The 72,089-nt window shown below is 51.3% G+C and overlaps 1 protein-coding gene across 1 annotated transcript; it reads right to left on the minus strand.

Moving 5' to 3' along the window:
* Positions 1 to 15,696: 15,696 nt before the first annotated feature.
* Positions 15,697 to 37,893, minus strand: SAT1 (spermidine/spermine N1-acetyltransferase 1). The gene is made up of 7 exons (XM_078623593.1): positions 37,727 to 37,893; positions 22,870 to 22,921; positions 21,670 to 21,750; positions 20,450 to 20,566; positions 19,545 to 19,585; positions 18,645 to 18,811; positions 15,697 to 16,564 (listed from the first exon to the last, which is right to left on the minus strand). Exons 1-7 carry the CDS (start codon positions 37,790 to 37,792, stop codon positions 16,531 to 16,533), a joined length of 558 nt encoding a protein of 185 aa, XP_078479719.1. The 5' UTR covers positions 37,793 to 37,893; the 3' UTR covers positions 15,697 to 16,530.
* Positions 37,894 to 72,089: the final 34,196 nt, after the last annotated feature.

Consider the following 72,089-nt stretch of genomic DNA (forward strand, 5'->3'; position numbering starts at 1 on the left):
CACACACCGACTCACATACACACAGCGACTCACACACACTCACACACTGACTCACACACACACACACACGTCACACACACCGACCCACACACACGGACTCACACATACACACCGACTCACACACACACCGACTCACACACACACGTCACACACACACACACCGACTCACATACACACACCGACTCACACACACACACACACCGACTCACATACACACATCGACTCACACACATCGACTCACACACACACCGACACGGACTCACACACACCGACTCACACACACACACACAATGACTCACACACACACACACACCGACTCACACATACACACACCGACTCACACACGGACTCACCCGCCGTGCCGCTGCGAGCCTGTGCGAGTGAGAGTCACACACACACACTGACTCACACACACACTGACACACACACACAGACTCACCCGCCGTGCCGCTGCGAGCCTGTGCGAGAGAGACTCACACACACACACACTGACTCACGCACACACACAGACTCACACACAGACTCACACACAGACTCACACACACTCACACACACACACTGACTCACACACAGACTCACACACAGACTCACACACACTCACACACACACACTGACTCACACACACACACAGACTCACACACACACACACAGACACACACACACAGACACACACTGACTCACACAGACACACACACTCACACTGACTCACACACACACACACACACCGACTCACTCACTCACTCACACACACACACTGACTCACACACACACAGACTCACACACAGACACACACACAGACACACACAGACTCACACACACACACAGACACTCATTCACACTCACACACTGACTCACACACACACACAGACTCACACAAACACACATACACACACACAGAGACACACACTGACTCACACACACACACCGACTCACTTACTCACACACACACACTGACTCACACACACACAGACACACACACACAGACACACACAGACTCACACACACACACAGACACACACACTCACACTGACTCACACACACACACAGACTCACCCGCCGTGCCGCCGCGAGCCTGTGCGAGTGAGAGTCACACACACACACTGACTCACACACACACACAGACTCACACAGACTCACCCGCCGTGCCGCTGCGAGCCTGTGCGAGTGAGAGTCACACACACACACTGACTCACACAGACACTCACTGACTCACACACAGACTCACACACAGACTCACACACACTCACACACACACACTGACTCACACACACACACAGACTCACACACTCACACTGACTCACACACACACACACACAGACTCACACACAGACTCACACACAGACTCACACACACACACACTGACTCACACACACACACAGACACACACTGACTCACACACACTGACTCACACAGACACACACACTCACACAGACTCACACACACACACCGACTCACTCACTCACACACACACACTGACTCACACACACACAGACTCACACACAGACACACACACAGACACACACACACAGACACACACAGACTCACAGACACTCACTCACATTCACACACTGACTCACACACACACACAGACTCACACAAACACACAGACACACACACACAGACACACACTGACTCACACACACACACCGACTCACTTACTCACACACACACACTGACTCACACACACACAGACTCACACACAGACACACACACACAGACACACACAGACTCACACACACACACAGACACTCACTCACACTCACACACTGACTCACACACACACACACCGACTCACTCACTCACACTCACACACTGACTCACACACACACACAGACTCACACAAACACAGACACACACACACAGACACACACAGACTCACACACACACAGACACACACACTCACACTGACTCACACACACACACACACAGACTCACACACAGACTCACCCACACACACATACTGACTCACACAGACACACACACTCACACAGACACACACACTCACACACTCACACACACTCACACACACTCACACACACTCACACACTGACACACACACACTGACTCACACACACACAGACTCACCCGCCGTGCCGCTGCTGCGAGCCTGTGCGAGTGAGAGTCACACACACACACAGACTCACACACACTGACTCACACACACACACCGACTCACACACACACTGACTCACACACACACACACTGACTCACACACACCGACTCACCCGCCGTGGTGCTGCCGCTGCGAGCCTGTGCGAGTGAGAGTCACACACACACACAGACTCACACACACTGACTCACACACACACACCGACTCACACACACACTGACTAACACACACACACACTCTGACTCACACACACACACTGACTCACACACACACACACTGACTCACACACACCGACTCACCCGCCGTGGTGCTGCCGCTGCGAGCCTGTGCGAGTGAGAGTCACACACACACACACAGACTCACACACACTGACTCACACACACACACACTGACTCACAAACACACACACACACAGACTCACCCACCGTGCCGCCGCTGCGAGCCTGTGCGAGTGAGAGTCACACACACACACAGACTCACACACACACAGACTCACACACACACCGACTCACACACACACACAGACTCACACAGACTCACACACACACAGTCTCACACACACACAGACTCACACTGACTCACCCGCCGTGGTGCTGCCGCTGCGAGCCTGTGCGAGTGAGAGTCACACACACACACAGACTCACACACACACACAGACTCACACACACACTGACTCACACACACACACCGACTCACACACACACACACACAGACTCACACAGACTCACACACACACAGACTCACACTGACTCACCCGCCGTGGTGCTGCCGCTGCGAGCCTGTGCGAGTGAGAGTCACACACACACACACAGACTGACTCACACACACACACACCGACTCACACACACACACACTGACTCACACACACCGACTCACCCGCCGTGGTGCTGCCGCTGCGAGCCTGTGCGAGTGAGAGTCACACACACACACAGACTCACACAGACTCACCCGCCGTGCCGCCGCGAGCCTGTGCGAGTGAGAGTCACACACACACACACTGACTCACACACACACAGACTCACACAGACTCACCCGCCGTGCCGCCGCGAGCCTGTGCGAGTGAGAGTCGCCCATGGGGGGCGCTGCACTCCACCCCGTCGCCTCGCGAGAAGGGAGCCGGCTCCAGCAGAGACTGGGGGGGGGTCAAGGGTGGGGCACGGGGGGGGGGAGACGGGGGGGACACGGGGGGGGACACGGGGGGGACACGGGGGGGGACAGGGGGGGGGACACGGGGGGGACACGGGGGGGGACACGGGGGGGACACGGGGGGGGACAGGGGGGGGACACGGGGGGGGACACGAGGGGGACACGGGGGGGGACACGGGGGGGGACAGGGGGGGGGACACGGGGGGGGACACGAGGGGGACACGGGGGGGTACACGGGGGGGGACACAGGGGGGGACACGGGGGGGGACACGGGGGGGGACACGGGGGGGGACACGGGGGGGGACACGGGGGGGGACACGGGGGGGGACAGGGGGGGGACACGGGGGGGGGACACGAGGGGGACACGGGGGGGGACACGGGGGGGGACACGGGGGGGGACACGAGGGGGACACGGGGGGGGACACGGGGGGGGACACGGGGGGGGACACGGGGGGGGACACGGGGGGGACACGGGGGGGGACAGGGGGGGGGACACGGGGGGGGACACGAGGGGGACACGGGGGGGGACACGGGGGGGGACACGGGGGGGGACACGGGGGGGGCACGGGGGGGGGGACACGGGGGGGGGCACGGGGGGGGACACGGGGGGGGCACGGGGGGGGCACGGGGGGGGGGACACGGGGGGGGCACGGGGGGGGGAGACACGGGGGGGGAGAGACACGGGGGGGGGGGGAGAAACACATCTTTGCTTTATTGACCTGGTCAAGGCCTATGATACCATCAGTAGGCCTGGGCTCTGGGTTGTTCTTCGTGCTTTCGGAGTCCCTGACCCTCTGCTCACGATCATTAAGGACCTTTAACCATCTTCTTGGTTCTTTCGGTAAAGTCACGAAGAAGGGAAGTAATAAAATAATAAAAATAAAACATAATAAAATGAAATAATTCTCACGACGTTTCGGCTACAATGCAAGCAGCCGTCTTCAGGTGAAGAATGAGACACTACCAAGCTAGGAACTTATATATAAACTGGGTTGGAGGTGGAAGAGCGCCTTAACAAAAAGAATGTGCATATGAAGAGGAATTTAGCATATTTTTTAACCAACCCACAAATCTTAATTTTGGAGCTTTCGTGACTGCAGGAATTATTCTTTGGTTCTTTCGGTTAAGTCACGTCTCAAAATAAAATAATAAATTATTTTATTTTTAGACGTGACTTAACCGAAAGAACCAAAGAACAACCCACAAATCTCAGCTTGTCTGAGCCTGGGCGCGTGGAACTCCTGGTGGAGGAAACTCCACCAAAAAGGGTCTTTGGACCTTCCACTGCTACCAGGACCATCTCGGTACAGATGGTGGCTGGTCGAGAGAGCGAGTGAGGTTGACGCTGCGCCAATCACCCTCGCTTCAATCCAAGTTCTCTGCGCAAGTCATGGCACTGATAATTGTATTTTTACCCTTCTATCTGGCAACAAAACTGACACCTTTTTTTACAAGGAGTCATGTTTACATAGACCGCAATACCTGCAGTCATAATGAAAAAAAAAACATAACTTTGATAATGTGCACTGTCCTTGAAGTTGATTGGTCCACACCCGAGACAGCTTTCCTTAGAGCCTAGTCTCCATTGGTGTTGGACCAGATGACGCCAAAAGGCGCACAACTCAAAGACAATGCACCATCAGAGTATGAGAGCTCGGGGTAAAGCATTTACACCATTGGAACCTCATTTGCCAGTAAATAAATATGATAATTGTATTTTTACCCTTCTATCTGGCAACAAAACTGACACCTTTTTTTACAAGGAGTCATGTTTACATAGACCGCAATACCTGCAGTCATAATGCAAACTAAACACACAACTCTGATAATGATATGCACTGTCCTTGAAGTTGATTGGTCCACACCCGAGACAGCTTTCCTTAGAGCCTAGTCTCCATTGGTGTTGGACCGGATGACGCCAAAAGGCGTACAACTCAAAAACAGCGCACTATCAGAGTATTGAGAGCTCTGGGTAAGCATTTACACTATGAGACATCTCCTTTACCAGTGGCAAAATATAGTGATAGGTTCTTACCCTTTCAACTGATACCAAGTGCCTCTATGCTGCACTCAAGCAGGTCTATGGTCCACAACACTCAGGAACTTCACCTCTCCTGAATGCAGATGGAACGACACTCCTCGCAGAGAAGGACAAAATACTTGCAAGGTGGGCTGACCACTTCAGCGGAGTTTTCAACCAGCCATCGTGCGTAGATGAGGAGGCAATTGCGAGACTGCCTCAAGTTGAAGCAGTCACTTGCTGTTCTACCATCCATTGACGAAACCAGCAAAGTCACGAGCCTCCTCTCGTCAGGCAAAACTCCAGGGTCCGATGCCATTCCAGCGGAAATCTACAAGGCTGGAGGGGGCCTCGCTTAGTCGAGAAACTGACCGACCTCTTCCAGTCTCTGTGGAAATTAGAAGCCGTTCCCCAGGAGTTCAAGGATGTCTCTATAATCCATCTCTGTGAGAGGAAAGGCAATCGGCAGGCCTGAGACAGCCATAGAGGCATCTCTATACTACACTGGTCAACAACAAAAAACGTTTTTTCTGGCCTGGACTTTTGCAGCTGTTCTAGACTAATTTCAGGGTGCAGATTCCAAATCTGATCTCAGATTTGCTCTATCACATCTCATTTTTATGCTATCGGCATACCCCATTTCATTGATTTTAGCCGAAATTAACTCTGTCACTTATGATTGCAAGTTGTTGTGAGTCAGTGACTGCTTTAGTGTTAAAATATGGTGCTGTATTTTTAGGATAGTGTGTTTATAATATCATTTTATGTAGATATCCACATTTATTTAATATTTTTCTTCTGCAGTTTTTATTGAAAATGCAATAATTGATATCTCAAAAACCTGATGTGATAGACAAAAACTGATGCCAGATTTGGAATTCAGCACCCCAAAATTACCTTAAAACCGTTGCATACCTTATGCCAGAAAAAGTGTGTTGACCAGTGCTATCAATCGCTGGCAAAATCTTGGCAAGAATCCTTCTGAACCGCCTAATTGTCCACTTAGACCACTACCTGAGAGTCGGTGTGGTTTCAGAAAAGACCGCAAGAACCACTGACGCGCTGTTTACTGCCCGGTAGTTACAGCAGAAATGCCAAGAACAAAATGCTGATCTATATGATGGCTTTCGTTGATCTAACAAAAGCATTCGACACAGTCAGCCGGGAGGGGCTATGGAAGATCATGGCCAAGTTTGGGTGTCCACACGAGTTCATTGGCATCGTGTGCGAACTCCATGATGGTGTGATGGCCGGCGTCAGAGACCAGCAAGAACTCTCTGATCCGTTCCCAATCACAAACGGGGTGAAGCAAGGCTGTGTTCTAGCACCAACGCTCTTCAGCGCGGTGTCTTCTGCCATGCTGCAAGACTCATTCCAGCACCACAACACCGGGATTAACTTCATCTACGTCTTGACGGTGGGCTATTCAATCTGCGGAGGATGCAAGCCAAAAACCAGAGTGGAGTAAGTCACCGTTCGAGAACTTTAGTTTGCTGATGACTGTGCTCTGGCTGCTGGCTCAAATAAAGATCTACAGGGCAGTGAGGACCACTTCTCATCAGCTTGCAACAACTTGGGCCTAACAATCAGCACGGAGAAGCCTGCAGTCCTGTACCAACCTGCTCCTGGGAAACCCTACGCTGAGCCCACCGCCATCTTTGTGAATGGGCAAAAGCTTTCAGCCGTTGACAAGTTGACTTACCTTGGTGGTACCTCCGTCTCGCGCCGTGCACAGAGATGATGAGGTTAACATCAGGATTGTCAAGGCCTGGGCAGCCTTTGGACGTCTACGTGACTGGGTATGGGACAGGACTGGCATCAATCAGGAGACAAAACTGAAGGTCTAGCAGGCTGTTATCTTAACAACTCTTCTGTATGGGTGCGAGGCCTGGACAGTGTCTACCAGCGCTATGCCAAGAAACTGAACCATCTCCACTTGGGCTGTCTGAGGAAACTTCTGAGGATCGAGCGGCAAGACACAGTCCCTGACACGGAAGTCCTCGGCAAGGCCAACATCCACCAGCATTCACACCTCGCTTGCGAAGGGACAGCTTAGAGATGGACTGCGCGAGACTGGCAAAACTAGCCTTCTCTGGCGAGCTGAAGAATGGCAAGCGAGCGCAAGGCGGCCCCAAAAAGCGCTACGAGGACACCCTGCAAGCTTCCATGAAGAGCTTCGGATTCGACCCGAAAAGCTGTGAACCCCGAGCTCAGGACCGACCTGCCTGGAGAAGAAAAGTCCAGGACGGTGTAGTCCTCTGTGAGAGCGGGATAAGCTGCTGTGCCATCTTGAAGAGGCATCGGCGCACATCTACCAAGCGAGGACTTGGGGCTGCATCTCAGAGCTCCACATCCTCCCCACAGGTCGCAACCGGGTACCCGATACCCGTACCCTACCCGATACCCGGCTACCCGTACCCGGCCGGGTACGGATACCCGTTTGCGACCCTGGTGCGGCTGGGTACGGGTACGGGTAGGCCGTGAGTCACTGGTGAGTCACCGTTTGTCACTCATTTCCCAACGTCTTGTCTCTTCTCACAATTCAAGTTCCTAGAATCAACCCACCCGCGCCTGCAACATGGCTTCATCCCAGAGGTCGCAATCAGGTACCCGATACCCGTACCCTACCCGATACCCGGCCGGGTACGGGTAGGGTACGGGTACGGCCGGGTACGGGTATTCGTTTGCGACCCTGGTGCGGCCGGGTACGGGTAAGGAATTAAAACCCGTTTGCGACCTCTGATCCTCCCTGACCTGTCCGGTGAGCCACAGGGAATGCCGGGATCGGAGTGGCCTGTTCAGCCATCTGCGCACTCGTCAAAACCCAACACAACGACAAACGTGCCGTGGTCATCACAAACTATGATGGATGAACAAGAGAGAGAGAGTGTGTGTAGGTGTGTGTGTGTGCGTGCGTGTGTAGGTGTGTGTGTGCGTGTGTGTGTAGGTGTGTGTGTGCGTGTGTGTGTGTGTAGGTGTGTGCGTGCGTGTGTGCGTGTGTGTGTAGGTGTGTGTGTGCGTGTGTGTGTGTAGGTGTGTGCGTGCGTGTGTGTGTAGGTGTGTGTAGGTGTGTGTGTGCGTGTGTGTGTAGGTGTGTGTGTGCGTGTGTGTGTAGGTGTGTGTGTGCGTGTGTGTAGGTGTGTGTGTGCGTGTGTGTGTGTGTGTGCGTGTGTGTGTAGGTGTGTGTGTGCGTGTGTGTGTAGGTGTACGTGTGTGTGTGTGTACGTGTGTGTGTGTGTACGTGTGTGTGTACGTGTGTGTGTGTACGTGTGTGTGTGTACGTGTGTGTACGTGTGTGTGTGTACGTGTCTGTGTATGTGTGTGCTACACACCGAACGAGGCTGTGAACACGTACGTGTGTGTGTGTACGTGTGTGTAGGTGCCTGTGTACGTGTGTGTGCACGTGTGTGTGCACGTGTGTGTGTACATGGTGTGTGTACATGGTGTGTGTGTGCACGTGTGTGTGTACGTGTGTGTGTACATGGTGTGTGTACATGGTGTGTGTACATGGTGTGTGTGTGCACGTGTGTGTGCACGTGTGTGTGTACATGGTGTGTGTACATGGTGTGTGTGTGCACGTGTGTGTGTACGTGTGTGTGTAGGTGCCTGTGTGTGTGCACGTGTGTGTGTGTGCACGTGTGTGTGTGTGTGTGTACATGGTGTGTGTACATGGTGTGTGTACATGGTGTGTGTGTGTACATGGTGTGTGTGTGTGTGTGCACGTGTGCACGTGAGTGTGTGTACGTGTGTGTGTGCACGTGTGTGTGTACATGGTGTGTGTGTGTACATGGTGTGTGTGTGTACATGTGTGTGTGTGTGTGTGCACGTGTGCACGTGAGTGTGTGTACGTGTGTGTGTGCACGTGTGTGTGTACATGGTGTGTGTGTGTACATGGTGTGTGTGTGTACATGGTGTGTGTGTGTACATGGTGTGTGTGTACATGGTGTGTGTGTGTACATGGTGTGTGTGTGTACATGGTGTGTGTGTGTACATGGTGTGTGTACATGGTGTGTGTGTACATGGTGTGTGTACATGGTGTGTGTGTACATGGTGTGTGTACATGGTGTGTGTGTGTGTGTGCACGTGTGCACGTGAGTGTGTGCACGTGTGTGTGTACATGGTGTGTGTGTACATGGTGTGTGTACATGGTGTGTGTACATGGTGTGTGTACATGGTGTGTGTGTGTACATGGTGTGTGTGTGTGTGTGTGCACGTGTGCACGTGAGTGTGTGTACGTGTGTGTGTGCACGTGTGTGTGTGGTACACACCGAGCGAGGCTGTGGACACGTGTGTTGTGGACACGTGTGTTGTGGTTGTTGTTGCTGTGGTTGTGGTTGCTGTAGTTGTTGCTGTGGTGGTTGCTGTAGTTGTTGCTGTGGTGGTGGTTGTGGTGGTGGTGCCACCGCCGGGCTCGGCACCCCCTCCATCTCCACGGGTGCGGTTCTTCCCCCCCGCAACCCCTTGCCACTGCAGAGGGTTTCCCTCCAGATGCAGATCACAACTGCACTGCCACTGCAGAGGGTTTCCCTCCAGATGCAGATTCCCAACTGCATTGCCACTGCAGAGGGTTTACCTCCAGATGCAGATCACAACTGCATTGCCACTGCAGAGGGTTTCCCTCCAGATGCAGATCCCAACTGCATTGCCACTGCAGAGGGTTTCCCTCCAGATGCAGATCCCAACTGCATTGCCACTGCAGAGGGTTTCCCTCCAGATGCAGATCACAACTGCACTGCCACTGCAGAGGGGTTTCCCTCCAGATGCAGATTCCCAACTGCATTGCCACTGCAGAGGGTTTACCTCCAGATGCAGATCACAACTGCATTGCCACTGCAGAGGGTTTCCCTCCAGATGCAGATCCCAACTGCATTGCCACTGCAGAGGGTTTCCCTCCAGATGCAGATCCCAACTGCATTGCCACTGCAGAGGGTTTCCCTCCAGATGCAGATCCCAACTGCATTGCCACTGCAGAGGGTTTCCCTCCAGATGCAGATCACAACTGCACTGCCACTGCAGAGGGTTTCCCTCCAGATGCAGATTCCCCAACTGCATTGCCACTGCAGAGGGTTTCCCTCCAGATGCAGATCCCAACTGCATTGCCACTGCAGAGGGTTTCCCTCCAGATGCAGATCCCAACTGCATTGCCACTGCAGAGGGTTTCCCTCCAGATGCAGATCACAACTGCATTGCCACTAAAAAGGGATTCCCTCCAGATGCAGATCCCAACTGCATTGCCATACCAGAGGGTTTCCCTCCAGATGCAGATCCCAACTGCACTGCCACTGCAGAGGGTTTCCCTCCAGATGCAGATCCCAACTGCATTGCCATACCAGAGGGTTTCCCTCCAGATGCAGATTCCAATTGCATTGCCATACCAGAGGGTTTCCCTCCAGATGCAGATGCCAACTGCATTGCCATAGCAGAGGAATTCCCTCCAGATCCTACCTCCCCCCCATCCACTTGCCATAGCAGAGGGATTCCCTCCAGATCCCAACTGCATTGCCATAACAGAGGGATTCCCTTCAGATCCCAATCGCATTGCCATAACAGAGGGATTCCCTCCAGATCCCAACTGCATTGCCATAGCAGAGGGATTCCCTCCAGATCCCGAGTGCATTGCCATAGCAGAGGGATTCCCTCCAGATCCCAATCGCATTGCCATAGCAGAGGGATTCCCTCCAGTTCCCAATCGCATTGCCATAGCAGAGGGATTCCCTCCAGATCCCAATCGCATTGCCATAGCAGAGGGATTCCCTCCAGATCCCAATCGCATTGCCATAGCAGAGGGATTACCTCCAGTTCCCAATCGCATTGCCATAGCAGAGGGATTCCCTCCAGATCCCAATCGCATTGCCATAGCAGAGGGATTCCCTCCAGTTCCCAATCGCATTGCCATAGCAGAGGGATTCCCTCCAGATCCCAATGGCATTGTCATAGCAGAGGGATTCCCTCCAGTTCCCAATCGCATTGCCATAGCAGAGGGATTCCCTCCATAAACACAATCAGAGAATCGTAATCTGCATATTTATTGAAACTGGAGAAATCCGATGAGCTATAAAGCGGTTTTCTTTGTGTGTGTGTGTCCTTTAGGGGTACGGGTCAGAACGTAACATCAACGAACACAGCACACACCATGTGAGACTAGGCTCTAAGGAAAGCTGTCTCGGGTGTGGACCAATCAACTTCAAGGACAGTGCATACATTATCAGAGTTGTGTGTTTTTTTGGCATTATGGCTGCAGGTATTGTGGTCTATGCAAACATGACTCCTTGTAAAAAAAAGGTGGCAGTTTTGTTGCCAGATAGAAGGGTAAAAAAACAATTATCATTTTTTTTACTGGCAAACTAGGTTCCAATGGTGGTATAACCTTCTTATCGTCCCCTGAGGAAGGTTAGCGTCTCGATAAGCTGCGACTTCCTGTCTCGTCGTCTGTTTAAAACTCTAACAGATAAGTGGAAATCCTCCCCGTAGAGGCCATTCATTCTAGGTGTGAAGCTTTCGTGACTGCAATCACTTACAACTGCTCTAGAGGAGTTGTACACCTCTAGCTGCCACTGCTATTCAGCAGAGGTCGCAAACGGGTTTTGATTCCGTACCCGTACCCGGCCGCACCAGGGTCGCAAACGGGTACCCGTACCCGGCCGTACCCGTACCCTAACCGTACCCGGCCGGGTACGGGTAGGGTACGGGTATCGGGTACCTGATTGCGACCTCTGGGATGAAGCCGTGTTGCAGGCGCGGGTGGGTTGATTCTAGGAACTTGAATTGTGAGAAGAGACAAGACGTTGGGAAATGAGTGACAATCACGGTGACTCGCCAGTGACTCACGGCCTACCCGTACCCGTACCCGGCCGCACCAGGGTCGCAAACGGGTACCCGTACCCGGCGGGGTACGGGTAGCCAGGTATCGGGTAGGGTACGGGTATCGGGTACCCGGTTGCGACCTCTGCTATTCAGTGGCCTAAAATCAAATGTTTCCGCTCCGGATGACCGCTGCAATGTATGATCTTGAGTTTTGATTTAGTGTGCTGATCTAAAGGTGCATTGAACAATGTTGACGCTCCTACTGCTGTTGTGGAGTGACTCATGCAGCCAGCTGTGGCTGCAGAGTTTGGTGGTTCGTGTTGTTTTACGTAGTTTATTGTGAAAATTCCGTCACAGTTCCTATGACCTGCACTGTTTCATTGCTTTTATAGCTTTATTTTGGTGATTTCGAAAACGTTTTTTGGTTTGGCCATGTTTGTGTTGTTGTAGTACGGAGTCAGACTGATGGCCTTAATCTAAGTTGTCTTGTGGTTGTTGTTGTTGTTGTTGTTTGACTTGCATCCCACTGGGATTTTTGCACACAGCGTTGGTGTACGGTGCTTTTTCTAGAAGATTTTGCAGTTTTTTTCGTGGATTTTTTCAAATCGCTTTAAACTATTGGTCATTGTAGTGCGTATTTAATGTGGCGCTGCACTCTGATGTTGTAGGAGAAAACATTAATTAAAAAGTCTATTTAATTAAGTAGAACGTGTTGTCTATATTTATTTAAAGTTGCGCATTTTGACGTGACGTCACATTTCTCAACCCTCCCCCCCCCCCTCGTCACACATCGTCACAAATGTCTGCCCCACCCCCACTCCCCCCAGGTGCGTGACGTCATTTATGGACGGCCCCTTTACCGAAAGAACCCAGTACACAAGGGCTTAGGTGCCATCCAGGCCCAAAACAAAATGTCAGAAGGGGGCGTGGTCTCAAGCACCGCCCACCTGCCTCTGAGCCAATCGCGACGCGGCACTCTCGCCCCTCCTGTGACGTCACGTCATTGAGCACGTGGGGGTTCATCTTCTTGGTTCTTTCGGTAAAGTCACGTAGAATGGCAATAATAAAAATAATAAAATAAAACATAATAAAATAATTCTCACGACGTTTCGGCCACAACGCACGCAGCCGAAACGTCGTGAGAATTGTATTTTATTATGTTCTATTTTATTATTTTATTATTTCCCTTCTACGTGACTTTACCGAAAGAACCAAGAAGATGAATCCCTGCAGTCACGAAAGCTTTAAATCGAAATTTCACGTGGAGGATGTTTATTCATCGTCCAATCGGACGGGTCGTCGAGGGAGCGAAACGCTTTGAGTGGACGGATCGAAATGGCTTGGACACGTGACTCAATCGTCGTTCATAATCAACGTTGTTGGGTTGAGATTGTGTTATTTATAAATGTGTCGTAACCCTCCACCACCCGACACGGCCAATAAGCCAAAAAAGTGTCACGTTTTTCAAAGGACAAAATAATTCACATCTTCTTGGTTCTTTCGGTAAAGTCACGTAGAATGGAAATAATAAAATGATAAAAATAAAACATAATAAAATACAATTCTCACGACGTTTCGGCCACAACGCAAGCAGCCGTCCTCAGGTGGAGAACAGGTCTGTCGAGAAGACAGAGTCTGAATGACACGCCCCAGGCTTGGAGCGACTTTTTAAATTGGGATGGAGGGGCGAAGAGCGCCTTGACAAAATAATTTGCATATCAAGAGGAATTTAGCATATTTATGGGAAATGCAGATATGCGATTAGTACTACTTGTGGAATGCGTAGGAGGTTTGGCGGGGGGTTTAAAGCCATTATGCCCGTGCGTTATGCATTTCCCATAAATATGCTAAATTCCTCTTGATATGCAAATTATTTTGTCAAGGCGCTCTTCGCCCCTCCAACCCAGCTTAAATATACGCTCCAAGCCTGGGGCGTGTCATTCAGACGCTGTCTTTCCGACAGACCTGTTCATTCAGACTCTGTCTCCTCGACAGACCTGTTCATTCAGACGCTGTCTTTCCGACAGACCTGTTCATTCAGACGCTGTCTTTCCGACAGACCTCTTCATTCAGACGCTGTCTTTCCGACAGACCTGTTCATTCAGACGCTGTCTTCTCGACAGACCTGTTCTTCACCTGAGGACGGCTGCTTGCATTGTGGCCGAAACGTCGTGAGAATTGTATTTTATTATGTTTTATTTGTATTATTTTACTATTTCCATTCTACGTGACTTTACCGAAAGAACCAAGAAGATGGTTGTTGGGTTTAGATCGCGTTATTGTTTATAAATGTGTCGTAACCCTCCACCACCCGACACGGCCAATCAGCAAAACAAAAAAGTGTCACGTTTTTCAAAGGACAAAATAATTGACTTCTTCTTGGTTCTTTCGGTAAAGTCACGTAGAAGGAAAATAATACAATGATAAAAATAAAACATAATAAACATAATTCTCCACGACGTTTCGGCCACAACGCAAGCAGCCGAAACGTCGTGAAAATTATTTTATAATGTTTTATTTTTAATATTTTATTATTTCCATTCTACGTGACTTTACCGAAAGAACCGAGAAGATGAATCCCTGCAGTCACGAAAGCTTTAAATCGAAAAGACCAAATAGTTCACTGCTTTAGCCCACCGGTGTGTGTTGAAGAGAGAATCAACAGCATTTTTAAATGTGAGTAGCACGACGTTTCGCTGATAATTACAATCAGCCTCATCGGGCAAGAATGGTGAAGCTCTCCTGTTGACCGTGTCGGGTGGTGGAGGGTTACGACACATTCATAAATAACGCGATCTGAACCGAAAAACCTTGATTATGAATAATATTGGTCGCGAAAGCCTGCCACGTGTAAAGTTGATCAATCGTCGTTGTCGTCGTCATCTGTGCTCTCGTTCCTCCTGAGGCTGCTGATGGCTGAGAGATGTTGACTACCTCGCCTGGTGCACAGGAGGTCGTGGGTTCGAGCCCGACTCCTGACGACGCCTGTTGCTGCTGTAGATGTGGAGTCTGAGTGTCTCTCTCTCTCATCATCATTACGGTGGCTATGAGATGTTGACTACCTCGCCTGGTGTGCAAGAGGTCGTGAGGATCGGGATCGAACCCACGACCTCCTGTGCACCAGGCGAGGTAGTCAACATCTCACCCACTCACTCAGACATAATCAGCAGTCTGGATCGAACCCACGACCTCCTGCGCACCAGGCGAGGTAGTCAACATCTCACCCACTCACTCAGACATCGCTAGGGTCGGGATCGAACCCACGACCTCCTGTGCACCAGGCGAGGTAGTCAACATCTCACCCACTCACTCAGACATCGCTAGGGTCGGGATCGAACCCACGACCTCCTGTGCACCAGGCGAGGTAGTCAACATCTCACCCACTCACTCAGTCATCGTCAGGGTCGGGATCGAACCCACGACCTCCTGTGCACCAGGCGAGGTAGTCAACATCTCACCCACTCACTCAGTCATCGTCAGGGTCGGGATCGAACCCACGACCTCCTGTGCACCAGGCGAGGTAGTCAACATCTCTCAGCCACTGTTGGATCGCTCCATGCCACGTGTGTAATGGACGGGACCGCCGCTTATGAAGTTCCAGTTCACGACGTGAGCTCGAGTTGGACACTGATTTTAATAGGAGTGAGTGGGAATTATACATTAATCACGGTGATTAGGTCGATTATACAATTCGATAAACATGGTTGATATGTGAGTGAATGTGTGAGTGAGTGTGTGAGTGTGTGAGTGAATGTGTGAGTGAGTGAGTATGTGAGTGAGTATGTGAGTGTGTGAGTGAGTGTGTGAGTGAGTATATGAGTGAGTGAATGAGAATGTGAGTGAGTGAGTGTGTGAGTGAGTGAGTGTGTGAGTGCGTGAGCGAGCGAATGTGTGAGTGAGTGTGTGAGCGAGTGAGTATGTGAGTGAGTGAGTGTGTTAGTGAGTGAGTGTGAGTGAGTGAGTGGGTGAGTGAGTGAGTGAGTGGGTGAGTGTGTGAGTGAGTGTGTGAGTGAGTGAGTATGTGAGTGAGTATGTGAGTGTGTGAGTGAGTGTGTGTGTGAGTGAGTATGTGAGTGTGTGAGTGAGTGTGTGTGTGAGTGAGTATGTGAGTGTGTGAGTGAGTGAGTATATGAGTGAGTGAATGAGTATGTGAGTGAGTGAGTGTGTGAGTGAGTGAGTGTGTGAGTGAGTGAGTGTGTGAGTGAGTGAGTGTGTGAATGTGTGAGTGAGTGAGTGTGTGTGTGAGTGAGTATGTGATGTGTGAGTGAGTGAGTGTGTGTGTGAGTGAGTATGTGAATGTGTGAGTGAGTGAGTATATGAGTGAGTGAATGAGTATGTGAGTGAGTGAGTGTGTGAGTGAGTGAGTGTGTGAGTGAGTGAGTGTGTGAGTGAGTGAGTGACCACCCAGGTCACGCCTGCACCACCGAGGTCACGCCTGCGTCACCCAGGTTACGCCTGCACCACCACGTCTCGCCACGGCTTCCTGCAGGGAGGCATCAGGGGGTCGGGGTGATCAGGGTGGTGTGTGGTGAGTCTGTGGGTCTCTGTGTGGTGAGTCTGTGGGTATGTGTGGTGAGTCTGTGGGTCTCTGTGTGGTGAGTCTGTGGGTCTCTGTGTGGTGAGTCTGTGGGTCTCTGTGTGGTGAGTCTGTGGGTCTCTGTGTGGTGAGTCTGTGGGTCTCTGTGTGATGAGTCTGTGGGTCTCTGTGTGGTGAGTCTGTGGGTCTTTGTGTGGTGAGTCTGTGGGTCTCTGTGTGGTGAGTCTGTGGGTCTCTGTGTGGTGAGTCTGTGGGTCTCTGTGTGAGTCTGTGGGTCTCTGTGTGAGTGAGTCTGTGGGTCTTTGTGTGATGAGTCTGTGGGTCTCTGTGTGAGTGAGTCTGTGGGTATGTGTGTGATGAGTCTGTGGGTCTTTGTGTGATAAGTCTGTTGGTCTTTGTGTGATGTGTCTATGGGTCTCTGTGTGAGTGAGTCTGTGGGTATGTGTGTGATGAGTCTGTGGATCTCTGTGTGATGAGTCTGTGGGTCTCTGTGTGAGTGAGTCTGTGGGTCTTTGTGTGATGAGTCTGTGGGTCTCTGTGTGGTGAGTCTGTGGGTCTCTGTGTGATGAGTATGTGGGTCTCTGTGTGAGTGAGTCTGTGGGTCTTTGTGTGATGAGTCTGTGGGTCTCTGCGTGATGAGTCTGTGGGGTCTCTGTGTGAGTGAGTCTGTGGGTCTTTGTGTGATGAGTCTGTGGGTCTCTGCGTGATGAGTCTGTGGGTCTCTGCGTGATGAGTCTGTGGGTCTCTGTGTGAGTGAGTCTGTGGGTCTTTGTGTGATGAGTCTATGGGTCTCTGTGTGAGTGAGTCTGTGGGTATGTGTGGTGAGTCTGTGGGTCTTTGTGTGATGAGTCTGTGGGTCTCTGTGTGGTGAGTCTATGGGTCTCTGTGTGGTGAGTCTGTGGGTCTTTGTGTGATGAGTCTGTGGGTCTCTGTGTGGTGAGTCTATGGGTCTCTGTGTGGTGAGTCTGTGGGTCTTTGTGTGATGAGTCTGTGGGTCTCTGTGTGGTGAGTCTATGGGTCTCTGTGTGGTGAGTCTGTGGGTCTTTGTGTGATGAGTCTGTGGGTCTCTGTGTGGTGAGTCTATGGGTCTCTGTGTGATGAGTCTGTGGGTCTTTGTGTGATGAGTCTATGGGTCTCTGTGTGAGTGAGTCTGTGGGTCTCTGTGTGAGTGAGTCTGTGGGTCTTTGTGTGATGAGTCTATGGGTCTCTGTGTGAGTGAGTCTGTGGGTCTCTGTGTGAGTGAGTCTATGGGTCTCTGTGTGAGTGAGTCTATGGGTCTCTGTGTGAGTGAGTCTGTGGGTCTTTGTGTGAGTGAGTCTATGGCTCTCTGTGTGAGTGAGTCTATGGGTCTTTGTGTGATGAGTCTATGGGTCTCTGTGTGAGTGAGTCTGTGGGTCTTTGTGTGAGTGAGTCTATGGCTCTCTGTGTGAGTGAGTTTATGGGTCTCTGTGTGAGTGAGTCTGTGGGTCTCTGTGTGAGTGAGTCTGTGGGTCTCTGTGTGAGTGAGTCTATGGGTCTCTGTGTGAGTGAGTCTATGGCTCTCTGTGTGAGTGAGTCTATGGCTCTCTGTGTGAGTGAGTCTATGGCTCTCTGTGTGAGTGAGTCTATGGCTCTCTGTGTGAGTGAGTCTATGGCTCTCTGTGTGAGTGAGTCTATGGGTCTCTGTGTGAGTGAGTCTGTGGGTCTCTGTGTGAGTGAGTCTATGGGTCTCTGTGTGAGTGAGTCTATGGGTCTCTGTGTGAGTGAGTCTATGGCTCTCTGTGTGAGTGAGTCTATGGGTCTCTGTGTGAGTGAGTCTGTGGGTCTCTGTGTGAGTGAGTCTATGGGTCTCTGTGTGAGTGAGTTTATGGGTCTCTGTGTGAGTGAGTCTATGGCTCTCTGTGTGACCCTCCTCCTGGACCCCCTCTAATCCCCCCATTGACCCCCTTAAGCCCCCGTTAAGACCCTCTTAAGCCCCCCTAAACCCTCCTAAACCCCCTCTTAAGCCCCTCTAGACCCCCCCTAGACCCCCCCCACCCCAACGCACTGGTCGCTGGCGATCTCCTGCAGGCTCTGCCGCGTGATGTTGTACACGTGCCAGCCCTCGCTCGCCGTGCAGTTGACGGCGCCGCGGCGTCTGTAGAACTCGATGGAATCCGCGTTCCACTCGGCCACCAGGAACGTCATCACCGAGCAGCGCGACTCCACGGCAACCTGGGGGGGTGGGGGGGAGGGGTGGGGGGGGAATGGGGTGGGGGGGGCAAGGGTTGGGGGGGGGAAGGGGTGAGGGGGGAGGGGAGGGGTGGGGGGGAGGGGTGGGGGGCAAGGGGTGGGGAAGGGGGGGGGAAGGGGTGGGGGGGGGGAGGGGGTGGAGGGGTCAGGGGTGGTGGGGGGAGGGGTGGGGGGGTGCCAGGGGTGGGGGGGAAGGGGTGAGGGGGGAGGGGAGGGGTGGGGGGGCCAGGGGTGGGGGGGGAGGGGTGGGGGGGGCTGTTGACTGCGGTGGCTATGAGATGTTGACTACCTCGCCTGGTGCACAGGAGGTCGGGGGTTCAATCCCGATCCTCACGATGCCTGCTACTGTAGATGTGGAATCTGAGTGTCTCTCCCCACCATCATCATCAAGGTGGCTATGAGATCTTCTTGGTTCTTTCGATAAAGTCACGTGACTTTACAGAAAGAACCAAGAAGATGAATCCCTGCAGTCACGAAAGCTTTAAATCGAAATTGGATATGAGATGTTGACTACCTCGCCTGGTGTACAGGAGGTCGTGGGTTCGATCCCGAATCTTACGATGCCTGCTGCTGCTGTAGATGTGGAGTTTGAGTGGCTCTCTCTCTCACCATCATCATCATCACGGTGGCTAGTAGATGTTGACTACCTCGCCTGGTCTACAGGAGGTCGAGAGTGGTGATGCTGGCGAGGGTTATCGATGGGACATCGTCTCACCTGGCTGACGAGTTTCAAGATCTCAGATCCGATCCCCTGACCTGGAATGCAACGACAAGGGAATCCGTCATTGGCAGGGGAGAGGCAGGAGAGAGCGTGGAGGGGAGTGGAGTGAGATGAGAGGGGAGAGGCAGGAGAGTGCGTGGAGGGGAGGGGAGTGAGATGAGAGGGGAGAGGCAGGAGAGAGTGTGGAGGGGAGGGGAGTGAGATGAGAGGGGAGAGGCAGGAGAGTGTGTGGAGGGGAGTGGAGTGAGATGAGAGGGGAGAGGCAGGAGAGTGCGTGGAGGGGAGTGAGATGAAAGGGGAGAGGCAGGAGAGTGCGTGGAGGGGAGTGAGATGAGAGGGGAGAGGCAGGAGAGTGCGTGGAGGGGAGGGGAGTGACATGAGAGGGGAGAGGCAGGAGAGTGCGTGGAGGGGAGTGGAGTGAGATGAGAGGGGAGAGGCAGGAGAGTGCGTGGAGGGGAGTGAGATGAGAGGGGAGAGGCAGGAGAGAGCGTGGAGGGGAGTGGAATGAGATGAGAGGGGAGAGGCAGGAGAGAGCGTGGAGGGGAGGGGAGTGAGATGAGAGGGGAGAGGTAGGAGAGTGTGTGGAGGGGAGTGGAGTGAGATGAGAGAGGAGAGGCAGGAGAGTGTGTGGATGGGAGTGGAGTGAGATGAGAGGGGAGAGGCAGGAGAGAGTGTGGAGGGGAGTGAGATGAGAGGGGAGAGGCAGGAGAGTGCGTGGAGGGGAGTGGAGTGAGATGAGAGGGGAGAGGCAGGAGAGTGTGTGGAGGGGAGTGGAGTGAGATGAGAGGGGAGAGGCAGGAGAGAGTGTGGAGGGGAGGGGAGTGAGATGAGAGGGGAGAGGCAGGAGAGAGAGGGGGGGGGGGTGAGATGAGAGGGGGTAGCTGGGAGGGAGAACGCACCTCTGTGTGCCCTCATCACGTAGAAGTCCTCCAGGCAGATGCTCCTTCCTGTCCAGGGGTCGTACACGAAGTAGAACATCGCGAAGCCCACGAGGGAGTCACCTTGCGGAGAGCTCGCTGAGGGTGAAACAGGGGACGACATCACCAACATCATCACTACCATCATCACCATCATCACCATCATCATCATCACCATCATCATCATCACTGCCATCAATACCATCACTACCATCATCACCACCCTCAACACCACCATCATCACCATCAGCATCACCACCATCATCATCACCATCATCATCACCATTACCAGCACCATCATCACCACCACCATCATCATCATCACCATCATCATCATCACCATAATCATCATCACCATGCGTCTCTGGATCTCTGTGGGTCTCTATGTCTCTGTGGGTCTCTGTGGGTCTCTGTGGGTCTCTGGTCTCTGTGGGTTTATATGAGTCTCTGGATCTCTGCGGGTCTCTGTGTATCTCTATGGGTCTCTGTGTATCTCTATGGGTCTCTATGGGTCTCTGTGGGTCTCTATGTCTCTGTGGGTCTCTGTGGGTCTCTGTGGGTCTCTGGTCTCTGTGGGTTTATATGAGTCTCTGGATCTCTGCGGGTCTCTGTGTATCTCTATGGGTCTCTGTGTATCTCTATGGGTCTCTATGGGTCTCTGTGGGTCTCTATGGGTCTCTATGTATCTCTATGGGTCTCTATGAGTCTCTGGATCTCTCTGGGTCTCTATGAGTCTATGGATCTCTGTGGGTGTTTATGAGTCTCTGTGGGTGTCTATGGGTCTCTGTGTATCTCTATGGGTCTCTGTGTATCTCTATGGGTCTCTATGAGTCTCTGGATCTCTGTGGGTCTCTGTGGGTCTCTGTGGGTCTCTATGAGTCTCTTCCTTCCGATATTAGCAAGCCAATGGGCGCTAAGATGCCACTTTTAAATCATCATCATCGAGATTAACAAACTCATTTCACTATAATTGCTTGTTTGTTCTGCGCCTCCCCTAGGTCGACTCAGCCTCAAATGAGTACCTGGTGTAGCGGTGTAGCGTAATGAACATCGCTACTGGGGAGACAAAGGCGGCCGGGCGTGGTGCTGGCCACCCACACCCTCGTGTGCCACAGTGCCGGCCTGCATAGGTGCTGCTCGCTAGCAGCACTTGCCCCAACAGTCTGTTAGGGGCTACACGGGGGAGCTTTGTCTTTGGTTACCTTCGTCCGTTTCCTTGGATTTCAGTTCAGCGACGAAACACTGGTAGAAGACGCGGTCCCCAAATCCGTCTTGTCGGAGCTCTGAAGACACAGACACACACAGACACACACACACACAGACACATAGACACACACACAGACACACACACACAGACACATAGACACACACACAGACACACACACAGACACATAGACACACACAGACACACACACAGACACACAGACACACACACACACACAGACAGACACACACACACACACACACAGACACACACACACACAGACACACACAGACAGACACACACACACACACACACACAGACACACACACACATATGCACACACACACACACAGACACACACACACAGACACACGCACACACAGACACACACACAGACACACGCACACACAGACACACACACACAGACACACACACACACACAGACACACACACACAGACACACACACACAGACACACACACACACACAGACACACACACACACAGACACACGCACACACACAGACACACACAGACACACACAGACAGACACACAGACATTCACAACCAGTGGCATCTACATCTACAGAACACGAAGAACCGGTGGCATCTACATCTGCAGAACGTGAAGAACCAGTGGCATCTACATCTGCAGAACGTGAAGAACCAGTGGCATCTACATCTGCAGAACGTGAAGAACCAGTGGCATCTACATCTGCAGAACGTGAAGAACCAGTGGCATCTACATCTACAGAACGTCAAGAACCAGTGGCATCTACATCTGCAGAACGTGAAGAACCAGTGGCATCTACATCTACAGAACGTCAAGAACCTTCGGCATCTACATCTGCAGAACGTGAAGAACCAGTGGCATCTACATCTGCAGAACGCGAAGAACCAGTGGCATCTACATCTGCAGAACGTGAAGAACCAGTGGCATCTACATCTGCAGAACGTGAAGAACCAGTGGCATCTACATCTACAGGAGATGATAAAACTTGTGAAGCCATTCCCTGTGTCTCGTGTACACGTCGTACAACGCGTTTGGAATCGACACGAGTAAAGTTGGACTTACGAACGAATCGATTTACGAACAGACCTATGGAACCTGAGTTGTTCGTCAGTAGCGTACTGACAAAGACAGACAGTCAGACAGAGAGAGAGGGAGACCTTGACCCAGGGTGTGAACTCAGGTGTCACCTTGTTCCGTGAGGTGAACATCATCCCCCAGCTTCTCGTACGTGGCCAGTTCCTGATGAAACACAAACACACGGAGACTTACACACACAGAGACACACACACAGAGACTCACACACACACAGAGACATACACACACACAGGCAGAGACTCACACACACACAGAGAGAGACTTAGACACACAGAGACTTACACACGCAAATACCTACACACACAGACTTACACACACACAGAGACAGAGCCTCTCACACACACACACACAGAGACTTACACACACAGAGACTTACACACACAGAGAGACATACACACACACAGAGACTTACACACACACACAGAGACTTACACACACACACACAGACTTACACACACACAGAGACTTACACACACACACACAGAGACTTACACACACACAGAGACTTACACACACACACAGAGACTTACACACACACACAGAGACTTACACACACACAGAGACTTACACACAGAGACTTACACACAGAGACATACACACACACATAGACACACACACAGAGACTTACACACACACAGAGAATCACAACAACACAGAGACTCTCACACACAGACGTACACACACAGAGTGACTTACACACACAGAGACTTACACACACACACATACTTACACACACAGACAGAGACTTACACACACACAGACTTACACACACACAGACTTACACACACACAGACTTACACACACACAGAGACTTACACACACAGACACACACACAGAGACTTACACACACACAGACTCACACACACAGAGACTCTCACACACACAGAGACGCACACACACAGACTCACACACACAGAGACTCACTCACACAGAGACTCACACACACAGATACACACAGACTCACACACACAGAAAGAGACTCACCCAAACTCAGATGACTCACACACACTCAGAGATTCACACACACAGAGATAGACTCACCCACACACACAGAGACTCACACACACAGACTCACCCACACACACAGAGACTCACACACACAGACTCACCCACACACACGGAGACTCACACACACACAGAGACTCACACACACACAGAGACTCACACACACACAGAGACTCACAACAACAACAACAACCGCCATTCGCCACTAAGTGGCGGTCACGTCACTAGGGGGCGCTGCTCGTGCCAGGCTAAGTGCATGTCAAGGTCACTGTCTGTTGTTGTTGTCGTATCATCAAATCTTGGCACTCAATTTTAACCCACTTCCCAATGTGACATCGACTGCAATCTTGGAATACTTATGGCATACTGATGACAATACCATATTCTATCATTAAAAAATAATATATATTTTTTTTACATTCTTTTTAACATGTTATCTATCTGCAAACTTGGTATACTTATGGCATACTGATGACAATACCATATTCTATCATTAAAAAATAATATATATTTTTTTAACATTCTTTTTTACATGTTATCTATCGGCAAACTTATATACTTATGGCATACTGTTGACAATACTATATTCTATAATTTAAAAATATTTGTTTTACATTCTTTTTTACATGTTATCTATCTGCAAACTTGGTATACTTATGGCATACTGATGACAATACCATATTCTATCATTAAAAAATATATATTTTTTTAACATTTTTTTTTACATGTTATCTATCTGCAAACTTGTATACTTATGGCATACTGATGACAATATCATTTAAAAAATATATATTTTTTTAACATTCTTTTTTACATGTTATCTATCTGCAAACTTGGAATACTTATGGCATACTGATGACAATACTATATTCTATCATTAAAAAAATATTTTTTTTAACATTCTTTTTTACATGTTATCTATCTGCAAACTTATATACTTATGGCATACTGATGACAATACTATATTCTATAATTTACAAATATTTTTTTTACATTCTTTTTTACATGTTATCTATCTGCAAACTTGTTATACTTATGGCATACTGATGACAATACCATATTCTATCATTAAAAAATATATTTTTTTAACATTCTTTTTTACATGTTATCTATCTGCAAACGTGGTATACTTATGGCATACTGATGACAATACTATATTCTATCATTTAAAAAAATAGATTTTTTTTTACATTCTTTTTTACATGTTATCTATCTGCAAACTTGGTATACTGACATCATACTGATGACAATACTATATTCTATCATTAAATATTAAAAAAAATATTTTTTTTTACATTCTTTTTTACATGTTATCTCTCGGCTTGGGTATAATTGTCAACGCTCAACTGAGGTTGGCTGTAATTGGCCACGGTCCCTCACGTTGTGGCAATCTTCGGGGCCACTTCCTGGAGTCGTGGAGTTCTGCCATTACTAGCACGGTACATTTCATAGAGCGTGCTTTAAAAACAGGACCCTGCGGGGTGGGCTGGTAGGAACGAATAACCAAAAAATATAAACATAATGTATTATTACACTTGATTAGCCAGGAAAGCCCCACTGAGTCTAAAGGTTTTTGTAGGGTCCTGCCAAGTGTTTGCAGTAGGGGGCGATGCTGCTACACCTGATCGGACGATACGAAGGGAGAGTTTGAGGCCTAGTTCTAGGCTTTAGGCCTAGCTGTAGGCTTTAGGCCGCTGTGAGTTAATTTTTAATTTAAATGTTTTAATTATTTATGCAAAAGCTTTAAATGTAAATGTTTCTATTTAAAAATATCAGGGAATGTAACATTGTTAAACATTAACTCCCTTTCACACACGCGGGGGTACGATACGAAGGGAGAGTTTGAGGCCTAGTTCTAGGCTTTAGGCCTAGCTGTAGGCTTTCGGCCGCTGTGAGTTAAATTTTAATTAAAAAGTTTTCATTAAAAGCTATCTCAGGGAATTATAAGGGAATGTTACACTTGTTTAGCCAGGAAAGCGTCACTGAGTCTAAACGTTTTTGTAGGGTCCTGCCAAGTGTTTGCAGTAGGGGGCGATTTTGCTACACGGACGGACGGACGGACGATATAATCTATTGTAGGCTGGTTCACTTCGTTCCTACCAGTAAAAGTTTGTTTTTTAAATATTACTTATTACAGAAGCCATCACAAAGGAAAGCTGCTCAATCACGTGGGAGCTTTTCATCGTCGTCGTGGGGAGTTATAGCAGCGGCCATATACACTGAACGCACGTTTTTATAGACTCGTAGAGACCCACAGAGACACAGAAACCCATAGAGACCCACAGAGACACAGAGACCCACAGAGACCCACAGAGACACAGAGACCCATAGAGACCCACAGAGACACAGAGACCCATAGAGACCCACAGAGACACAGAGAGACACAGAGACCCACAGAGACACAGAGACCCATAGAGACCCACAGAGACACAGAGACCCACAGAGACCCATAGAGACCCACAGAGACACAGAGACCCACAGAGACCCACAGAGACACAGAGACCCATAGAGACCCATAGAGACCCACAGAGACACAGAGACCTATAGAAACCCACAGAGACCCACAGAGACCCACAGAGAGACAGAGACACAGAGACCTATAGAAACCCACAGAGACACAGAGACCTATAGAGACTTACAGAGACCCTCAGAGACCCACAGAGACCCTCAGAGACCCACAGAGACCCACAGAGACCCACAGAGACCCATAGAGACACACATAGAGCCACAGAGACCCACAGAGACCCACAGAGACATACAGAGACCCACAGAGACTCACAGAGACCCACAGAGACCCACAGAGACCCACAGAGACCATCAGACACCCACAGAGACCCATAGAGACCCACAGAGACCCATAGAGACCCATAGACAACCCACAGAGACCCAAAGACCCAGAGACCCACAGAGACCCTCAGAGACCCACAGAGACCCTCAGACACCCACAGAGACTCATATAGACCCACAGAGACCCATAGAGACTCACAGAGACCCACAGAGACCCACAGAGACCCATAGAGACTCACAGAGACCCATACTGGACGTCTAAAATATTTTCACTTGACCAGGTAAGGCCCCGATGTGCTGCTGAGGTAGCTCTTTCATCAGGAGCGAAACCAGTCATCACAAGTGACAGATAAAATTTCGATTTAAAGCTTTCGTGACTGCAGGGATTCATCTTCTAGGTTCTTTCGGTAAAGTCATCACGTAGAATGGAAATAATAAAATAATAAAATAAAACATAATAAAATACAATTCTCACGACGTTTCGGCCACAACGCAAGCAGCCGTCCTCAGGTGAAGAACAGGTCTGTCGGAAAGACAGCGTCTGAATGAAACCTGTCTTTCCGACAGACCTGTTCTCCACCTGAGGACGGCTGCTTGCGTTGTGGCCGAAACGTCGTGAGAATTGTATTTTGTGATGTTTTATTTTATTATTTTATTATTTCCATTCTACGTGATGACTTTACCGAAAGAACCAAGATGAAGTGACAGATAGACCAACCCATTGGTGGCTCATCATAATCATCATCATCATCACGTGGACATTTATAGCCGCCACATGCTCTGACCCGCATGTCTATAATTGCGTCGTGACACCAGACGAAACGGAACTATGAACTCATAATAGACCTTTCCTCTTTTTTCTGGCGACAATACGGCCGAGTTCAAATGTTCAAACACCAAACTGCAACCTTTGTACGAGGAATCGCGTCAGAATGCAAACAAAAAACACGTTCTTTGGATTTCGATGTAAAGCTTTGGTGACTGCAGGGATTCGCATTCTTGGTTCTTTCGGTAAAGTCGTCACGTAGAAGGCAAATAATTAAATTAAACATAATTAAAATGACGTCTCGATTGCAACACAAGCAATCGTCATCAGGTGTGAAAGCCACAGCTAGAAGGTTCTTGCTGTGGGTTTCACACCTGATGACGATTGCTTGTGTTGCAATCAAAACGTCATTTTTATTATGTTTTATTTTTAGTATTTTATTATTTGCCTTCTACGTGACGACTTTATCGAAAGAACCAAAGAGTATGGACTCATGCAGTCACGAATAGCTTCAAATCGAGATTTTAAAACACTCTGATAATTCACTGGTCAACAAAAAAAAATCATTTATTTCTGGCCTGGACTTTTGCAGCTGTTCTAGTCTAATTTCAGGGCGCCGATTCCAAATCTGATCTCAGATTTGCTCTATCACATCTCATTTTTATGCCATCGGCATCCCCCATTTCATTGATTTTAGCCGAAATTAACTCTGTCACTTATGATTGCAAGTTGTTGCGAGTCAGTGACTGCTTTAGTGTTAAAACACGGTGCTGTATTTTTAGGATAGTGTGTTTATAATATCATTTTATGTAGATATCCACATTTATTTAATATTTTTCTTCCGCAGTTTTTATTAAAAATGCAATGTTTGATATCTCAAAAACCTGATGTGATAGACAAAAAACTGATGCCACATTTGGAATCAGCACCCCAAAATTATCTTGAAAACCTTATGCCAGAAAAAGTTTGTTGACCAGCGTAAGATGATGCATTATCTTTGAAACTGGTTGGTCCACACCCGAGACACCTTTCACATTGGCATTCTCACCACACGCTTTGTGGTTAACGCAGACAACGCGATTCCGTGTTAAAGGTTTCAGTTTGGTGATTTACCGTCTTGACACGCAAGTTTTTGTTGCCAGAAAAAAGTGGAAACCCCCATTATCATATCTTGTTACTGGCAAAGAAGATCCCGTGAAACTATGAACTATAGGCTTCATTTCACTAAGTAAATGCTCACCGCGCTATGCTTTGTAGCATGTCAGGTTAAATCTTGACTTAAAGCTTTCGTGACCGCAGGAATTATTTTTCTTTGGGTCTGTCGGTAAAGTCACGTGGGTAGAAGAAAAAAATAATAAAAGAACACGACGTTTCGATCGCAACACAAGCGTCCAGTGGCATCTACATCTGCAGAAATTGGAGAACCAATGGCATCTACATCTACAGAACATGAAGAACCAGTGGCATCTACATCTGCAGAAGGAAAAGAACCAATGTCATCTACATCTACAGAATGTGAAGAACCAGTGTCATCTACATCTACAGAATGTGAAGAACCAGTGGCATCTACATCTGTAGAACTTGGAGAACCAATGGCATCTACATCTACAGAACGTGAAGAACCAGTGGCATCTACATCTGCAGAACGTGAAGAACCAGTGGCATCTACATCTGCAGAACGTGAAGAACCAGTGGCATCTACATCTGCAGAAGGAAAAGAACCAATGTCATCTACATCTACAGAATGTGAAGAACCAGTGTCATCTACATCTACAGAATGTGAAGAACCAGTGGCATCTACATCTGTAGAACTTGGAGAACCAATGGCATCTACATCTACAGAACGTGAAGAACCAGTGGCATCTACATCTGCAGAACGTGAAGAACCAGTGGCATCTACATCTGCAGAACGTGAAGAACCAGTGGCATCTACATCTGCAGAAGGAAAAGAACCAATGGCATCTACATCTACAGAATGTGAAGAACCAGTGGCATCTACATCTGCAGAACGTGAAGAACCAGTGGCATCTACATCTGCAGAACGTGAAGAACCAGTGGCATCTACATCTGCAGAACGTGAAGAACCAGTGGCATCTACATCTACAGAACGTGAAGAACCAGTGGCATCTACATCTGCAGAACGTGAAGAACCAGTGGCATCTACATCTGCAGAACGTGAAGAACCAGTGGCATCTACATCTGCAGAACGTGAAGAACCAGTGGCATCTACATACACAGAACGTGAAGAACCAGTGGCATCTACATCTGCAGAACGTGAAGAACCAGTGGCATCTACATCTACAGAACGTGAAGAACCAGTGGCATCTACATCTGCAGAACGTGAAGAACCAGTGGCATCTACATCTGCAGAACGTGAAGAACCAGTGGCATCTACATACACAGAACGTGAAGAACCAGTGGCATCTACATCTGCAGAACGTGAAGAACCAGTGGCATCTACATCTACAGAATGTGAAGAACCAGTGGCATCTACATCTGCAGAACGTGAAGAACCAGTGACATCTACATCTGCAGAACGTGAAGAACCAGTGGCATCTACATCTGCAGAACGTGAAGAACCAGTGGCATCTACATCTACAGAACGTGAAGAACCAGTGTCATCTACACCTGCAGAATGTGAAGAACCAGTGGCATCTACATCTGCAGAACGTGAAGAACCAGTGGCATCTACATCTACAGAATGTGAAGAACCAGTGGCATCTACATCTGCAGAACGTGAAGAACCAGTGGCATCTACATACACAGAACGTGAAGAACCAGTGGCATCTACATCTGCAGAACGTGAAGAACCAATGGCATCTACATCTGCAGAACGTGAAAAACCAGTGGCATCTACATCTACAGAATGTGAAGAACCAGTGGCATCTACATCTGCAGAACGTGAAGAACCAGTGTCATCTACACCTGCAGAACGTGAAGAACCAGTGGCATCTACATCTACAGAATGTGAAGAACCAGTGGCATCTACATCTGCAGAACGTGAAGAACCAGTGGCATCTACATCTACAGAATGTGAAGAACCAGTGGCATCTACATCTGCAGAACGTGAAGAACCAGTGGCATCTACATCTACAGAACGTGAAGAACCAGTGGCATCTACATCTGCAGAACGTGAAGAACCAGTGGCATCTACATCTGCAGAACGTGAAGAACCAGTGGCATCTACATACACAGAACGTGAAGAACCAGTGGCATCTACATCTGCAGAACGTGAAGAACCAGTGGCATCTACATCTACAGAACGTGAAGAACCAGTGGCATCTACATATGCAGAACGTGAAGAACCAGTGGCATCTACATCTGCAGAACGTGAAGAACCAGTGGCATCTACATACACAGAACGTGAAGAACCAGTGGCATCTACATCTACAGAATGTGAAGAACCAGTGGCATCTACATCTGCAGAACGTGAAGAACCAGTGACATCTACATCTGCAGAACGTGAAGAACCAGTGGCATCTACATCTGCAGAACGTGAAGAACCAGTGGCATCTACATCTACAGAACGTGAAGAACCAGTGTCATCTACACCTGCAGAATGTGAAGAACCAGTGGCATCTACATCTGCAGAACGTGAAGAACCAGTGGCATCTACATCTACAGAATGTGAAGAACCAGTGGCATCTACATCTGCAGAACGTGAAGAACCAGTGGCATCTACATACACAGAACGTGAAGAACCAGTGGCATCTACATCTGCAGAACGTGAAGAACCAATGGCATCTACATCTGCAGAACGTGAAAAACCAGTGGCATCTACATCTACAGAATGTGAAGAACCAGTGGCATCTACATCTGCAGAACGTGAAGAACCAGTGTCATCTACACCTGCAGAACGTGAAGAACCAGTGGCATCTACATCTACAGAATGTGAAGAACCAGTGGCATCTACATCTGCAGAACGTGAAGAACCAGTGGCATCTACATCTACAGAATGTGAAGAACCAGTGGCATCTACATCTGCAGAACGTGAAGAACCAGTGGCATCTACATCTACAGAACGTGAAGAACCAGTGGCATCTACATCTGCAGAACGTGAAGAACCAGTGGCATCTACATCTGCAGAACGTGAAGAACCAGTGGCATCTACATACACAGAACGTGAAGAACCAGTGGCATCTACATCTGCAGAACGTGAAGAACCAGTGGCATCTACATCTACAGAACGTGAAGAACCAGTGGCATCTACATCTGCAGAACGTGAAGAACCAGTGGCATCTACATCTGCAGAACGTGAAGAACCAGTGGCATCTACATACACAGAACGTGAAGAACCAGTGGCATCTACATCTGCAGAACGTGAAGAACCAGTGGCATCTACATCTACAGAATGTGAAGAACCAGTGGCATCTACATCTGCAGAACGTGAAGAACCAGTGACATCTACATCTGCAGAACGTGAAGAACCAGTGGCATCTACATCTGCAGAACGTGAAGAACCAGTGGCATCTACATCTACAGAACGTGAAGAACCAGTGTCATCTACACCTGCAGAATGTGAAGAACCAGTGGCATCTACATCTGCAGAACGTGAAGAACCAGTGGCATCTACATCTACAGAATGTGAAGAACCATTGGCATCTACATCTGCAGAACGTGAAGAACCAGTGGCATCTACATACACAGAACGTGAAGAACCAGTGGCATCTACATCTGCAGAACGTGAAGAACCAATGGCATCTACATCTGCAGAACGTGAAAAACCAGTGGCATCTACATCTACAGAATGTGAAGAACCAGTGGCATCTACATCTGCAGAACGTGAAGAACCAGTGTCATCTACACCTGCAGAACGTGAAGAACCAGTGGCATCTACATCTACAGAATGTGAAGAACCAGTGGCATCTACATCTGCAGAACGTGAAGAACCAGTGGCATCTACATCTACAGAATGTGAAGAACCAGTGGCATCTACATCTGCAGAACGTGAAGAACCAGTGGCATCTACATACACAGAACGTGAAGAACCAGTGGCATCTACATCTGCAGAACGTGAAGAACCAATGGCATCTACATCTGTAGAACGTGAAGAACCAATGGCATCTACATCTACAGAACGTGAAGAACCAGTGGCATCTACATCTACAGAATGTGAAGAACCAGTGGCATCTACATCTACAGAATGTGAAGAACCAGTGGCATCTACATACACAGAACGTGAAGAACCAGTGGCATCTACATACACAGAACGTGAAGAACCAGTGGCATCTACATACACAGAACGTGAAGAACCAGTGGCATCTACATCTACAGAACGTGAAGAACCAGTGGCATCTACATCTGCAGAACGTGAAGAACCAGTGGCATCTACATCTACAGAACGTGAAGAACCAGTGGCATCTACATCTACAGAACGTGAAGAACCAGTGGCATCTACATACACAGAACGTGAAGAACCAGTGGCATCTACATACACAGAACGTGACGAACCAGTGGCATCTACATCTACAGAACGTGACGAACCAGTGGCATCTACATCTGCAGAACGTGAAGAACCAGTGGCATCTACATCTACAGAACGTGAAGAACCAGTGGCATCTACATCTACAGAACGTGAAGAACCAGTGGCATCTACATCTGCAGAATGTGAAGAACCAGTGGCATCTACATCTGCAGAACGTGAAGAACCAGTGGCATCTACATCTACAGAACGTGAAGAACCAGTGGCATCTACATCTACAGAACGTGAAGAACCAGTGGCATCTACATCTGCAGAACGTGAAGAACCAGTGGCATCTACATCTGCAGAACATGAAGAACCAGTGGCATCTACATCTACAGAACGTGACGAACCAGTGGCATCTACATCTGCAGAATGTGAAGAACCAGTGGCATCTACATCTGCAGAACGTGAAGAACCAGTGGCATCTACATCTACAGAACATGAAGAACCAGTGGCATCTAAATCTGCAGAACGTGAAGAACCAGTGGCATCTACATCTACAGAATGTGAAGAACCAGTGGCATCTACATCTGCAGAACGTGAAGAACCAGTGGCATCTACATCTGCAGAACGTGAAGAACCAATGGCATCTACATCTACAGAACATGAAGAACCAATGGCATCTACATCTACAGAACGTGAAGAACCAGTGGCATCTACATCTGCAGAACGTGAAGAACCAGTGGCATCTACATCTGCAGAATGTGAAGAACCAGTGGCATCTACATCTGCAGAACGTGAAGAACCAGTGGCATCTACATCTACAGAACATGAAGAACCAGTGGCATCTAAATCTGCAGAACGTGAAGAACCAGTGGCATCTACATCTACAGAATGTGAAGAACCAGTGGCATCTACATCTGCAGAACGTGAAGAACCAGTGGCATCTACATCTGCAGAACGTGAAGAACCAATGGCATCTACATCTGTAGAACGTGAAGAACCAATGGCATCTACATCTACAGAACGTGAAGAACCAGTGGCATCTACATCTACAGAATGTGAAGAACCAGTGGCATCTACATACACAGAACGTGAAGAACCAGTGGCATCTACATACACAGAACGTGAAGAACCAGTGGCATCTACATCTACAGAACGTGACGAACCAGTGGCATCTACATCTGCAGAACGTGAAAAACCAGTGGCATCTACATACACAGAACGTGAAGAACCAGTGGCATCTACATCTACAGAACGTGAAGAACCAGTGGCATCTACATCTACAGAACGTGAAGAACCAGTGGCATCTACATCTGCAGAACGTGAAGAACCAATGGCATCTACATCTGTAGAACGTGAAGAACCAATGGCATCTACATCTACAGAACGTGAAGAACCAGTGGCATCTACATCTGCAGAACGTGAAGAACCAGTGGCATCTCCATCTACAGAACGTGAAGAACCAGTGGCATCTACATCTGCAGAACGTGAAGAACCAGTGGCATCTACATACACAGAACGTGAAGAACCAGTGGCATCTACATCTGCAGAACGTGAAGAACCAGTGACATCTACATCTACAGAATGTGAAGAACCAGTGGCATCTACATCTGCAAAACGTGAAGAACCAGTGGCATCTACATACACAGAACGTGAAGAACCAGTGGCATCTACATCTGCAGAACGTGAAGAACCAGTGGCATCTACATCTGCAGAACGTGAAGAACCAGTGGCATCTACATACACAGAACGTGAAGAACCAGTGGCATCTACATCTACAGAACGTGAAGAACCAGTGGCATCTACATCTACAGAACGTGAAGAACCAGTGGCATCTACATCTACAGAACGTGAAGAACCAGTGTCATCTACATACACAGAACGTGAAGAACCAGTGGCATCTACATCTGCAGAACGTGAAGAACCAGTGGCATCTACATCTACAGAACGTGAAGAACCAGTGGCATCTACATCTGTAGAACGTGAAGAACCAGTGGCATCTACATCTGCAGAACGTGAAGAACCAGTGGCATCTACACCTGCAGAACGTGAAGAACCATTGGCATCTACATCTGCAGAACGTGAAGAACCAGTGGCATCTACATCTGCAAAACGTGAAGAACCAGTGGCATCTACATCTGCAGAACGTGGAGAACCAGTGGCATCTACATCTGCAGAACGTGAAGAACCAGTGGCATCTACATCTGCAGAACGTGGAGAACCAGTGGCATCTACATCTGCAGAACGTGAAGAACCAGTGGCATCTACATCTACAGAACGTGAAGAACCAGTGGCATCTACATCTGCAGAATGTGAAGAACCAGTGGCATCTACATCTGCAGAACGTGAAGAACCAGTGGCATCTACATCTGCAGAACGTGGAGAACCAGTGGCATCTACATCTGCAGAACGTGAAGAACCAGTGGCATCTACATCTACAGAACGTGAAGAACCAGTGGCATCTACATCTGCAGAACGTGAAGAACCAGTGGCATCTACATCTGCAGAACGTGAAGAACCAGTGGCATCTACATCTGCAGAACGTGAAGAACCAGTGGCATCTACATCTGCAGAACGTGAAGAACCAGTGGCATCTACATCTACAGAACGTGAAGAACCAGTGGCATCTACATCTGCAGAACGTGAAGAACCAGTGGCATCTACATCTGCAGAACGTGAAGAACCAGTGGCATCTACATCTGTAGAACGTGAAGAACCAGTGGCATCTACATCTGCAGAACGTGAAGAACCAGTGGCATCTACATCTGCAGAACGTGAAGAACCAGTGGCATCTACATCTGCAGAACGTGAAGAACCAGTGGCATCTACATCTGCAGAACGTGAAGAACCAGTGGCATCTACATCTGCAGAACGTGAAGAACCAGTGGCATCTACATCTGCAGAACGTGAAGAACCAGTGGCATCTACATCTGCAGAACTTGAAGAACCAGTGGCATCTACATCTGCAGAACGTGAAGAACCAGTGGCATCTACATCTGCAGAACTTGAAGAACCAGTGGCATGATGAGCCACCACTGGTGACAAAGAATGCTCTGCTGTTGTGGCTTTAAATGAGCACAACACAAGCGTCCGTCATCGCGTCATCGAAACGTCGTAGTTGTTTTGTTCTTTTCTTTGAACCTTTCTACGTGACTTCACCGAAAGACCCAAAGAATACCGGGTAAGGCGTTAAGGAGATGTTCATTCTCTCGCCTGGCGTACAGGAAGTGGTTCGGTTCAATGCCGACCCTGTCAAATTTGGCGTTTGCGTGTCTCTCTGTCTCTCATCATCATCATCACGGTGGCTATGAGATGTTGACTACCTCGCCTGGTGCACAGGAGGTCGTGGGTTCGATCCCGACCTTGGCGCTTGCTGCTGCTGCTGCTGTATATTTGTGGGTTTCTATGGGTCTCTATGGGTCTCTGCGGCTGTTTATGGGTCTCTATGGGTATCTGTGGGTCTCTGGATCTCTGTGGGTCTCTGTGGCTCTTATGGGTCCCTATGGGTATCTGCGGGTCTCTATTGGTCTCTATGGGTATCTGTGGGTCTCTATGGGTCTCTATGGGTCTATATGGGTCTCTGTGGCTTTTTCTGGGTGGGTGAGTGGGTAAGTGTATGAGTAGATGAGTGGGTGAGTGGGTGGGTAATTGTATGGGTAGATTACTGATTGGGTGAGTGAGAGGGTGAGTTAGTGGGTGAGTGAATGGGTGGGTTGGTAATTGTATGGGTAGATTGCTGAGTGGGTGAGTGGCAGGGTGAGTTAGTTGGTGAGTGCATGAGTGGGTGGGTGGGTAATTGTATGGGTAGATTGCTGAGTTGGTGAGTGGCAGGGTGAGTAAGTGGGTGAGTGACAGGGTGAGTTGGTGGGTAATTGTATGGGTAGATTACTGATTGGGTGAGTGACAGGGTGAGTTAGTTGGTGAGTGAATGGGTGGGTGGGTAATTGTATGGGTAGATTGCTGAGTTGGTGAGTGGCAGGGTGAGTTAGTTGGTGAGCGAATGGGTGGGTGGGTTATTGTAAGGGTAGATTGCTGAGTTGGTGAGTGGCAGGGTGAGTAAGTGGGTGAGTGACAGGGTGAGTTAGTGTGTAATTGTATGGGTAGATTACTGATTGGCTGAGTGACAGGGTGAGTTAGTTGGTGAGTGAATGGGTGGGTGGGTTATTGTAAGGGTAGATTGCTGAGTTGGTGAGTGGCAGGGTGAGTAAGTGGGTGAGTGACAGGGTGAGTTAGTGGGTAATTGTATGGGTAGATTACTGATTGGCTGAGTGACAGGGTGAGTTAGTTGGTGAGTGAATGGGTGGGTGGGTTATTGTAAGGGTAGATTGCTGAGTTGGTGAGTGGCAGGGTGAGTAAGTGGGTGAGTGACAGGGTGAGTTAGTGGGTAATTGTATGGGTAGATTACTGATTGGGTGAGTGACAGGGTGAGTTAGTGGGTGAGTGACAGGGTGAGTTAGTTGGTGAGTGAATGAGTGGGTGGGTGGGTAATTGTATGGGTAGATTGCTGAGTGGGTGAGTGACAGGGTGAGTTAGTGGGTGAGTGACAGGGTGAGTTAGTGGGTAATTGTATGGGTAGATTACTGATTGGGTGAGTGACAGGGTGAGTTAGTTGGTGAGTGAATGGGTGGGTGGGTTATTGTATGGGTAGATTGCTGAGTGGGTGAGTGGCAGGGTGAGTTAGTGGGTGAATGAATGAATGGCTGGGTGAGTGAGTGTGTGGTTGAGTAGTTACACGAATGCGCGGGTGAGTGAGTGGGTGAGTGAATGAGTGGCTGGGTGAGTGAATGAGTGAATGAGTGGCTGGGTGAGTGGCTGGGTGAGTGTGTGAGTGGCTGTGTGAGTGAGCGGGTGAGTGTGCGGGGGAGTGAGTGAGTGGCTGGGTGAGTGAGTGGCAGGGTGAGTGTGCGGGTGAGTGGCTGGGTGAATGATTGGTTGAGTCTGTGGGGGTAGAAGGTGGGGCCCACCTCACCGCCACAAAGCTCACCTTGATCATCCGGAGAATCCCCTTGCAGTCGTCTGCGCATGCGCGTCTGATGTTGATATTGTCCATCGCTGAGAGTGAATGCGAGCTGGGAAGACCGGAACCACTGAACCATTAGGGAGTGAGGGCAGAGTTAGCCGCTAGTTAGAGAGGAACTTCGAGACCTGAAACTTTTTATAGCACTGAGAGCCTTGGTGGGCGGGGCTTAGTGAGAGTGGGCGGGGCATACGGCGGGTGCGTGAGTGGGTGGGTGGGTGAGTGAGTGATTGGGTGAGTGAGTGGGTGGGTGAGCGAATTCATGGGCGAGTGTATGGGTGAGTGAGTGGGTGAGTGGGTGAGTGGGTGGGTGTATTGGTGAGTGAGTGAGTGAATTAATGAGTGAGTGGGTGAGTGGATAGGTGAGTGAGTGGATGAGTGAGTGAATTAGTGAGTGGGTGGGCGAGTGAGTGGGTGAGTGAGTGGGCGAGTAAGTGGGTGAGTGAGTGGGTGAGTGAGTGGGTGAGTGAGTGGTTGAGTGAGTGAGTGGGTGCGTGAGTGGGTGGGTGAGTGAGTGGGTGAGTGAGTGGGTGAATTAATGGGTGAGTGAGTGGGCGAGTGAGTGGGTAGGTGAGTGAGTGAGTGGGCGAGTGAGTGGGCGAGTGAGTGGATGGGTGAGTGGGTGAGTGAGTGGGTGGGTGAGTGAGTGGGTGCGTGAGTGGGTGGGTGAGTGAGTGGGTGGGTGAGTGGGTGAATTAATGGGTGAGTGAGTGAGTGGGTAAGTGGGTGGGTGAGTGAGTGGATGGATGGGTGGATGAGTGAGTGGGTGAGTGGATGAGTGGGTAAGTGAGTGAGTGGGCGAGTGAGTGGGCGAGTGAGTGGATGGGTGAGTGAGTGGGTGAGTGAGTGGTTGAGTGAGTGCGTGGTTGGGTAAGTGAGTGTGTGGGTGAGTGAGTTGGTGAGAGCATGGTTGGGTGAATGAGTGATTGGATGGATGAGTGGATGGCTGGATGAGCGGATGGGTGAGTGTGTGGGTGAGTGTCTAGTTGGGTGAGTGAGTTGTTGGGTGAGTGAGTTGATGAGTGGCTGATTGGGTGAGTGAGTGAGTTGTTGGGTGAATGAGTTGGTAAGTGAGTGTGTGGGTGAATGAGTTGGTGAGTGAGTGTGTAGGTGAGTGAGTGAGTGAGTTGTTTGGTGAGTGAGTTGATGAGTGGCTGGTTGGGTGAGTGAGTGAGTTGTTGGGTGAATGAGTTGGTGAGTGAGTGTGTAGGTGAGTGAGTGAGTTGTTTGGTGAGTGAGTTGATGAGTGGTTGGTTGGGTGAGTGAGTGAGTTGTTGGGTGAATGAGTTGGTGAGTGAGTGTGTAGGTGAGTGAGTGAGTTGTTTGGTGAGTGAGTTGATGAGTGGCTGGTTGGGTGAGTGAGTGAGTTGTTGGGTGAATGAGTTGGTGAGTGATTGTGTGGGTGAGTGAGTTGGTGAGTGGCTGGTTGGGTGAGTGAGTGGTTGGGTGAATGAGTGAGTGTGTGGGTGAGTGAGTTGGTGAGTGAGTGTGTGGGTGAGTGAGTTGGTGAGTGGCTGGTTGGGTGAGTGAGTGAGTAGTTGGGTGAATGAGTTGATGAGTGAATGTGTGGGTGAGTGATTTGGTGAGTGGCTGGTTGGGTGAGTGAGTGAGTAGTTGGATGAATGAGTTGGTGAGTGAATATGTGGGTAAGTGAGTTGGTGAGTGGCTGGTTGGGTGAGTGAGTGTGTGGGTGAGTGAGTTGGTGAGTGGCTGGTTGGGTGAGTGAGTTGTTGGGTGAGTGAGTTGGTGAGTGGCTGGGTGAGTGAGTGAGTGGTTGGGTGAATGAGTTGGTTAGTGGCTGTTTGGCTGAGTGAGTTGTTGGGTGAATGAGTTGGTGAGTGAGTGTGTGGGTGAGTGAGTTGGTGAGTGGCTGGTTGGGTGAGTGAGTGAGTAGTTGGGTGAATGAGTTGGTGAATGAATGTGTGGGTAAGTGAGTTGGTAAGTGGCTGGTTGGGTGAGTGAGTGTGTGGGTGAGTGAGTTGGTGAGTGGCTGGTTGGGTGAGTGAATGAGTGAGTGGTTGGGTGAATGAGTCAAACCGGCCTTTACCCTTAACCCCACGGCAAACATCAACCAGCTAAGTGGAAGCACGCGATTCTTTACAAGTGCATTGAATACCGGGCAAATCGTATCTCCTGGCAATAACACGCACACACACAACTACACACACACACAACTACACACACACACCTACACACAAAGACAAAGATCCCCCGTATAGCCTGAAACAGACTGTTGGGGCAAGTGCTGTTAGCGAGCGCCTTTGAAGGCCGGCATTGTGGCTACACGAGGGGGTGGGTGGCCAGCACCACGCCCGGCCGCCTTTGTCTCCCCAGTGGCGATGTTTACACACCGCACCAGGCACTCATTTCAGGCTGAGTCGACCTAGGGGAGGCCCAGGACCGGTTCAGATAATCGTCACCGGTGGTCTTGGTCGCCAGGTTCGTAGAGCAGTGACAACAACAACAACCGCCATTCGCTACTAAGTGGCGGTGACGTCACCACGACGCTTGTGCCAGGCCAAGTGCACCTTGAGGCCACGTGAAGTGTCGAATGCCCGCTGGCAGGAGGTCACGGGGCAGACCCAGCAGGTGCCACGGGTCGACTGACCGAGATGACCGAGATGACTGGCTGATGCATCACCTGTGCCCCCTACTGTGCCAACTCGCTGTGCTTTAGCCACCCGGCGCTCCGCTCGTTGTTGTGAGCGTCGCTCCTCCGCCCTCCGTTGTTGTTGGAGGGCGACTGCCTCCAACTGCCCAGTAGCGTCCTTCACGAGCCTCCTCCACTGAGGCCGATCTTGACACCGCTGGTACCAGTCATCGGCAAGTCCACTCAGCTCCACGTCCTCCTGTATCACATCACACAGACAAAAACAAAGATCCCCAGTGTAGCCTTAACAGACTGTAGGGGCAAGTGCTGTTAGCGAGCACCTATGAAGGCCGGAACGGTACACGAGGGGGTGGGTGGCCAGCACCACGCCCGACCGCCTTTGTCTCCCCAGTGGCGATGTTTACACACCGCACCAGACACTCATTTCAGGCTGAGTCGACCTAGGGGAGGCCCAGGACCGGTTCAGATAATCGTCACTGGGTGTTGGCCATGAGCGGGAATCGAACCCGGGTCTCCGGGTTCATAGCGCAGCGTAGCGCTAACCACTGCACCACCGCTCACCACTAAGACACACAGACACACACACTCACTCTCACACACTCACACACACATAAACACACTCACACACACACTCACTCACACACACACCACCACACTCACTCACTCACACACTCACACACACATACACCACCACACTCACTCACACACACTCACACACACACCACCACACTCACTCACACTCACTCACACACACTCACACACACACTCACTCTCACACACACACACACATAAACACACTCACACACACACTCACTCACACACACATAAACCCACTCACACACACACTCACTCACACTCACTCACACACACTCTCACACACCACCACACTCACTCACACACACATCACCACACTCACTCACACACACTCACACACACACACCACCACACTCACTCACACTCACTCTCACACACACACTCACTCTCACACACACACACTCACACACAGACTCACACTCATACACACACACTCACTCTCACACACACACACACTCACTCACACTCTCACTCTCACACACACCACCACACTCACTCACACACACTCACACACACACTCACTCTCACACACACCACCACACTCACTCACACTCTCACACTCACACACACACCACCACACTCACTCACACTCACTCTCACACACACACACACACTCACTCTCACACACACACACTCACACACAGACTCACACTCATACACACACACTCACTCTCACACACACACACCACCACACTCACTCACACACTCACACACACATACACCACCACACTCACTCACACACACTCACACACACACCACCACACTCACTCACACTCTCACACTCACACACACACCACCACACTCACTCACACTCACTCTCACACACACACACACACTCACTCTCACACACACACACTCACACACAGACTCACACTCATACACACACACTCACTCTCACACACACACACCACCACACTCACTCACACACTCACACACACATACACCACCACACTCACTCACACACACTCACACACACATAAACAAACTCACACACACACTCACACAAACACCACCACACTCACTCACACACACTCACACACACACTCACACACACACCACCACCACACTCACTCACTCTCACACACACACACACACACACTCACTCACACTCTCACTCTCACACACACCACCACACTCACTCACACACACTCACACACACACTCACACACACACCACCACCACACTCACTCACTCTCACACACACACACACACACACTCACTCACACTCTCACTCTCACACACACCACCACACTCACTCACACACACTCACACACACACTCACTCTCACTCTCACACACACACACTCACACACAGACTCACACTCATACACACACACTCACTCTCACACACACACCACCACACTCACTCTCACACACACCACCACACTCACTCACACTCTCACACTCACACACACACCACCACACTCACTCACACTCGCTCACTCACACACACATACACACACTCACACACTCATACACACACTCACACACACACACCACCACTCACTCACACTCACTCACACACACTCACACACACACTCACTCTCACACACACACTCACACACCACGATGAGTGGTGGGGGTGGTGGTGGGGGTGGTGGTGGGAGTGGTGGGGGTGGTGGTGGGGGTGGTGGGGGTGGTGGTGGGGGTGGTGGGAGTGGTTGGGGTGGTGGTGGTGGTGGTGGGAGTGGTGGGGGTGGTGGTGGGGGTGGTGGGGGTGGTGGGGGTGGTGGTGGGGGTGGTGGTGGGAGTGGTGGGGGTGGTGGTGGGGGTGGTGGGGGTGGTGGTGGGGGTGGTGGGAGTGGTTGGGGTGGTGGTGGGGGTGGTGGTGGGAGTGGTGGGGGTGGTGGTGGGGGTGGTGGGGGTGGTGGAAGTGGTGGGGGTGGTGGTGGGGGTGGTGGGGGTGGTGGCGCTTTGCCGCGTGGGAAGGTCAAACAAAGATCGACGTTTCGTGCCTTTGTCCGACGTTCCGTGCCTTTGTCCGACGTTCCGTGGGTTTGTCTTTGTGGGGGGCTGGGGGGTGTGTTTTGCTGTCCGATCCTAGCGTCGTGATGTGTTTTCATTCACTTCGATTTCATTGTCCCATTGTCAGTTTCCTTTTCGTCCACGTGACCTTTACCGAAAGGCACCATGGGTAATGAACCCCTGCAGACTGTTGGGGGCAGGCGTCACGTGACTTGGCGACGAGGTCACGGCGGGGTCACGGCGAGGTCACGGTGAGGTCACGGCGGGGTCACGGCGAGGTCACGTGGAGCCCAGCTGGGTCCACCCGGGCCCCACGTGACACCATCATTGGCTATCGGGCAGCCCGCATCTGCGTCAAATCAAAGGCAAAGATCCCCCGTGTAGCCTCCAGCAGACTGCTGGGGCAAGTGTCAGGTGACTAGGTGAGTGTTGGGCGAGGAGTTCACGGCAGTTCAGCCGCTGCGTTTTAGCCGCCACCACCACCAACAACGCCACCACCGCCACCACCACCACTGCTGCCACCACCGCCACCACCGCCACCACCACCGCCACCGCCACCACCACCGCCGCCACCACCGCCACCACCACCGCCACCACCACCGCCGCCACCACCGCCACCACCACCGCCGCCACCACCGCCACCACCGCCGCCACAACCAGCACCACCACCGCCATCACCAAAACCACCACCACCGCCACCACCACCGCGGCAGATGAAAGGGAGCGTCTCCACTCGGTTGTGAAACGTCGCAACGTGAAACGGGAACGAGGCAGAACGCGTGAAAGGTGCGGGCGGGCAGGTGACAGCCTCGGAGGGTTTCGGATTCATTGTCAAGAGCCGTGGGGTGGCTTCCGGCTGGTAACAAAACCTCTATGCGTCTCTGTGTATCTCTACTAGAGACACACAGAGACTCACGGAGACACACATAGACTCATAGAGACACACAGAGGCTCATAGAGACACACAGAGACTCATAGAGACGCATAGACACACACAGAGACTCATATACACACAGAGACTCATAGAGACACACAGAGACTCATAGAGACACACAGAGACTCATAGAGACACACAGAGACTCATAGAGACACACAGAGACTCATAGAGACACACAGAGACTCATAGAGACGCATAGACACACACAGAGACTCATATACACACAGAGACTCATAGAGACACACAGAGACTCACGGAGACACACATAGACTCATAGAGACACACAGAGACTCATAGAGATACACAGAGACTCATAGACACACAGAGACTCATAGAGATACACAGAGACTCATAGAGATACACAGAGACCCATAGAGATACACAGAGACTCATAGAGATACACAGAGACTCATAGAGACACACAGAGACTCATAGAGACACACAGAGACTCATAGAGACACACAAAGACTCATAGAGATACACAGAGACTCATAGAGATACACAGAGACTCATAGAGACACACAGAGACTCATAGAGATACACAGAGACTCATAGAGATACACAGAGACTCATAGAGATACACAGAGACTCATAGAGATACACAGAGACTCATAGAGATACACAGAGACTCATAGAGACACACAGAGACTCATAGAGATACACAGAGACTCATAGAGATACACAGAGACTCATAGAGATACACAGAGACTCATAGATTTACACAGAGACTCATTGAGACACACAGAGATTCATAGAGATACAGAGACTCATAGAGATACACAGAGATACACAGACACTGGTAGAGACACACAGAGACTCATGGAGATACACAGTTACTCATAGACACACAGGGACCCATAGACATACACAGAGACTCATAGATTTACACAGAGACTCATTGAGACACACAGAAACTCATAGAGATACAGAGACTCATAGAGATACACAGAGATACACAGACACTGGTAGAGACACACAGAGACTCATGGAGATACACAGAGACTCATAGAGTCACACAGGGACCCATAGACATACACAGAGACTCATAGATTTACACAGACACTCACAAACACTCATCGATATTCACAAGTGCGAAACACCGTGGACATCCAGAATCAACACCTCCTCAATCGGAACATCATCGCATCTTCTTGTCAGTGCCCTCGTATAATTATACTTCGCAGGTAACATTCCGAGATCACATCGGACTAATTCCGCAGCTGTCACGCATCGCAGGTGGCATTCCAGTAACACCCTGAAGTTGCACTTCCCAGATGCCACGGCGCAAATAGATTTTGTTTATTTTTTTTGGTACAAACGGGTCGAGAGGGAAGTTCCGTTCAGGTGAGCTGAAGTGATTCACGCATCAGATGTGTGGTTCTGCGGTGGCAAACCTCTGACAGGCAGAGAGTCAAACAAAGTTGCCCTGAGTTCTGCTAAGAGCCTCCTGCTGATTTTGTACGTTTGCCCACTGACGAAGAAACGATCAGTCTATAATTTTAATGGCAGGTTTATTTGAACAGTGAGAGACAGAATAACAACAACAAAATCATCCAGAAAAACGCGTGTCAAAAAGGTTAAAAAATCAATTTGCATTTTAATGAGGGAAATAAGTATTTGACCCCCTCTCAATCAAAAAGATTTCTGGCTCCCAGGTGTTTTTTACACAGGTAGCGAGCTGATACTAGGAGCACACTCTTAAAGGCAGTGCTCCTAATCTCAGCTTGTGCTAGAAAGGATGCTGAAGCCGGTCGTGTAGGGGCTGCCGCCAAACCGTTTATTCAGGGCTTACGCCTAACTCGGGGGAAGGGGTTGACACAAGGGTTCTTAACTAATCTCCCCAGGGGAAGGGTACTGGGAGCTCCCTACACCCCACCAGCCGGTGCAACACAAGGCGGGGCGTAGCCGCAACCCGGCACGGCGAGCGGCGACAAGCGGGATGACCGAGGACGTCAGCGTATGCGCCTGGCCCGCGAGTGCGTGCCCACCGCTGGGCCGTCAGATGGTCCGTGGCCAGGGCCAGGCGCCGTAGGCGATGCCTTTGGCGGCGGCGTGAGAGGCGCCTCCAACGACGGCCCACCGCTCCCTGCGGCGTCCATCCCGGTGACCGGCGGTGGTCCGGGCCGGAGACCGGGCCTCCACCGGGACTCTTCCCCGGCGGGTCCGCCGCCGACGGCATCAACGGCGGTAGCTCTGGGGGAGCACAGGAGGGCAAGGCAACGGTGACGTCACCCTGACCCCCAGGACCCGGCCCGTCGGACGCGTCCACCGCCGGCCGTCCTGGAATTGCGGATGAGTCAAGGAAGGCGGGCGGGACGAGCCGCTTGAGCCGCGACGGGCGCACGGTCCGGTGGCGCTGGCTCAACCGGACCCGGACACACCGAGGCAGGCGGACACCAACCACCTCGACGGGGCCCTGCCACGGCCGATGTAATTTAGGGGAGGTGTCCCACTGGCACCTGAGGGCAGTGCAGCCACGCCAACTGCCCCGCCTCCCGTGGCCGACCCCTCGCCTGATGTTTAGGCAAGCGCTCCGCTGGCCGAGTTCTCCAAGGGCGCTTGGACGTGCTTCGCACAGGCGATCGAGCGCAACCCTCATCGGAAGGGGAATGGAGGAACCCCTCTTTCTTGCCCCGGGGGGGTGGGGGGGGCGGGGGGCTCGGGTTCTCTCCCATACATCAGCCAGTACCCCCGGGATGAACAGGTCTCAGTCCGATTGGGACGTGCTCACGTGATGGCACAACATGGACGTGTGCGTGCGGTTCAAACGTTCTACCATCCCGTCGGACTGGGGATGGTAGGGCGAGGTGCGGACCATCTTCGTCTCAAGGAAGTCACAGACCTCCTTGAGTAATCGTTGAGAAAAATTCCGCCCATGGTCGGTTAAGAGTCGTTCTGGCGCCCCCATATCGAGAATATACCCTTGTACAAATGCCTCCGTGATGGACGAGGCCGATTGGTCCACCAGGGGCCACGCCATGGGCCAACGTGTGAGGTATTCCACCCCCACCAAGAGGTATTTGTGTCCCCGTTGGGATGCCGGGAAGGGCCCTAAGATATTGAGCGCCACGAGCTCATTCACACGAGAAACCGGATGGACTGCAGCGTGGCCCGATCCTGACCAACTGAGGCCTTTCTCCGCGCACAGTCGTGGCAACCCTTCAAAATGAGCGCCACATCATCCTCTACACCCGGCCAATAGTAGTCCCGCTTAAGGGTCAACAGGGTATTGTGGTAGCCGAGGTGCATACGTTTAAACTTAATTTGGAGCTTTCGTGACTGCAGGAACTATTCTTTGGTTCTTTCTCTCTATGTATCTCTGTGATATCTGTCTGCGTATATGTCTGTCTATGTTTCTGGTTCTGTGTTTAATCTCTCTCTCAAATTTAGCATTCTCAGGAAGAACGTAATCAACCAGATAGGGTGTTGACTGTTATGTTATCCGACTCTCTGTTGTATTACATTACATTTCTAAGTCTACTAGATTTGTGTTTCTATTTCATTTATACCTGATGATGATTCCTTGTGTTGCGATCGAAACGTGGTATGCTAGTATTTAATTTAATTTATTATTTTATCTTTATACGTGACTTTACCGAAAGAACCAAAGAATAAGTGCATAAGTTTCTCGTGAATGACCCGGGTGAACTTACCTCGCAAGCCAATGGGCACCGCCACGCAATACCGTTCCAACTGAGCATCCCAACGCATGAGGAGGCCGTCATGAATGGCGATCTCCAGGGCAGCCGACGGAGCCGAGCTCCGGGCCTTAGTCCCAACACGGCGTCGCAGCCTCAGCAGAGAGGAATCCTCCATCTGCATCTGGGACCATACCTCCTGGGGGAGCCCCAGGCCAAAATTCACAGGCAACGCCACCCCCGTCGCGGGCGCCGCATCGGCCGATGCGAACAACTGGACCGCGGTATCCGCTGGGGCCTTACAAGTGGCTGGAACCCAGGGTGCAGGCGCACTCGCCCTCCCAGGGCCGCCTGGAAAGGCCATCCGCATTCCCACGCAGAGTCCCCTTCCTGTGGATGACATCGAAGAGGTCCTCCTGGAGCGCCTCGAGCCAGCTGGACAGCTGACCCGAGGGCTGGTCAATTCGGAGGAAATATTGCAGGTAAACCGGCGACAGTACAGATATGGCCTGTACAATTGGACGAAGAAGACAATGGCCAGGAACTCTCTCCTGGTCACACAGTACCGCTGCTCAGTGGGGGACAAAACGCGGCTACCACAGGCCACCACCCGTTCCACCCCGTCGACAACCTGAGCCAGGACAGCCCCGATGGCCGTGTCGCTGGCGTCGGTGTCGAGGAGGAATGGAAATCCGGGTACCCCAGAGGCGGCGCGTCCGCCAAGGCCGTACGAAGCGCAGCAAAAGCGGCCTCCTCCTCTTCTTCCCCAGCGAAATTTCTGTCCTTTGGCAGAGAGTGCGTGCAGTGGCTTCGCAATGGTCGCAAAATCCCGGACGGACCGGCGATAGTACGATGCGAAGCCCACAAAGCTACGCACCTCAGCGACAGATGTAGGAGTCGGCCACGTCCGTATACAAGCAGTCTTTTCCGGATCCGTGGCCACACCTGACGCACTCACAACGTGGCCCAAATACTTCACCGATGGCTGCAGCAGATGGCATTTCCCGTGACCCCCGAGTCGGACCCCCCAGAGATGGGCCCGTGAAGATGGACCCTAACCCCCGCGAGATGCCATCGGCCGTGCGATGGATGTGTCGCGACTTGCCTGGTGCCCGGGAGGTCCCGCCGCTGGAGGGACGTCTGCGGGAGGAGAAGCCTTGGTGTAGGCCCCGGGGGTGTTGTTGCACCCCCTCGCGAAGTTGCCCAGCTGGCCACAACGGAAGCAAGTGACCCGCCCCCGGACTTGCGAACGGGAAGGAGCCGCTCGGCCCGGCCCCCTGTCCGGCGAGCAGATCCGCCGATCCCGCAGCGATCGTAGGTCGTTGCCGCTGCTGCGAGAGCCTCTTCCTCTCGGCACGCCACCACATCCGCCGGTGCCGGAGCACCCGCGCATGCCGCCATCGCCCCAGGACGCCGCAGCGCCGGTTGAATTTGAATGTTCTGGGCGACGGCCAACAATGTGATCTCGGACTCTGCCGCGATGGACACAGCGACTCCTAACTCCCCCGCGAGATCCAGCAGCCTGTCCAACTCTAGATTTGAAGCTTGAAGACGGAAGCTTGTGCTGCCTCCGAAACGTCGTGATTTTATTGTTTTATTTTTATTAATTTTAATTTCATTTTTTACCTACGTGACTTTACCGAAAGAACTAAGAGTATGAAGCCTGTCCAACGCCAGGGAGTCTATCGCGGCCCCCTCCACGTCGGGGTATGCGGCCTGAGCCAGCGCCAGGAGGCAGCAGCGAAAAGCAAGAGGCGACTCACCCTCCTCCCGCCGACGCGCCGCGAACTTGAGTCGCGCCGCAGATGGTGGCTCATAGACCGCAGCCATGTGATCAAAGGCGGAACCGCAGCGTGGACTGTAGCGCTGGTGAAATGCCCAAAAAGGTCTGCAAGGCCCTAGCGTACAAGCATGTGGGCAGCAGCGCTAACAGGGCCTCCTCCTCCGGCCAGCGCACCGACTGGTAGGCCACCACGAAGCGGGCCTGGAAGTCTGCCCAGTCCCCACCCGTAGCCACAAACGGCTCGAACGGGGCAGCCCACGCAGGCGAGCCGCCCCATCCCCCGACGCACGTCCACCTGCAGAGGCGGTCGCTGGCGTCAATGCGGCCGCAGCCCCCGTGCCCGAACGTGGAGCCCCGGCGGCCCCGGCAGGGAGCGGCAGCGCCACCCCCCGACCAGCGTCGGCGGCCGCAGCCGCCTCCACCGGCCTCGCCCGCGGCGAGCCCGCCGCGACATCCGCGGCGACGTACGGAGCGCCGGCGCTCACGGGCACCACCATTACAGGCGCGGAAAAAATGGCGGCGCCCTGCTCCGGCGCAGCCAGCGCGAAAGTGGCGGGAGCCGAAGTCGCGGCGGCCAAATCACGACGATCGCGCGTCCCCCCGCCCGCGACGTGTGTGCGCGCTCCCACCGCCGCCAGCACGACAGGGCGTCGTCTGGCAGCACCGCAGCTCCCCCAGTCGCCTCCTTCGGCCCCAGACAGGCCACCTCTCCAGGCCGCGTCTCCGGGGCCCCGGACTCCGGGGTCTCCGCCGATCCAGCCGCAGCTTCGTCCTCCCCCACCGGAGGTACGCCAGGCATGGTCTTCCGTTTCGCGCCGGATTTTGACATTTCTGCGAGTACGGAAGCCACTTCCGACACCAGAACTACACGGGTGGATCTTGTCAATGATCTCAAGGCAGCTGGGACCATAGTCACCAAGAAACCAGTTGGTAACACACTACGCCGTGAAGGACTGAAATCCTGCAGCGTCCGCAAGGTCCCCCCTGCTCAATAAAGCACAAATACATGCCCGTCTGAAGTTTGCCAATGAACATCTGAATGATTCAGAGGACAACTGGGTGAAAATGTTGTGGTCAGATGAGGCCAAAATGGAGCTCTTTGGCATCAACTCAACTCGCCGTGTTTGGAGGAGGAATGCTGCCTATGACCCCAAGAACACCATCACCACAGTCAAACATGGAGGTGGAAACATTATGCTTTGGGGGTGTTTTTCTGCTAAGGGGACAGGACAACTTCACCGCATCAAAGGGACGATGGACGGGGCCATGTACCGTCAAATCTTGGGTGAGAAATTCCTTCCCTCAGCCAGGGCATTGAAAATGGGTCGTGGATGGGTATTCCAGCATGACAATGACCCAAAACACACGGCCAAGGCAACAAAGGAGTGGCTCAAGAAGAAGCACATTAAGGTCCTGGAGTGGCCTAGCCAGTCTCCAGACCTTAATCCCATAGAAAATCTGTGGAGGGAGCTGAAGGTTCGAGTTGCCAAACGTCACCCTCGAAACTTTAATGACTTGGAGAAGATCTGCAAAGAGGAGGGGGACAACATCCCTCCTGAGATGTGTGCAAACCTGGTGGCCACCTACAAGAGACGTCTGACCTCTGTGATTGCCAACAAGGGTTTTGCCACCAAGTACTAAGTCCTGTTTTGCAGAGGGGGTCAAATACTTATTTCCCTCATTAAAATGCAATCCATTTATAACATTTTTGACATGCGTTTATCTGGATTTTTTTGTTTTTATTCTGTCTCTCACTGTTCAAATAAACCTACCATTAAAACTTTCGACTGATCATTTCTTTGTCAGTGAGCAAACGTACAAAATCAGTAGGGGATCAAATCATTTTTTCCCTTACTGTATGTGTGCAGTGTCTATATGTGTGAAGTGTCTACATATATTTCGATTTAAAGCTTCTTTCGTGACTGCAGGGATTCATCTTCTTGGTTCTTTCGGTAAAGTCACTTAGAAGGGAAATAATAAAATAATAAAACAATAAAATTCTCACGACGTTTCGATTGCAACACAAGCAATCATCGAAAGAACCAATAATATGTGCCCATATAGTTTAATGGCTGCAGAGTTTGGTAGTACATGTTGTTTACGTCGTTTATTGTGAAAATTCGGTCACAGTTCCTATGACCTGCACTGTTTCATTGATTTCATGGCTTCATTTTGGTGATTTTCGAAAAGTTTTTTAGTTTGGCCATGTTTGTGTTGTTGTAGTACAGAGTTAGACTGATGGCCTTAGTCTAAGTTGTCTTGTGGTTGTTGTTGTTGTTTGACTTGCATCCCACTGGGATTTTTGCACACAGCGTTGGTGTACGGTGATTTTTTCTGCAATATTTTGCTGTCTTTTCTTGGATTTTCTGTTTGCACTCAGTCACACATAGTCACTTTAAGATGTTTTTTGTTCATGTTTTTGTTTTTTCGTTTGTTGCGGTTGCACCCGATTCAAGAGCCGAATGGCTCACAGGGCTACACCTAATAAATGAACTTTGAACTTTGAACACTTAGGCTTTCGCGACCAGTATTATAGTCATAATAAAGGTGTTTGGGTCAGATGGCGTTATTTATAAATGTGTCGTAACCCTCCACCGCCCGACACGGCCAATCAGCAAAACAAAAGTGTCACGTTGACAAAAGACAAAATAGTTCACTGCATTAGCCCACCGGTGGTGTGTTGGAGAGTTCATCCACAACATTTACAAATTTTTTTTTTAGTACAACGTTTCGCTGCTAATTACACATCCAGCACCTTCGGGCGATTTGCCAGAATAGTGACGTCATCCAGCTGCTTCCGGCTGGATGACGTCAGGCTGACGTCATCGTTGTTGTTGAACCCCATCGCGATTCGAGATCAGAAGCGGGGGTGGGGGTGAATGTAATCATGTCATCGATCAGTAATCCGCCACTTAGGGGACCGTCCATAAATGACGTCACGCGATTTTGGACGATTTTTGACAACCCCCCCCTCAAATATGACGTCACAAAGCTCTCCCCCCCCACCCCCCCCAAAACCATATTTCCATTTTGACAAATAAAAGATGCTTCAAATCGCTTTAAACTATTGTCATTGTAGTGCGTATTTAGTGTGGCGCTGCACTCTGATGTTGTAGGAGAAAACATTTATTAAAAAGTCTATTTAATTAAGTAGAACGTGTTGTCTATATTCATTTAAAGTTGCGCATTTTGACGTGACGTCACATTTCTCAAACTCCCCAGCCCTCGTGACACATCGTCACAAATGGCTGACCCCCCCCACGTGACGTCATATTTGCGGGTGAGTGTTTGGGTGAGTGAGTGAGTTAGTTGGTGAGTGGTTGGGTGAGTGGGTGATTGAGTGGGTGGGTGAGTGTTTGGGTGAGTGAGTGAGTTAGTTGGTGAGTGGGTGAGTGGTTGGGTGAGTGGGTGATTGAGTGGGTGGGTGAGTGTTTGGGTGAGTGAGTGAGTTAATTGGTGAGTGGGTGAGTGATTGGGTGAGTGGGTGATTGAGTGGGTGGGTGAGTGTTTGGGTGAGTGAGTGAGTTAGTTGGTGAGTGGGTGAGTGGTTGGGTGAGTGGGTGGTTGAGTGGGTGGGTGAGTGTTTGGGTGAGTGAGTGAGTTAGTTGGTGAGTGGGTGAGTGGTTGGGTGAGTGGGTGATTGAGTGGGTGGGTGAGTGTTTGGGTGAGTGAGTGAGTTAATTGGTGAGTGGGTGAGTGATTGGGTGAGTGGGTGATTGAGTGGGTGGGTGAGTGTTTGGGTGAGTGAGTGAGTTAGTTGGTGAGTGGGTGAGTGGTTGGGTGAGTGGGTGGTTGAGTGGGTGGGTGAGTGTTTGGGTGAGTGAGTGAGTTAGTTGGTGAGTGGGTGAGTGGTTGGGTGAGTGGGTGATTGAGTGCGTGGGTGGGTGAGTGTTTGGGTGAGTGAGTGAGTTAGTTAGTTGGTGAGTGGGTGAGTGAGTGGTTGGGTGAGTGGGTGATTGAGTTGACGTGTGAGTGGAATGGGGGAGCGGCTGGGTGAGTGAGCGGCTGGGTGAGTGGATGAGTGAGTTGGTGAGTGGGTTGGTGAGTGGGTGGGTGAGCGGCTGAGTGAGTGGGTGAGCGGCTGGCTGAGTAGTTGAGTGAGTTGGTGAGTGGGTGAGTGAGTGGGTGAGCGGCTGGGTGAGTGAGTGGGTGAGTGGCTGAGTGAGTGGGTGAGTAGCTGAGTGAATTGGTGAGTGGGTGAGTGAGTGGGTGAGTAGCTGAGTGGGTGAGTGGGTGGGTGAGCGGCTGAGTGAGTTAGTGAGTGGGTGAGTGAGTGGGTGAGTAGCTGAGTGGGTTAGTGGGTGGGTGAGTGGCTGAGTGAGTTGGTGAGTGGGTGAGTAGCTGAGTGGGTGAGTGAGTGGGTGAGTAGCTGAGTGGGTGAGTGAGTGGGTGAGTAGCTGAGTGAGTTGGTGAGTGGCTGGCTGAGTGAGTGGCTGAGTGAGTGGCTGAGTGAGCGGCTGGGTGAGTGGGTGAGCGGCTGGCTGAGTGGGTGAGTGAGTTGGTGAGTAGCTGAGTGAGTTGGTGAGTGGGTGAGTGGCTGGGTGAGTGAGTGGGTGAGCGGCTGAGTGAGTGGGTGGGTGAGCGGCTGGCTGAGTGGGTGAGTAGCTGAGTGAGTTGGTGAGTGGGTTGGTGAGTGGCTGGGTGAGTGGGTGAGCGGCTAGCTGAGTGAGTGGGTGAGTAGCTGGCTGAGTAGCTGAGTGAGTTGGTGAGTGGCTGAGTGAGTGGGTGAGCGGCTGAGTGAGTGAGTAGGTGGGTAGCTGGCTGAGTAGCTGAGTGAGATGGTGAGTGGGTGAGTGAGTGGGTGAGCGGCTGGCTGAGTGAGTGGGTGAGTAGCTGGCTGAGTAGCTGATTGAGTTGGTGAGTGGCTGAGCGGCTGGGTGTAGATTTGCGCGTTGGCCAAATCCAGCGCCTCCCGCTATCGGCGTGTCCCACCAGAGCAGATCAAAGACCAAAGATCACCCGATGCGTCGTTTGAGTTCACGCGATTCTAAAACGGACGTTCCATACCAGGGCCCCTGACCTCACCTGCTAATGGAACCCTCACATCCTACGCCACCAGCGTCACTTTGCAGTAAAACATCAAATACAAAAAAACCACCCCGACTCAAAATAGCCCCCGAACAGACAGAGAGAGAAGCCACAACGGGAACTGAAAGAATTTCGATTTGGTTGGGGGCAGTTGGAGACGTCATCTTGACTGGTACTCAATAAATTTCGATTTAAAGCTTTCGTGACTGCAGGGATTCATCTTCTTGGTTCTTTCGGTAAAGTCACGTAGAAGGGAAGTAATAAAATCACATACCTGCATTTCCCATGACCCCCATCCTTTGATGCTACTAATCCTGCATAACGCACGGGCATAAGTAGTACTAATCACATACCTGCATTTCCCATATCCCCTCCCTTTGATGCTGCTAATCCTGCATAATGCACGGGCATAAGTAGTACTATTCACATACCTGCATTTCCCATATCCATTCCCTTTGATGCTGCTAATCCTGCATAATGCACGGGCATAAGTAGTACTAATCACATTTCCCATAAATATGCTAAATTCCTCTTGATAAGCTTAAATAGACGCTCCAAGATCGTGTGCTGTTTCATGCAGACGCTGTCGCCTCGACAGACCTGGTCTTCACCTGAGGACGGCTGCTTACGTTGTGGCCGAAACGTTGTGAGAATTGTATTTTATACTGGTAGGAACGAAGTGGACCAGACCACCAATAGATTAATGTGTCCGTCCGTCCGTCTGTCCGACAAGATGGCCGCCCGCTCCCCCTGCGATCTGTGAACTAAACAAGATGGCAGTCGCTTCTGGCGCCTCACGGCGAAACTTTAAACTTCGCTTCAAAATTACTTTACTGAAACGCTGCACGTTTTTAAAAAAAAATTACTTTACTGAAACGCAGCACGTTTTAAAAAAAAAAAATACTTTACTGAAACGCAGCAGGTTTTTTAAACACAGAAACAAGAAACATTTATTAACACAGAGACGAGATACATTTAATCGCCTTATTTGTGCACGAAAAGCGCGGCTTCACGAGGCCTACTGCAGAGGCTTCGCGAGGCCTAGTGCAGAAGGCTTCGCTAAGTCTACTGCAGAGAAGGCTTCGTGAGGCCTAGTGCAGTAGGCTTCGCGAGGCCTAGTGCGGCAGGCTTCGCGAGGCCTAGTGCGGGAGGCTTATTAACACAGAGACGAGATACATTTAATCGCCTTATTTGTGCACGAAAAGCACGGCGCGAGGCCTAGTGCAGTAGGCTTCGCGAGGCCTAGTGCGGCAGGCTTCGCGAGGCCTAGTGCGGCAGGCTTATTAACACAGAGACGAGATACATTTAATCGCCTTATTTGTGCACGAAAAGCGCGGCTTCGCGAGGCCTACTGCAGAGGCTTCGCGAGGCCTAGTGCAGAAGGCTTTACTAAGTCTACTGCAGAGGCTTCGCGAGGCCTAGTGCAGCAGGCTTCGCGAGGCCTAGTGCGGCAGGCTTCGCGAGGCCTAGTGCGGCAGGCTTATTAACACAGAGACGAGATACATTTAATCGCCTTATTTGTGCACGAAAAGCGCGGCTTCGCGAGGCCTACTGCAGAGGCTTCGCGAGGCCTAGTGCAGAAGGCTTCACTAAGTCTACTGCAGAGAAGGCTTCGCGAGGCCTAGTGCGGCAGGCTTCGCGAGGCCTAGTGCGGGAGGCTTATTAACACAGAGACGAGATACATTTAATCGCCTTATTTGTGCACGAAAAGCGCGGCTTCGCGAGGCCTACTGCAGAGGCTTCGCGAGGCCTAGTGCAGAAGGCTTCACTAAGTCTACTGCAGCAGGCTTCGCGAGGCCTAGTGCGGCAGGCTTCGCGAGGCCTAGTGCGGCAGGCTTATTAACACGGAGACGAGATACATTTAATCGCCTTATTTGTGCACGAAAAGCGCGGCTTCGCGAGGCCTCCTGCAGAGGCTTTGCGAGGCCTAGTGCAGAAGGCTTCGCTAAGTCTACTGCAGAGGCTTCGCGAGGCCTAGTGCAGCAGGCTTCGCGAGGCCTAGTGCGGCAGGCTTCGCGAGGCCTAGTGCGGCAGGCTTATTAACACAGAGACGAGATACATTTAATCGCCTTATTTGTGCACGAAAAGCGCGGCTTCGCGAGGCCTACTGCAGAGGCTTCGCGAGGCCTAGTGCAGAAGGCTTCGCTAAGTCTACTGCAGAGAAGGCTTCGCGAGGCCTAGTGCAGCAGGCTTCGCGAGGCCTAGTGCGGCAGGCTTCGCGAGGCTTAGTGCGGCAGGCTTATTAACACAGAGACGAGATACATTTAATCGCCTTATTTGTGCACGAAAAGCGCAGCTTCGCGAGGCCTACTGCAGAGGCTTCGCGAGGCCTAGTGCAGAAGGCTTCGCTAAGTCTACTGCAGAGAAGGCTTCGCGAGGCCTAGTGCGGCAGGCTTCGCGAGGCCTAGTGCGGGAGGCTTATTAACACAGAGACGAGATACATTTAATCGCCTTATTTGTGCACGAAAAGCGCGGCTTCGCGAGGCCTACTGCAGAGGCTTCGCGAGGCCTAGTGCAGAAGGCTTTACTAAGTCTACTGCAGAGGCTTCGCGAGGCCTAGTGCAGCAGGCTTCGCGAGGCCTAGTGCGGCAGGCTTCGCGAGGCCTAGTGCGGCAGGCTTATTAACACAGAGACGAGATACATTTAATCGCCTTATTTGTGCACGAAAAGCGCGGCTTCGCGAGGCCTACTGCAGAGGCTTCGCGAGGCCTAGTGCAGAAGGCTTCGCTAAGTCTACTGCAGAGAAGGCTTCGCGAGGCCTAGTGCAGCAGGCTTCGTGAGGCCTAGTGCGGCAGGCTTCGCGAGGCTTAGTGCGGCAGGCTTATTAACACAGACGAGATACATTTAATCGCCTTATTTGTGCACGAAAAGCGCGGCTTCGCGAGGCCTACTGCAGAGGCTTCGCGAGGCCTAGTGCAGAAGGCTTCACTAAGTCTACTGCAGAGGCTTCGCGAGGCCTAGTGCAGCAGGCTTCGCGAGGCCTAGTGCGGCAGGCTTCGCGAAGCCTAGTGCGGCAGGCTTATTAACACAGAGACGAGATACATTTAATCGCCTTATTTGTGCACGAAAAGCGCAGCTTCGCGAGGCCTCCTGCAGAGGCTTTGCGAGGCCTAGTGCAGAAGGCTTCGCTAAGTCTACTGCAGAGGCTTCGCGAGGCCTAGTGCAGCAGGCTTCGCGAGGCCTAGTGCGGCAGGCTTCGCGAGGCCTAGTGCGGCAGGCTTATTAACACAGAGACGAGATACATTTAATCGCCTTATTTGTGCACGAAAAGCGCGGCTTCGCGAGGCCTACTGCAGAGGCTTCGCGAGGCCTAGTGCAGAAGGCTTCGCTAAGTCTACTGCAGAGAAGGCTTCGCGAGGCCTAGTGCAGCAGGCTTCGCGAGGCCTAGTGCGGCAGGCTTCGCGAGGCTTAGCGGCAGGCTTATTAACACAGAGACGAGATACATTTAATCGCCTTATTTGTGCACGAAAAGCGCGGCTTCGCGAGGCCTACTGCAGAGGCTTCGCGAGGCCTAGTGCAGAAGGCTTCGCTAAGTCTACTGCAGAGAAGGCTTCGCGAGGCCTAGTGCGGCAGGCTTCGCGAGGCCTAGTGCGGGAGGCTTATTAACACAGAGACGAGATACATTTAATCGCCTTATTTGTGCACGAAAAGCGCGGCTTCGCGAGGCCTACTGCAGAGGCTTCGCGAGGCCTAGTGCAGAAGGCTTCGCTAAGTCTACTGCAGAGAAGGCTTCGTGAGGCCTAGTGCAGTAGGCTTCGCGAGGCCTAGTGCGGCAGGCTTCGCGAGGCCTAGTGCGGGAGGCTTATTAACACAGAGACGAGATACATTTAATCGACTTATTTGTGCACGAAAAGCCCGGCTTCGCGAGGCCTACTGCAGAGGCTTCGCGAGGCCTAGTGCAGAAGGCTTCGCTAAGTCTACTGCAGAGAAGGCTTCGCGAGGCCTAGTGCGGCAGGCTTCGCGAGGCCTAGTGCGGGAGGCTTATTAACACAGAGACGAGATACATTTAATCGCCTTATTTGTGCACGAAAAGCGCGGCTTCGCGAGGCCTACTGCAGAGGCTTCGCGAGGCCTAGTGCAGAAGGCTTCGCTAAGTCTACTGCAGAGAAGGCTTCGTGAGGCCTAGTGCAGTAGGCTTCGCGAGGCCTAGTGCGGCAGGCTTCGCGAGGCCTAGTGCGGGAGGCTTATTAACACAGAGACGAGATACATTTATTCGCCTTATTTGTGCACGAAAAGCACGGCTTCGCGAGGCCTACTGCAGAGGCTTCGCGAGGCCTAGTGCAGAAGGCTTCACTAAGTCTACTGCAGAGGCTTCGCGAGGCCTAGTGCAGCAGGCTTCGCGAGGCCTGGTGCGGCAGGCTTCGCGAGGCCTAGTGCGGCAGGCTTATTAACACAGAGACGAGATACATTTAATCGCCTTATTTGTGCACGAAAAGCGCGGCTTCGCGAGGCCTACTGCAGAGGCTTCGCGAGGCCTAGTGCAGAAGGCTTCGCTAAGTCTACTGCAGAGAAGGCTTCGCGAGGCCTAGTGCAGCAGGCTTCGTGAGGCCTAGTGCCGCAGGCTTCGCGAGGCTTAGTGCGGCAGGCTTATTAACACAGAGACGAGATACATTTATTCGCCTTATTTGTGCACGAAAAGCACGGCTTCGCGAGGCCTTCTGCAGAGGCTTGGCGAGGCCTAGTGCAGAAGGCTTCACTAAGTCTACTGCAGAGGCTTCGCGAGGCCTAGTGCAGCAGGCTTCGCGAGGCCTAGTGCGGCAGGCTTATTAACACAGAGACGAGATACATTTAATCGCCTTATTTGTGCACGAAAAGCGCGGCTTCGCGAGGCCTACTGCAGAGGCTTCGCGAGGCCTAGTGCAGAAGGCTTCACTAAGTCTACTGCAGAGAAGGCTTCGCGAGGCCTAGTGCGGCAGGCTTCGCGAGGCCTAGTGCGGCAGGCTTATTAACACAGAGACGAGATACATTTAATCGCCTTATTTGTGCACGAAAAGCGCGGCTTCGCGAGGCCTACTGCAGAGGCTTCGCGAGGCCTAGTGCAGAAGGCTTCGCTAAGTCTACTGCAGAGAAGGCTTCGCGAGGCCTAGTGCAGCAGGCTTCGCGAGGCCTAGTGCGGCAGGCTTCGCGAGGCTTAGTGCGGCAGGCTTATTAACACAGAGACGAGATACATTTAATCGCCTTATTTGTGCACGAAAAGCGCGGCTTCGCGAGGCCTACTGCAGAGGCTTCGCGAGGCCTAGTGCAGAAGGCTTCGCTAAGTCTACTGCAGAGAAGGCTTCGCGAGGCCTAGTGCGGCAGGCTTCGCGAGGCCTAGTGCGGGAGGCTTATTAACACAAAGACGAGATACATTTAATCGCCTTATTTGTGCACGAAAAGCGCGGCTTCGCGAGGCCTACTGCAGAGGCTTCGCGAGGCCTAGTGCAGAAGGCTTCGCTAAGTCTACTGCAGAGAAGGCTTCGTGAGGCCTAGTGCAGTAGGCTTCGCGAGGCCTAGTGCGGCAGGCTTCGCGAGGCCTAGTGCGGGAGGCTTATTAACACAGAGACGAGATACATTTATTCGCCTTATTTGTGCACGAAAAGCACGGCTTCGCGAGGCCTACTGCAGAGGCTTCGCGAGGCCTAGTGCAGCAGGCTTCACTAAGTCTACTGCAGAGGCTTCGCGAGGCCTAGTGCAGCAGGCTTCGCGAGGCCTAGTGCGGCAGGCTTCGCGAGGCCTAGTGCGGCAGGCTTATTAACACAGAGACGAGATACATTTAATCGCCTTATTTGTGCACGAAAAGCGCGGCTTCGCGAGGCCTACTGCAGAGGCTTCGCGAGGCCTAGTGCAGAAGGCTTCGCTAAGTCTACTGCAGAGAAGGCTTCGCGAGGCCTAGTGCAGCAGGCTTCGTGAGTCCTAGTGCGGCAGGCTTCGCGAGGCTTAGTGCGGCAGGCTTATTAACACAGAGACGAGATACATTTAATCGCCTTATTTGTGCACGAAAAGCGCGGCTTCGCGAGGCCTACTGCAGAGGCTTCGCGAGGCCTAGTGCAGAAGGCTTCGCTAAGTCTACTGCAGAGAAGGCTTCGCGAGGCCTAGTGCAGCAGGCTTCGTGAGTCCTAGTGCGGCAGGCTTCGCGAGGCCTAGTGCGGCAGGCTTATTAACACAGAGACGAGATACATTTAATCGCCTTATTTGTGCACGAAAAGCGCGGCTTCGCGAGGCCTCCTGCAGAGGCTTTGCGAGGCCTAGTGCAGAAGGCTTCGCTAAGTCTACTGCAGAGGCTTCGCGAGGCCTAGTGCAGCAGGCTTCGCGAGGCCTAGTGCGGCAGGCTTCGCGAGGCCTAGTGCGGCAGGCTTATTAACACAGAGACGAGATACATTTAATCGCCTTATTTGTGCACGAAAAGCGCGGCTTCGCGAGGCCTACTGCAGAGGCTTCGCGAGGCCTAGTGCAGAAGGCTTCGCTAAGTCTACTGCAGAGGCTTCGCGAGGCCTAGTGCAGCAGGCTTCGCGAGGCCTAGTGCGGCAGGCTTCGCGAGGCCTAGTGCGGCAGGCTTATTAACACAGAGACGAGATACATTTAATCGCCTTATTTGTGCACGAAAAGCGCGGCTTCGCGAGGCCTACTGCAGAGGCTTCGCGAGGCCTAGTGCAGAAGGCTTCGCTAAGCCTACTGCAGAGAAGGCTTCGCGAGGCCTAGTGCGGCAGGCTTCGCGAGGCCTAGTGCGGCAGGCTTCGCGAGGCCTAGTGCGGCAGGCTAATTAACACAGAGACGAGATACATTTAATCGCCTTATTTGTGCACGAAAAGCGCGGCTTCGCGAGGCCTACTGCAGAGGCTTCGCGAGGCCTAGTGCAGAAGGCTTCGCTAAGCCTACTGCAGAGAAGGCTTCGCGAGGCCTAGTGCGGCAGGCTTCGCGAGGCCTAGTGCGGCAGGCTTCGCGAGGCCTAGTGCAGAAGGTGGTGGTGGGGGGTGGTGGGGTGGTGGCGGTGGGGTTGGGTGGTGGTGGGGGGTGGTGGGGGGGTGGTGAGGGCTGGTGGGAGGGCTGGTGTTGAGGGTGGTGTTGGGGGGTCTTTAAATCTCACAGCGTTTCTTGTCAAAACAAACACTTTTAATTAACGTTACACTAGAATACAGTAATTTTTTCTTTAACTCCTCTATACCCGGTCGATATCCCTGTGCCGGTACTGAGTATTATTCCTACCTGCCCACCCCGCAAGGTCCTGTTTTTATTATGTTTTATTTGTATTATTTTATTACTTCCCTTCTACGTGACTTTACCGAAAGAACCAAGAAGATGAATCCCTGCAGTCACGAAAGCTTTACATCGAAATTTGGTGTAAATGTTCTCTGTGTTTGATCACGTTGATCAACTTGCATTGTACTGATCACGTTGAACATGTTGATCACAAGAAACGTATCGATCACCTTGTCACTTGTGTGGATAGCAGGATCAATAATCCGTCATGTAGAGTCTTGTAAATGTTTTTAGTGTTTGATCACGTTGATTACCTTGCCTCCTATTGATCACGGTGGTCACGTTGATTTGATTGATCACATTAAACATGTTGATCACAAGGAACGAATCGATCACCTTGTCACTTGTGCGAGTAGCAGAATCAATAATCCGTCATGTAAAGTGGCTTAAATGTTCATATTCTTAGGGTTTTTTCGGTAAAGTCGCGTAGGTAAAAAAACTATGAATCCTTGCAGTCACGAAAGCTTCAAATCGAGGTGTAAATGTTGTTAGTGTTTGATCACGAAAAACGGCTTTCTTTTGAGCCTCTTCTCAAACTGTGCTGGACCAGAGGACGCCAAAAGTTGAACAGCTCAAAGAAATCTGTCTCTGGTGTGGACCAATCAGTTGCAAAGACAATGCCACAGATATTACATTGGTCAACACACTTTTTCTGGCATAAGGTATTCCAACGGTTGTATAAGGTAATTTTGGGGTGCTGATTCCAAATCAGTTTCTGTCTATCACATCAGGTTTTTGAGATATCAAACATTGCATTTTCAATAAAAACTGCTGAAGAAAAATATTAAATAAATGTGGATATCTACATAAAATGATATTATAAACACACTATCCTAAAAATACAGCACCGTGTTTTAACACTAAAGCAGTCACTGACTCGCAACAACTTGCAATCATAAGTGACGGAGTTAATTTCGGGTAAAATCAATGAAAATGGGGGATGCCGATGGCATAAAAATGAGATGTGATAGAGCAAATCTGAGATCAGATTTGGAATCGGCGCCCTGAAATTAGTCTAGAACAGCTGCAAAAGTCCAGGCCAGAAAGAAATGATTTTTTTTTTGTTGACCAGTGAATTATCAGAGTGTGTTTTAAAATCTCGATTTGAAGCTATTCGTGACTGCATGAGTCCACACTCTTTGGTTCTTTCGGTAAAGTCGTCAGGTAGAAGGCAAATAATAAAATACTAAAAATAAAACGTAATAAAAATGACGTTTTGATTGCAACACAAGCAATCGTCATCAGGTGTGAAACCCACAGCAAGAACCTTCTAGCTGTGGTTTTCACACCTGATGACGATTGCTTGTGTTGCAATCGAGACGTCATTTTAATTATGTTTTATTTTATTATTTCCCTTCTACGTGACGACTTTACCGAAAGAACCAAGAATGCGAATCCCTGCAGTCACCAAAGCTTTACATCGAAATCCAAAGAACGTGTTTTTTGTTTGCATTCTGACGCGATTCCTCGTGCAAAGGTTGCAGTTTGGTGTTTGAACATTTGAACTCGGCCGTATTGTCGCCAGAAAAAAGAGGAAACGTCTATTATGAGTTCATAGTTCCGTTTCGTCTGGTGTCACGACGCAATTATAGACATGCGGGTCAGAGCATGTGGCGGCTATAAATGTTCACGTGATGTTGATGATGATGATGAGCAACCCTGAAATTAGTCTAAAACAGCTGCAAAAGTCCAGGCCAGAAAAAAATGTTATTTTTTGTAGACCAGTGTTATCAGAGTGTGTTTTTTTCTTCTTCGTTCTTTCGGTAAAGTCACGTAGAAGGGAAATAATAAAATAATACAAATAAAACATCATAAAATACAATTCTCACGACGTTTCGGCCACAACGCGAGCAGCCGTCCTCAGGTGAAGAACAGGTCTGTCGGAAAGACAGAGTCTGAATGACCACCACCAGGCTTGGCAGCGTATATTTAAGCTGGGTTGGAGGAGGAAGGGCGCCTTGACAAAGGAATTTGCATATCAAGAGGAATTTAGCATATTTATGGGAAATGCAGATATGGGATTAGTCACTACTCTTTCTTGGTTCTTTCGATAAAGTCACGTAGAAGGGAAGTAACAAAATACGTGACTTTACCGAAAGAACCAAGAAGATGAATCCCTGCAGTCACGAAAGCATTAAATGAAATTTAGTCACTACTTGTGAAATGCGTAGGAGGTGGGCGGGGGGTTTCAAAGTCATATTATGCCCGTGCATTATGCAGGATTAGCAGCATCAAAGGGAGAGGATAGGGGATTTCATTAATAAAGGGAAGGAATGTTAATAGTATGTAGCTGCAGTAACTAAACCACCACGTAAACAACTAAAGTATAAACTACATAGTATCATCAGTATACTAAATATACTCTCCAATAAGCTGAGCTACTAACAGTAAGTGTGTTTATTTGTTTGCATTCTAACCACAAATATTGTGGTTAACGCAGTGACACGATTCCTCGTAAAAAGGTTTCAGTTTGGGTGTTTTAACAACTTAACGCAGCTGTTTAGTTGCCAGAACAAAAGGGGAGAAACCTCTCCTCAAGTCTCTCACCTCTCCTGCAGTGCCATGCGTGGTGGCTTCAAGTCACAGCGGATCATCTCGCTTGTCAAACTCTGCAGCTATCACACGAACGCAAACCGCCAGTTGGGCAGTATTTTTAAATCCTTTATATTAAGTTCGCTTGCTTGCTTGCTTAGGACCGTGCAAATCTTTCGGTCGTTTTTTAACCCACTTCCCGTGATCCAATCGAGCTGACATTTTGCACACAGACTCGTTGTGCGTGACAATGCATTCTCGTGAAAAATGTTTTCCAAAATTTTACACTGTTTAGGGAAAAAAAATTAATATTTAATTACCAATTGTTTAATGCTGCCAGACAATCATCTGACCCATAGGTGGCAGCCATCTCAAGCCAGAGGACGAGAGGAATCTAGCCGCCCCGATGCCACGGATATAAAGGATTTATAGTGAAAAACTTTGTTTTTACGGGTTAATTTTTTCGATTTAAAGCTTTCGTGACTGCAGGGATTCATCTTCTTGGTTCTTTCGGTAAAGTCACGTAGAAGGGAAATAATAAAATAATAACAATAAAACATCATAAAATACAATTCTCACGACGTTTCGGCCACAACGCAAGCAGCCGTCCTCAGGTGAAGAACAGGTCTATCGAGAAGACAGCGTCTGAATGAACAGGTCTGTCGGAAAGACAACGTCTGAATGAACAGGTCTGTCGGAAAGACAGCGTCTGAATGAACAGGTCTGTCGGAATTCATTCAGACGCTGTCTTTCCGACAGACCTGTTCTTCACCTGACGACGGCTGCTTGCGTTGTGGCCGAAACGTCGTGAGAACTGTATTTTATTATGTTTTATTTTTATTATTTTATTATTTCCATTCTACGTGACTTTACCGAAAGAACCAAGAAGATGGGCAGTATTTGTTACGTCCGTGGTCTTTTTTTTTACGATCAGTGGAAACAACAAGATGCTCGGTGTAGTCGGCACTTTGCTTCGTTCATCATTTAGTTTTTATTGATTAAAAATTTTCAAATTCTTAGGTTTTTTTCCGTAAAGTCTCGTAGGCAAAACATTAAAAAAAGTAAAATAAAATAAAAATCACGACGTTTTAATATTTTACTATTTTATTTTATTTTTATTTTATTTTACTTTTTTTATGTTTTACCTACATGGTGATTTTACCGAAAAAACCTAAGCATATGAATCCTTGCAGTCACGAAAGCTTCGAATCTAGAATTAAATGTTTCAACTTTGTTTTATGTAAACATCCACCTCTCGCTCACCCTCTCGCTCACCCTCTCGCTCACCCTCTCGCTCACCCTCTCGCTCACCCTCTCGCTCACCCTCTCGCTCACCCTCTCGCTCACCCTCTCGCTCACCCTCTCGCTCACCCTCTCGCTCACCCTCTCGCTCACCCTCTCGCTCACCCTCTCGCTCACCCTCTCGCTCACCCTCTCGCTCACCCTCTCGCTCACCCTCTCGCTCACCCTCTCGCTCACCCTCTCGCTCACCCTCTCGCTCACCCTCTCGCTCACCCTCTCGCTCACCCTCTCGCTCACCCTCTCGCTCACCCTCTCGCTCACCCTCTCGCTCACCCTCTCGCTCACCCTCTCGCTCACCCTCTCGCTCACCCTCTCGCTCACCCTCTCGCTCACCCTCTCGCTCACCCTCTCGCTCACCCTCTCGCTCACCCTCTCGCTCACCCTCTCGCTCACCCTCTCGCTCACCCTCTCGCTCACCCTCTCGCTCACCCTCTCGCTCACCCTCTCGCTCACCCTCTCGCTCACCCTCTCGCTCACCCTCTCGCTCACCCTCTCGCTCACCCTCTCGCTCACCCTCTCGCTCACCCTCTCGCTCACCCTCTCGCTCACCCTCTCGCTCACCCTCTCGCTCACCCTCTCGCTCACCCTCTCGCTCACCCTCTCGCTCACCCTCTCGCTCACCCTCTCGCTCACCCTCTCGCTCACCCTCTCGCTCACCCTCTCGCTCACCCTCTCGCTCACCCTCTCGCTCACCCTCTCGCTCACCCTCTCGCTCACCCTCTCGCTCACCCTCTCGCTCACCCTCTCGCTCACCCTCTCGCTCACCCTCTCGCTCACCCTCTCGCTCACCCTCTCGCTCACCCTCTCGCTCACCCTCTCGCTCACCCTCTCGCTCACCCTCTCGCTCACCCTCTCGCTCACCCTCTCGCTCACCCTCTCGCTCACCCTCTCGCTCACCCTCTCGCTCACCCTCTCGCTCACCCTCTCGCTCACCCTCTCGCTCACCCTCTCGCTCACCCTCTCGCTCACCCTCTCGCTCACCCTCTCGCTCACCCTCTCGCTCACCCTCTCGCTCACCCTCTCGCTCACCCTCTCGCTCACCCTCTCGCTCACCCTCTCGCTCACCCTCTCGCTACGTCCGTGGTCTCGTCACAAGCCGGAGAGAAACAATTGGAAATCTCCTGCAGAACCCTTTAAGGGGCCGTCCATAAATGACGTCACGTGATTTTGGACGATTGTTGACCCCCCCCCCGCCCCCCCCCCCCGCCCCCCCCCCCTCGTTACACGGCGTCACAAAAAGTGAGACCCCCCCCCCCCCCGTTCAAGTATGACGTCACAAAATTGCGCATTTTGATGTGACGTCATATTTCTCAACACTCCCCCCCCTCCACCCCTCGTCACACATCGTCACAAATGTCTGACCCCCCCCCCCCCTGGGTGCGTGACGTCATTTATGGACGGTCCCAAAGGGAGAACGATCTGGAGGTAAACCCTCTACTCTGGCAAGACAGAGAGGTCTGGAGGGAAACCCTCTGTTCTGTTAAAGTGAGAACGATCTGGAGGTAAACCCTCTACTCTGACAAGGTAGGGGGGAGTTTGGAGGGAAACCCTCCGCTCTGGCAAGGTATGGGGGAGTTTGGAGGGAAACCCTCCGCTCTGACAAGGGAGGGGCGAGTTTGGAGGGAAACCCTCCGCTCTGGAAAGGTAGGGGGGGTTGGAGGGAAACCCTCTGTTCTGATAAAGGAAGAACGATCTGGAGGGAAACCCTCTGCTCTGGCAAAGCAGCTGGTATCTGGAGGGAAACCCTCTCTTCTGTTAACCGGGAGAACAATCTGGAGGGAAACCCTCTGCTTTGGCAAGGCAGGGGGGGGGTCTGGAAGGAAACCCTCTGTTCTGACAAGGCAGGGAGATCTGGAGGGAAACCCTCTGTTCTGACAAAGCAGGGAGATTTGGAGGGAAACCCTCTGCTCTGGCAAAAAAGGGGAGATCTGGAGGGAAACTCTCCGCTCTGGCAAGGAAGGGGAGATCTGGAGGGAAACCCTCTGTTCTGGCAAGGCAGGGAGATTTGGAGGGAAACCCTCTGCTCTGGGAAAAAAGGGGAGATCTGGAGGGAAACTCTCCGCTCTGGCAAGGAAGGGGAGATCTGGAGGGAAACTCTCTGTTCTGACAAGGCATGGAGATCTGGAGGGAAACCCTCTGCTCTGGCAAAAAGGGGAGGGGGGTCTGGAGGAAAACCCTCCGCTCTGGCAAGGAAGGGGAGATCTGGAGGGAAACCCTCTGCTCTGGTAAGGTAGGGAGGGTCTGGAGGGAAACCCTCTGCTCTGACAAGACAGAGAGATCTGGAGGGAAACCCTCTATTCTGTTAAAGGGAGAGAGATCTGGAGGGAAACCCTCCGCTCTGGCAAGGCAGCTGGTATCTGGAGGGAAACCCTCTGTTCTGTTAACCGGGAGAACAATCTGGAGGGAAACCCTCTGCTTTGGCAAGGCAGGGAGATCTGGAAGGAAACCCTCTGTTCTGACAAGGCAGGGAGATCTGGAGGGAAACCCTCTGCTCTGGCAAGGCAGGGAGATCTGGAGGGAAACCCTCTGCTCTGGCAAGGCAGGGAGATCTGGAGGAAAACCCTCCGCTCTGGTAAGGAAGGGGAGATCTGGAGGGAAACCCTCTGCTCTGGAAAGGTAGGGAGGGTCTGGAGGGAAACCCTCTGCTCTGGCAAGGAAGGGGAGGGGGGTCTGGAGGGAAACCCTCTGCTTTGGCAAGGTAGGGAGGGTTTGGAGGGAAACCCTCTGCTCTGACAAGACAGAGAGATCTGGAGGGAAACCCTCTGCTTTGGCAAGGTAGGGAGGGTCTGGAGGGAAACCCTCTGCTCTGACAAGGCAGGGAGATCTGGAGGGAAACCCTCTGCTCTGGCAATGCAGGGAGATCTGGAGGGAAACCCTCTGCTCTGGCAAGGCAGGGAGATCTGGAGGAAAACCCTCCGCTCTGGTAAGGAAGGGGAGATCTGGAGGGAAACCCTCTGCTCTGGTAAGGTAGGGAGGGTCTAAAGGGAAACCCTCTGCTCTGACAAGACAAAGAGATCTGGAGGGAAACCCTCTATTCTGTTAAATGGAGAAGGAACTGGAGGGAAACCCTCCGCTCTGGCAAGACAGCGGGCATCTGGAGGGAAACCCTCTGTTCTGTAATCTGGGAGAACGATCTGGAGGGAAACCCTCTGCTCTGGCAAGGGGGGGGGGGGTCTGGAGGGAAACCCTCTGCTCTGGCAAGTCAAGGGGGTCTGGAGGGAAACCCTCTGCTCTGGCAAGGGGAGGGGGGGCTCTGGAGGGAAACCCTTTGCTCTGGCAAAGGGGGGGGGGAGTCTGGAGGGAAACCCTCTGCTCTGGCAAGGCAGGGGGGGTTTGGAAAGAAACCCTCTGCTCCGGCAAGGCAGGGAGGGTGTAGAGGGAAACCCTCTGCTCTGACAAGACAGAGAGATCTGGAGGGAAACCCTCTATTCTGTTAAAGGGAAAGAGATCTGGAGGGAAACCCTCCGCTCTGGCAAGGCAGCTGGTATCTGGAGGGAAACCCTCTGTTCTGTTAACCGGGAGAACAATCTGGAGGGAAACCCTCTGCTTTGGCAAGGCAGGGAGATCTGGAAGGAAACCCTCTGTTCTGACAAGGCAGGGAGATCTGGAGGGAAACCCTCTGCTCTGGCAAGGCAGGGAGATCTGGAGGGAAACCCTCTGCTCTGGCAAGGCAGGGAGATCTGGAGGAAAACCCTCCGCTCTGGTAAGGAAGGGGAGATCTGGAGGGAAACCCTCTGCTCTGGAAAGGGGAGGGAAACCCTCTGCTCTGGCAAGGAAGGGGAGGGGGGTCTGGAGGGAAACCCTCTGCTTTGGCAAGGTAGGGAGGGTTTGGAGGGAAACCCTCTGCTCTGACAAGACAGAGAGATCTGGAGGGAAACCCTCTGCTTTGGCAAGGTAGGGAGGGTCTAGAGGGAAACCCTCTGCTCTGACAAGACAGAGAGTTCTGGAGGGAAACCCTCTATTCTGTTAAAGGGAGAAGGAACTGGAGGGAAACCCTCCGCTCTGGCAAGACAGCGGGCATCTGGAGGGAAACCCTCTGTTCTGTAATCTGGGAGAACGATCTGGAGGGAAACCCTCTGCTCTGGCAAGGGGAGGGGGGGGGGGTCTGGAGGGAAACCCTCTGCTCTGGCAAGTCAAGGGGGTCTGGAGGGAAACCCTCTGCTCTGGCAAGGGGAGGGGGGGGTCTGGAGGGAAACCCTTTGCTCTGGCAAAGGGGGGGGGGGAGTCTGGAGGGAAACCCTCTGCTCTGGCAAGGCAGGGGGGGTTTGGAAAGAAACCCTCTGCTCCGGCAAGGCAGGGAGGGTGTAGAGGGAAAACCTCTGCTCTGGCAATGCAAGGGGGGTTTAGAGGGAAACCCTCTGCTCCGGCAAGGCAAGGGGGGTTTAGAGGGAAACCCTCTGCTCTGGCAAGTCAAGGGGGGTTTAGAGGGAAACCCTCTGCTCCGGCAAGGCAGGGGGAGTTTAGAGGGAAACCCTCTGCTCCGGCAAGGCAGGGGGGGTGTAGAGGGAAACCCTCTGCTCTGGCAAGGCAAGGGGGGTTTAGAGGGAAACCCTCTGCTCCGGCAAGGCAGGGGGAGTTTAGAGGGAAACCCTCTGCTCCGGCAAGGCAGGGGGGGGTGTAGAGGGAAACCCTCCGCTCTGGCAAGGCACGGGTCGGTCTGGAGGGAAACCCTCTGCTCTGGCAAGGCAGGGGGGGTCTGGAGGGAAACCCTCTGCTCCGGCAAGGCGCCAGCTTAGTGCAATGCTCCATCAGCCCCACCAAAACGAAGCACCTTCCTGGGTATTTTGTACCATCGGACACTCCACCCTCACAACTCCCAATCGGTGATGGGGCAGTTGTGGAGAGAGTGGAGAGTTTCCCTACCTGGGCAGTGTGCTCATGACCGGCTCCAGTTTATCAGCAGAAGTCTCACTCCGAATCAGTCGAGCGGCAATATCTTTTCATCGGTTGCGTAACGCTGTGTGGAAGCTACCTGGTCTGTCGCTCTGCACGAAGCTTCAGGTCTTCTCGGCCACGGTCATTCCCTCCCTTCTCTACGCTTGCGAAACGTGGACGCCTCTAATGGAGCATCTTCGCCGGTTATAAACATTTAGGCTGGCCTGCCTACGATCCATCCTGGGTTTAACCTGCAGGCTGGATTGTGTGAGGAGCTCACAAATCCTTGAAAGATCTGGACAAAGTCCCATCGGTGAGCTCCTCCGGCAGGCAAGGTTGCGTTGGCTGGGTCATGTAGCCCGCATGCCCAGCCACCGCATGCCTAAACAGCTTTTGTTCGGCCGGATCGAGGGGGCTGAACAGGCGCAGCACGGGCTAGAGAAGAGATGGAGTGATGTGGTGCAGGAGGACTTGGAGCTGAGTGGACTTGCCGATGACTGGTACCAGCGGTGTCCAACGTGGACCACCCCTCTAATGGAACATCTTCGCCGGTTAGAAACATTCAGGCTGGCCTGCCTACGATCAATCCTGGGTTTAACCACACGCAGACGCAGAGTTGGTCATAGCAAACCAAGACACTTAACTCCCTAATATAGTTTAGTTTCGATTTAAAGCTTTCGTGACTGCAGGGATTCATCTTTTCGGTTATTTCGGTAAAGTCACGTAGAAGGGAAATAATAAAATATTAAACGTAATAAAATATAATTCTCACGACGTTTCGGCCACAACGCAAGCAGCCGTCCTCAGGTGAAGACCAGGTCTGTCGAGAAGACAGCGTCTGAATGAGACTGAATGTGACGCTGTCTTCTCGACAGACCTGTTCTTCACCTGAGGACGGCTACTTGCGTTGTGGCCGAAACGTCGTGAGAATTGTATTTTATTACGTCGTGAGAATTGTATTTTATTATGTTTTATTATTGTATTATTTCCCTTCTACGTGACTTTACCGAAAGAACCAAGGAGATGAGTTACGTGTTTTATTTTATTTAGGACCCTTCAAACCAACACATGCTACCGGCCCTGCCCCTGGCTTCATCCGGCACCGGTTCAAACCCAAGCCACGGTACATGCCAGATCTCAGATCGCCTCGTGAACGTCGGTGGAGCATCGCTACTAGAGAGTTGCCCGCGGAGATGGGTGAGTGAGTGAGTGGGTGAGTGGGTGGGTGAGTGAGTGAGTGGGTGAGTGAGTGGGTGGGTGGGTGAGTGAGTGGGTGAGTGAGTGAGTGGGTGAGTGAGTGGGTGGGTGGGTGAGTGAGTGAGTGGGTGAGTGAGTGAGTGGGTGAGTGAGTGAGTGAGTGGGTGAGTGAGTGAGTGGGTGAGTGAGTGGGTGATTGAGTGGGTGATTGAGTGAGTGGGTGAATGAGTGAGTGGGTGAGTGAGTGGGTGAGTGAGTGGGTGATTGAATGAGTGAGTGGGTGAGTGGTTGGGTGAGTGAGTGGGTGAGTGAGTGGGTGATTGAGTGAGTGAGTGAGTGAGTGGGTGAGTGAGTGAGTGAGTGGGTGAGTGAGTGGGTGATTGAGTGGGTGATTGAGTGAGTGGGTGAATGAGTGAGTGGGTGAGTGAGTGGGTGAGTGAGTGAGTGAGTGGGTGAGTGGGTGGGTGAGTGAGATGGGCCCTCTTGCGCGCCCTCCGCATGCACGCGCGTTTCGTTTTCTGCGGTGCCCTTCGTTGCCGCAGAGGCACAGCTAGGGGGGGGGGGCAGGGGGGGTACATATGTAATATGAGGATATATCCGGCTCACTGACGTATCACAACTCGTCATGGTGAT

The sequence above is a fragment of the Lampetra planeri genome, unplaced genomic scaffold, assembly GCF_965212315.1.
Source record: "Lampetra planeri unplaced genomic scaffold, kcLamPlan1.2.h2 scaffold_334, whole genome shotgun sequence".
NCBI classification, from domain to species: domain Eukaryota; kingdom Metazoa; phylum Chordata; class Hyperoartia; order Petromyzontiformes; family Petromyzontidae; genus Lampetra; species Lampetra planeri.

Bases quoted from the DNA above. Each gene is read 5' to 3' on its own strand.
- SAT1 (XM_078623593.1), bottom strand. From the start codon at position 37,792: ATGGACAATATCAACATCAGACGCGCATGCGCAGACGACTGCAAGGGG. The intron at 21,751-22,869 runs GTGACACCTGAG...CTGTGTCTTCAG, and splicing joins TGTTCACCTCACGGAACAAG to AGCTCCGACAAGACGGATTT. The intron at 19,586-20,449 runs GTGCGTTCTCCC...GTTGCATTCCAG, and splicing joins CGTGATGAGGGCACACAGAG to GTCAGGGGATCGGATCTGAG.